This window comes from Protopterus annectens, chromosome 13.part0 (assembly GCF_019279795.1).
Source record: "Protopterus annectens isolate FY-2018-M chromosome 13.part0, PAN1.0, whole genome shotgun sequence".
In the NCBI taxonomy this organism is placed as follows: domain Eukaryota; kingdom Metazoa; phylum Chordata; order Ceratodontiformes; family Protopteridae; genus Protopterus; species Protopterus annectens.
In genome coordinates, this window is record NC_056747.1 from 998628628 (window position 1) to 998700716 (window position 72089).

Here is a 72089-nt window from a genome sequence, read left to right on the forward strand (position 1 = left end):
TTGTGGATGATGTCATCCAAGTATGCCTCTGAGAGTGCTGTGTTCCAGTAATCTCAATAGCGCGTTCTGCAACTGTGTAATGCTGTAGTGTGATAAGGTAGTTAGGTATATGTATGACTCCCAGCTCTGCCAAGTGTTTGTGTGTGTGTGTGTGTGTGTGTGTGTGTGTGTGTGTGTGTGTGTGTGTGTGTGTGTGTGTGTTTCCAGCTGCCTGGGGACAGAGTCATGCTTTTAGACAGCTCACTCCTCATACATTCCCTATTGGCGTTTTTACTTTGTGGATGATGTCATCCACCTAGAAGTATGTCTCTGGGAGTGCTGTGTTCCAGTAATCTCGATAGCACATTCTATAACTGCGTAATGCTGTAGTGTGATTAGCTAGTTAGGTGTATGTTCGACTCCCAGCCCTGCCAAGTGTGTGTGTGTGTGTGTGTGTTTCCAGCTGCCTGGGGACAGTGTGATGCTTTTAGACAGCTCACTCCCCATACATTCCCTATCGGTGTCTTTGCCTTTGTGGATGATGTCATCCACCTAGAAGTATGCCTCTGGGTGTGCTGTGATCCAGTAATCTCAGTAGCACATTCTGTAATTGCGTAATGCTGTAGTGTGATAAGGTAGTTAGGAGTATGTTCGACTCCCAGCCCTGCCGTGTGTGTCTGTGTGTGGGTGTGTGTTTCCAGCTGCCTGGGGACAGAGTAATGCTTTTAGACGGCTCACTCCCCATACATTCCCTATCGGCGTCTTTGCCTTTGCGGATGATGTCATCCAAGTATGCCTCTGGGAGTGCTGTGTTCAGTAATCTTGATAGCGTGTTCTGTAACTGCGTAATGCTGTAGCGTGATAAGGTAGTTAGGGGTATGTTCAACTCCCAGCCCTGCCAAGTGTGTGTGTGTGTGTGTGTGTGTGTGTGTGTGTGTGTGTGTGTGTGTGTGTGTGTGTGTGTGTGTGTGTGTGTGTGTGTGTGTGTGTTTTCAGCTGCCTGGGGACAGAGTGATGCTTTTAGATGGCTCACTCTCCATACATTCCCTATCGGCATCTTTGCCTTTGTGGATGATGTCATCCAAGTATGCTTCTGGGCGCGCTGTGTTCCAGTAACCTGGATAGAGCATTCTTTAACTGCGTAATGCTGTAGTGTGATAAGGTAGTGAGATGTATGTTCGACTCCCAGCCCTGCCAAGTTTGTGTGTGTGTGTGTGTGTGTGTGTGTGTGTGTGTGTGTGTGTGTGTGTGTGTGTGTGTGTGTGTGTGCGTTTCCAGCTGCCTGGGGACAGAGTGATGCTTTTAGACGGCTCACTCCCCATACATTCCCTGTCGGCATCTGTGCCTTTGCGCGGATGATGTCATCCACCTAGAAGTATGCCTTTGGGAGTGCTGTGTTCCAGTAATCTCAATAGCGTGTTCTGTAACTGCGTAATGCTGTAGTGTGATAAGGTAGTTAGGTGTATGTTCGACTCCCAGCCCTGCCAAGTGTGTGCGTGTGTGTGTGCGTGTTTCCAGCTGCCTGGGGACAGTGATGCTTTTAGATGGCTCACTCCCCATACATTCCCTATCAGCGTCTTTGCCTTTGCGGATGATGTCATCCAAGTATGCCCCTGGGAATGCTGTGTTCCAGTAATCCCAATAGCGTGTTCTGCTGTAGTGTGATAAGGTAGTTAGGTGTATGTTTGACTCCCAGCTCTGCCAAGTGTGTGTGTGTGTGTGTGTGTGTGTGTGTGTGTGTGTGTGTGTGTGTGTGTGTGTGTGTGTGTGTGTGTGTGTGTGTGTGTGTGTGTGTGTGTGTGTGTGTGTGTATGTGTGTGTGTGTGTGTTTCCAGCTGTCTGGACACAGAGTGATGCTTTTAGACGGCTCACTCCCCATATATTCCCTATCGGCGTCTTTGCCTTTGCGGATGATGTCATCCAAGTATGCCTCTGGGAGTGCTGTGTTCCAGTAATCTCGATAGCATGTTCTGTAACTGAGTAATGCTGTAGTGTGATAAGGTAGTTAGGTGTATGTTTGACTCCCAGCCCTACCAAGTGTGTGTGTGTGTCTGTGTGAGTGTTTCCAGCTGCCTGGGGACAGAGTGATGCTTTTAGATGGCTCACTCCCCATACATTCCCTATTTGCGTCTTTGCCTTTGCGGATGATGTCATCCACCTAGAAGTATGCCTCTGGGAGTGCTGTGTTCCAGTAATCTCGATAGCGCATTCTGTAACTGTGTAATGCTGTAGTGTGATAAGGTAGTTAGGTGTATGTTTGACTCCCAGCCCTGACAAGTGTGTGTGTTTCCAGCTGCCTGGGGACAGAGTAATGCTTTTAGATGGCTCACTCCCCATACATTCCCTATTGGCGTCTTTGCCTTTGCGGATGATGTCATCCACCTAGATGTATGCCTGTGGGAGTGCGGTGATGCTGGAACTCAGTAGCACGTTCTGTTACTGCATAATGCTGAAGTGTGGTAGACTAAACAGTTAGGTGCTCGATTCCAAGGCATGGCAGGTGTGTGTGTTTGGCAGTTATACCGTATGTGTTGGTATCTGTGGGTGGCTAGCTTGCAGGATGTGTTCAGTGTGTTTTGTTGCTGACCTATATAGTGTCCACAGCCCACATATTCTGCCAAGACAGTGGGTTGTCAACACATGCATTCGCCAATAGGTCTGGTGAGTAACTGTCAGCAGCCCTACTCTTACCCTTGATACGGTCTGACCCGTGTGACGCAACAAAACACACGTGCCTTGATAGTAACAACACTACATGATGCAGGTGGCACATGTAGTTTCCTTTTCATTCCTGTCTAATGCATTGCTCTCATGTGGTCCGCTGTTGTGATATAAATGCCATATCTACATATGTGTGTACATGTATATGTGTTTATGTGTATGTGTATATATATATATATATATATATATATATATATATATATATATATATATATATATATATATGTCCATGTATATATGTATACAAATAATATATATGATATATGTAGATATAGAGGTGGACATAGATGTGAACATATATGTCTAGGGACATCAGCACTATTGAATGTTTGTGCTGGATGATCTGTAGGTGATAACCTGGGATCTATGTATATCTGCCATAGCGTGGTGGTAATGCACATCATCTGTAGTGTGCGGGGTCACGGGTTGTAGTCGTGTAGACACCAGTCATTTTGTTGCTGCGAAGACCATGGGACATTGAATATGGTGATAGTAAGGCACCTGTTGCCACTTGTGTACGGATCTGAGTGACACTGAGCAGTGGTTATTAATTTGGAGGTTCGGTATGGGTCATATAACTATTCATTAGAAGACTATGCTATGCAGATGAGGTTGACAATAGTGTATCCCATTTATCACCAGGATGTGATGCTGGTCCCTGGTGTGTATGTGTGTAGTCAGCCTCGTGCAGGTCTCGAATATAGTTGACTGCATGGGAGGGAGTTCAGGCATACTGTATGTACATTGCAGAACTGTGCCTCGGGAGTGCTCCTGCCTTAGCACACCTAAGCTAGGGGTGTGTCTATACCTGCCTGGTGACATTGGGAGGGATGACTGCAGTGGTGGGGTAGTCAGGGTGTACAGGCTGCTCAAACAGGTGTTGATCAGCACAATCAGCAGATGACATGGCCAGCATGCACCTGAACAGCAGTACGGTAATGCGAGCAAGCAGCATACACACAGGTTTCGTCCGCACTCTACACCACTGGTGTATACCTGTGGGGACATTTCATGACACAGTCCAACCAAATGAGACGGGCTGCAGCAGGCAACATATACCAACATGTGCAGGAGGCTGGGGCAGTGAAGATGCGTATGCTGTCGAAAACCTTACTGGGGTGAGATAAGACTTTATAGACCCAGGGTGACTTACCAGGGGCTACATGGGTAGGGGATGGTGGAGCACTATGGGGTGGACAGAGACCTCCTACAGCAACTTGTTGACCTGTGCCTGCCACATCTGACACATCAAACAGGCCGAGGGAAACACATCACAGTGGATACCACGGTATGTGTTGGCCTAGGTGTACTAGCCACAGGTACCTCACACAGCACAGATGGATATCATGGGTATCTCACAGGCATCTGCATCCAGAGTATTGCACCAGTTCACAGACGCCATGTCAACACATGCTAGTGAGCACGTACATGTCCTCAACACACGTGATTAGTAGACCAGCAATATGTATCTGTTCAACCACATGGATGACTACCCTGGGGTACTGGGTGCTATAGCCTGCACACACATACACATCGTAGCACCACCCGGTGAGCGGGGTAGGGCCTACAGTCACTGCAGGGGCATACCCTCCAACAGCTAGGCCATATGCGATGGCCAGGGCATGAGATTGCATGTGTGTGCTGTCTGACCTGGAAGCTATGATGATTCCGATATATGGCTTCTGACACAGCTGTAGCACACCAATGCCAATATGGACATCCCCTACAGTCTCCTAGTGGGGGATGCTGGGTAAACACTGGTGTCATGGCTGATGACACCCATCAGCAATCCACACACACATGGACACTCACACCATACTGAGGCGGGTGCACAGGCAAGACATATACTTGTGCATGTGTTTGGGATGCTCATTTCACAGTTCTGGTATCCAGACACATCCATTGGAGCTCTGCAGTATTCACAAGCTACACGCATACAAGTTGTTATGATATTTGCTATGCTACACAATCTTACTCTGCAGTAACAGTTGCAGCAGGAGCAGCATGGGGCAGGGCCACACAGCCCAACACCACTGCCAAGGCCTGTACAGGCACAGTGTGACTTGTTGAAGGAACTACCTGAGCAGGGCACAGTCGGAGAAAGCCCGTGCACAGTATATCCTGCCCTTGGCAAAGAGACAACACAAGGCATATGCACTGACACAGTAGGTACCCACGGATTTCCCCTCTCTGACCCACACACAGTACAATGGATGCCAAACATGACACTACCTGTGCTTGGCCATGTATAGGAGGTGCACTGTGTGCATCCGACATAGGCAGCCCTCCAGCACCATCCTCAAGTCCAGAACACACCCAGGGTATGTCTATTGACCTAACAAGTGGCAGTTGTATTAGAATGTGTATTTACCCATTGCTATGGTATGTATGTAAGCATACAAGTGACTGTGGTGGCCAAATGTTAGGGCAGCAGACAGTACACATCCATAGTGGCACCATGACCTCTGTAGCACATACGGGGGTCACAATGGTAGCCTGTAGTACACAGGGTGTTCTAATCCACTGCAGATTATGGGCTGACCATCATGTGTGTCCGTACAGCCCACACACATTCCATGCAGCTGGACAGATGTGGACCAATACAGACAAATGATATACGATGGCCTATGGATATGCCCAGTGAATGACCCCAACCCCCTAAGACACACACAGACTACAGCAGGCCAGGCAGTTTGATGTAGGTTGTGTAAGCTAGGACGTCCAACACCACTGTGCTGGTATTTAAAGCTGGGAACTGAAGTACACTAGTATCCCTCCAACCAGCAATTTCGGTAGGTCCACACATTGACATGGAGTACCCAGCATACCAGTACAGTAGCAGCAGATGTGTACAACTGTTGGCTGTACCCCCCGTCAAACCTACACATGTGAGAGTCATGTGCGCCACCCGCGGTGCTGTGTAGGACTGTGGTTGTGGTTGGATGTCCCCCCACGCTATGCAGACATGTATCAACTGTCAATGCCACATGAGCATTATCTACCCTGCAGGCAAAGCATGACACCTGTCTGTGTAGAACGGAGGGGTCAGCAACACAGTACTAACTATTTGGACATGTGACACATGCGATGCAGTTGACCATACTTGGCATGCTCACAGACATGACGGTATGATGGTAATGTCTGTCGACAACATGTGTAACAGTCATACTGGGCATGCTCACACACTGAAACACAGGATGGCCAGGCATGCATACACCAGTGGTCCGGACATATCTGCCAGTACATTGCTATATTGTTGGATGACTGCGCTGTATGGTGTGTGTGTGGTCTATTGTCTGTACATATGCCATGGTCTATTGTTAATTCACATGAGCTATGTGGGCAGGGTACTGCTACCAACACGTGAATAGGGCGGTTCTTTTTTTGCGGACAGACCGACGCTCTGTTTGGGACAGCGTGATCCAAGCACTCGTGTAAGTGCTTATAGAGTGCATTTGTGTAGGATTCAGCAGTTGTAACTGTATTGTCCATCTGCATGGGTGTCATGAAGTTCACCACTTCTGTCTTAAGAAGCATGAAGTTGGCTTTGGAGAAATTTTTTATTGTGGTTTCCTTAATGGGGGGTGGGGGAGGGATGTGGATATCAAGGATGATAAGCTTATGGTCGGATCGGACCAATGAGGAGTTGACTTCCAGTGTGGAACACCAGTCACTCATGTTGGTAATGACTGAGTCTAGGATATTGTTGCCCCTGGTGGGGATGTGGATAAGTTGATCTAGGGCACTGGAGTTTATGAATTCCAGAAAGCGTTGAGCTAAGGAGTTGGTACACGAGTAGTTTTCCTAGTTAATGGTGGGGTAGTTGAAGTTGCCCATTATTAGGGTGTTTGGTTGAACCCTAATATTTTCCAGTACATCAAGAAAAGAGGACTGGGAATCCTGGGGCCATGGTGGGGGACCTGTAGCAAGCTACAATTTGGATTGCAGTTTTGCCCAGAGTTAGTTGCACTTGGATAACCTCGGATACATTATGCTGAGCAACTATCCTGGAGGTGTGGATATCCTTAATGAATATGGACGCACCTCTTTCTTTGGTGTTTCGGTCCAGGTTACATGGCTGAAATGTGTGGTATGGGTTATAGCCTGGTAGTGCAGGGGTGCTGTCTGGAGCCTTGAACCAGGTCTCAGTCACTGCACAGATAATGATGTTCTCCATTTTAATGAGTGCCTCGAGTGAGTGCATTTTGAGATTTAGACTTCTAGCATTGAGTAGCATTACCTTCAGTTTTTGTTTACCTGTTCCTGTTATGGTGGTGAATTAACTACTTGAATGAATGTCTGAGAGTAAAACGTGTCCCGAAAGGGCTACGCTTTTTCAAATTTCCAAACAATGTCCAGTATGGTACTGATTATTATTTTAACTTATGTGAGATTTTTGATAAGGCTGGATTGGAAATGTTGCATGTAATGGTAGGGGAATATGAACTGAAAGCACAAACATTAATGAATGAACTAGACACTTTAAACAATGAGTTAACATCTAGTACTAATTTTAGTGCTTTTAAACCAAACTATGACAAGCTTTTTGATAATGGTGATGTTTTTTGTGATAAGATTCTTAACAGAAAACTAAGAAAATTAGAACGTGATCTCATTGAATATAGGGATGGCCTTGCCTACCCTAGCCCCAATGGTTACAATAAAACTTCTTCCAAAACAACACCACAAACACAGATAGGGCTAGTGACACATATGACAGACAAGAGGAACCCCTTAGAAGAAGTGAAAGGCTAGCAGAGAAGAACAGAAGGGGTACTAACAACCAGGATTTTCAACAGCACCCCCGCCAGACCGGGCTTTGCGGACAGAGACAAAGGCAGGCACCGAGGTCTTGGAATTTTGTTCACTAACAAACCACCATACACCAACTACCCTAACATCCCTGGATGATCCTATAACTGACCAATCCCCAAATCTGGGTTTACACAATCAAAACCCTACTAATATTGAGGGTAACTGCACTATTTCAAGGAGAAACAACTTTGCCATATACAATTATACGGACATGAACCTTCCTATAAATGCTTTTGATGTTTTCACCCGAGGGCTACATTTTGTCCCAACTAAACCCATGAATTTAACACAAGCCTTGATAGATTTAAAAATGTTTACCAGAGCTTTAAACTTAAATTTGATTTTTAAAGGACAAACACTTAAAGTCTCTTTAACCCCCCACTGCACCCAATAATCCTCTTTTTTGAAAAGTTAGTGGAAAATGACTTCAGGAAAGTATATAATAATCAAGAAATTCTACTTCATCCAAATTTTTCTGAACAAGAAATGAATTTTATTGAACACTTGCATGAAGAAAATCAGGGTCATGAAACCTGATAAAGGAGGGGGAATTGTCCTTATGTTCTCAGAGGATTATGAAGCCCACATGCACACTATGTTGCAGAATGAACAATACGAGACGGTTTCACGAAACGAGATCAATATAGCCTTTGCTGAGATCAAGTACTATCTTAGTGACCTTCTATTACAACAGGCCATCAATGAAAAGGTCTACAACTACTTACATGTGGAAAAGCCCAGAATACCAGTCATCTTTGGGATACCTAAAACCCACAAAGGAATAAATCCACTACAATTCAGGCCGATTGTATCAGGAGCAGGTGGAGTGACTGAGCCCCTGGGAAAATTTATTGATTACATGACCAAAGAATACACGTCTTTATTGTCCCATGTCTGCAAGGATTCTTGGCACTTCCTCCGGGACATTCCCACCTCTTGCTACTCCCCAGACACCTTAATGGTCACAGTGGACATCAAAGATCTGTTTTCTAGCATCCCTCATCAAAAAGGTTTGGAATGGTTTGCCCAATTTCTAGGCCAGAAGACAACCCTTAGTAACAAAATGTCCAACTTGCTTACCGAAATGATGGAGATGGTTTTGTCCAACAACTTCATCTTTTTTAATGGTGAACTATACCGGCAACGCGGGGGGTTGCCATGGGGCATCTTGTGCATCCTTCTAAACGTAGTATTGCACATGTGGGAGCATACATTCGTTTTAATACCCCATGGAAAGATCACATTCTCTTCTACAGACGTTATTTGGATGACATCTGTATTTTATGGTCTGGCTCTGAAGAGAACCTATCTGAATTCCTTACACACAATTCAACAACGAATTTCCTACAATTCACACACACAGTGGATCAGCACGAACTTCATTATCTGGACATTACTCTTTACAAGGACTACAATCAGAAAACTTTCCATTCCAAACTACATCGCAAGGCAACATTTTCTAACTCCTTGCTACACTGAAAGTGCCCACCCACCATATCAAGGGGATCATTAAGGGCAGCTCATCAGAGCAAGTAGAATATGCAGTACGGAGAAAGATTTTGATTCTGAGGTGGAATTTTGAAAAACTTTTCTCGGAGAGAGGTTACCCTCTGGAACTATTTCTAACTCTAGCAGCAGAGGTAAAATCTGCACGACATTCCCTCTACAAACCAATACTAGGGGGGGGTTTGTACCAGTGACCAACAATACACAAAACAAGGATACTGTTCACACTAACAGTTTTGCACACACATACTCATCAAATTCCTATGAATTGGAAGAAACAATCTTACATCACTGGCCGGTTTTAACCCTCTTTGAAGAACTAAAGGACTACATACCACCTAAACCCAGTTTTGTTCGTAAAAGAGGGGCTAATTTAAAGGAATTATTTGAAAGAAATCAAAGAAAAAAGATGAAGGTAAAACAACCAAGGCTGGGCACATTCAAATGTGGTGCCTGTGCCCAATGTCATGCCATATCCAAAGAAACAGCACCATACCTCCCGTCTAGGAACTACAAGATACACCCCACTGGATTTTACACCTGTGCCTCTAGAGGGTTGTATACTTGGGGATGTGCACCAACTGTCAAAGTTTCTATGTGGGCAAAACTGAGAGGGAATTAAGAAAGCATCTTTATGACATGACCAGGAAGAAGGAAACCAACACCTTCTACAAACACTCACTCTCCTGCCCAGAACCCAAAATCCAGTTTCTAGTCCTGGAACAGGTTGAGCCAGATGCAAGAGGTGGTGACTGGGAATCCACCTTGGGCTACCGTGAACTATTATGGCAGTTGAGACTGAATGCAGGGAAGCCACCAGGTCTGAATGGGACGATCAGCATTAAACCGGTCCTCAAGCTTAGGAGGGCTAGGTTATAACTCTCACACTTGACCCCCTTCATATCATAGCATCTCCACACAGCACACTAAATTATTGAACATCCACGGTTATAGGACTCCGACTAATAAATCAAATTCTATATGAAATGTTATATGGATGGGCATTAAAATATCTCATGCATATTTTATTGCATGTTTTATCAGTGTAAAGTAATAATGGAAAAATTTTTTAACAATTCACTGACAATCTAAACACATTTTAAGCATATTCTTCAACAATCTACAACCCCAATCAGACTTCAGACTTTTATGTTCTGAAACCTAGGAAACTGGCATTTTAAAATGTTTTTATGGTTAGTCATTTTTATTTAAGTGCACATGTTATTGCAAACATTTCATTTTTGAGTTGATATAATGACGAACTTTTTTAACACCCAACTTTAAAGCACCAGAGTACCTTAGTACTAGATTTCACTAATTAATTAATTGTATAATTGCCAGGCTATTTAATGGAGGTTACTGCACACTGCAATTTGTTTTCACTTGATAAAGCTCAGGATTGCCTGTGTGAGATTTTATCTGTGACTTTTGGAATACTTCAGAAATAAAAATACAGCCTTTTGGACTTTAGCAGAGTTCCGGTTCCTTTCTTCAAGGTCGTGGATTATTCTTTGCTTGTCTATGGTGGTGAATTTGTTATTTGAACCCTGCCTAAAAAAGGCACTATAGGGGCAGCAAGAGCCTTAGCCAGTATCTGGAATCCCAGCGGCAACAGGTGTAGGCCATCTGTGGCAAAGCATCATGGTCTGTCGACCATGTCATCCCAAGCAGACAGATACTGGATCCCCTTAGAATGACACCAGAAGCTTAACCAATTGTTGAAGTCAATCATTTTGTCCTTGTACTGCGGTATCATTCTGGGTGATGGCCGAATGCTACTCAGGGCTAGGTTCATTTCTGCCTGGGCTACAAGATTGGAGAGCTCTTCCATGTCTCTTTTCATGTAGTCCAGGGAGGTACATCTCAGGTCATTCACACCAACATGGACAATGACAGAGTCATATTTGTACTTGGTGTGGTGTGACCTGAGTGGGTGGGTTATGTGGCAGATCCTGGCACCCGACAGGCAGCTGACAGTAACCTTCTCCTTGTCTAGCCTGGTGAGTGGGACATCAGTGTGCCTGACTATAGAGTCACCTATGACTAATGTGTTGGGTTCGTTGTTTTGCCTTATTGGCTGTGGTTGAGTGGCACACTGAGTCTGTGGGCTATGTGTCATTTGGGTTGTGTTGGGAGATGGACGTTGCTTGCGGTTCTGCTTTGGAGGTCTCTGTTGCTTAGACAGATTATTATTGAGAGCTTCTGTGAATGTTTTTGTGTTACTGTGTGTGGATTTTGGTGGTGTAGATTTAGTGAGACTATGTGATGAGTGTGGTGTGGTGGCAAATGTTTACCTTCTCCTCATGACTGTCAAGTTCAGTCTTGGTTAGAGAGAGATTTACCTCCAGTTTGGCTAGATAAGTGCATCTCTCGCAGGTTGTAGTGTTGGGTGGTTGGAGGAGAGGGTTGTCAGTGTACATGAGGCAATTTCTAAATTGCCTCAAGATGCCCAGATTCATCAGATAGACAGGAGAGAACACTGGGAGCTGACCCTTGGACATGCCTGAATAAAAAACTATTTTCCTCTAGATAACTGAGGAAAGTGAGTACAAGAGCTGTTTTTCTCTAAGCAAGTAAGAAAAGTAAGTACATAAACCATGCATCTTATAGTCACTGTCTAAAGGGAAATGTTTCCAATGAGAATGCCATCTTCATACAACATCATGGTTATGTTGCTACATCCTGGGAATGACAACACTAAATACCACTCTGTGGAAGGTTCCCCACCTTGAAATATGCAGAGATTTTTGAAGTCAATGACACCTTCTTCAAGGCTGTGGCCAGCACCACAGCCATACCATACTACATGTCCTTCCACATGTCCGGACCTCAAACCGACAGTGTGCAAGGTAATGCAGGTGGTGTATACATTTTCATTAAGGATAGATACACATCCAGATTTAGTGAAACACTGTGATTTCCAGGAGAAACTGCAGGTGCAATTCACTGCTAGAAGGGCACCTAATCAAGCCACTTGCAGCTACAGGAACAGCTTCATGAATGAAGATACCCGTTGTGCTTATTTGAATGTTGATCAAGCTTTATCAGTAAACCATGGTTTGGAGTGGCATTAAGTAATGACCAACTGTGTTGTTTAGTCGTGCTGAAGCTCACTGGCCCAAAGCTTAGATCACGTCCTTAACTACAATGCCCTGGACCAGTGGCATGATATTCTCACAAGGGGAGCCAATGTAGTGCATCATGTGTTTACCAGTATGGGTGACCACTGCAGCCCCCCACTGTGAGATCCTCCCTGGTGAGATATGACCTCAGATCAGTCTCATTAAAACTATCAGACCTAATCCCCTAAACTTCAACAAAGCAATGTATTACCTCCTATGGGATGGTTTACATAGCTAAACTGCACCTCCCCCCTCAGATAGGACAGGCAAGTATGTAGAGCTCTACACTCTTGCATTATGTAAGCATCAGTACAACTGCATAGACTCAGCTGTACCTGTCAGGAGGAACACAAGCTCCACATGACACAACAAACCACGTACTTCAACAATTCACGAACTCAAGAAAACCAAAACAAAGCACAATGGGGTAGGAACCACGGAGATACTATCCACTCAGCGTATTTCAAAAATTCTGTTTATTGATTACTTCCACAAAACACCAGTACATAAGTGCTTTCGTTTGGCTGCTGCCAAACTTTTTCAAACATTCAAAACCCTTCATTTCAAAATCAAAACGCTTATATAAGCGTAATTAACTAATTCCCCCATTAAGTTACGTTCACTTAATACATTATTATTGTTTAAAGGGAAGTTAGTACATTTAAAACAAATACTAAAATGCAACTTTAAATATTCAAAGTTTTTTTAAAAATATGTTATAAAATATATATTATTGAAAAGTATGTGTATATATATAAAGTTTTTAAAGTGCCTTCTTTCTAATATTCCAAGTATATAACATATTATGTGCCTTCAACCATTTCTTAATCATTTCATATGTATATTTTAATTATAGTTCCTTAATCATTATTCAAATATTTTCGTTGTTGTTTTTAATGTAATCTATATATGTGTTATATTAAATATATATAAATATATCTCTCTCTATTCGGAAAAGGAAGCCCACAAAAATTTATTTAAATCTAAAATATATACATGTATAAAAAGATGTGTGTATATATATATATATATATATTTGTATATTATATATATGTATATATAGTGTCAACATCTTTCTTTTTGTTTGTTTTTCTCCTAACACTTCTCCTTGTACGTGATTTTAATTCAGAATGTATGTATTAAATTGTGTTATATTTGCGTATATGTTTTCTTGGTAACTGTTATAAACTATTACTATTGATGAATGGCATGTCTGTATATAATTCTCCCATGACATTTTATACATATGGAACTTATCTAATAATTCATTTCCCAGATTAACTTAAAATTGAATTATTTAAATATTATAAATACTGTAAATACGTTAATAATTAATAAATTATTCATACATTTCCTAAAGTGTAAATAAATAAATAAATAAATACTCCATCTCAAAATTTATAATATACTTGATAATTAAAATGTACATAATAATTAATTAATTAATACTTTTTGTCTATCAAATTAATGCCCCCCCACACACACACAATTTTACCTTAATAATGATTTCAACTTTGAAATGATACTTATCGAAATATGGTTATTCATCCCTGGCCAATTGTTTGAATTCAACCTAAGTTGCCACTCCAATTCCGCTTTTTCCAGTATGTGTTGCCATGCCCCTCCCCTTATGTTATGTCTAATCACATCCAATACTACAAATTTAAAATTATGCCCAGGATATGTTTTAATATGTTTTGCTAGGGCGTTTAATTCATTTTCGTCCCTAATGGCTCTCATGTGTTCCCCTATTCGCTCTTTAAACTTCCTCTCTGTTTTCCCTATATAAAACATAGCACAATCTGTACATATACTACAGTAAACTACTCTTTCTGTGGAACAACAAGCTTTATGCCTCAATATAATTCTCATATTTGAAATTGTTATTTCAGATGTTTCAAAAATATACTTACAAAACTTACATTTTCCACATCTGTATGTTTTACCTATTCCATTATTCCCTTTTGCTTCAAACAAATCTTTCATGTTTTTTCCTTTTTTGTATACTATTGTAGGTCTTTCATCTACTATGTTGTGAAGGGACATGTCATTCCTAAAAATCTGCCAATTTTTATGTAATATATCCACAATTTTATTACTGTGAAGGCTATAATTTGTAATAAATGAACTTCTATATTGTTTGTTGTTTTTTTCACATTCATTATCTTGCATCCTTATCTCAGTTGTAGCCTCTTCCTCATTGTTGAATCCTTCCGATATTAGGTTATTAAGTGACATCTCTATTTCTCCCTCGTTTGTATTATTCAGTAATGGTTGATATATCAAATTCTCTCGTTTTGTTACAACCTCTGTCATTACATTTGTTATTAATTCCTCAGGGTAACCTCTATTTCTAAACATATTGATAGAATATTACATTCAAGAAGGAAGTCTTCCCATCTACTCACCATCCTTGCTGCCCTCACATATTGTCCTTTAATAACTGCTTTTTTCTGCGTAAAGGGGTGACAACTACTGTAATGTAGTAATGTATTACTATATGTGTCCTTACGATATATTTCTGATTTATAGATGCAATTCTGCTTGTCCTTTTTTAATAAAATATCTAAATATGTTATAAAATCTACATTAAAATTCATTGTAAATTTTAAAAATGATGTTGTATTATTTAAATAATTTAAAAATTCATCAATTATTTCTATAGGCCCTTTCCATATTATAAAAATGTCATCTAAAAATCTCAAATATAATTTACAATATTTAAAATATTCAGAGTTAAATACATTTCTAAGTTCCTACATATACATAGTAATGTTTGCATACAATCCTCTGCACGGGGATCCCATTGCCACCCCCTCTTTTTGTAAATAAATATTATCATTAAACAGAATAAAATTATTCTTTAACACCACATCCAATAGTTGATCATAAAGGGTTTATAACATTTTGTTCAAAACCTTTGACATTTAAATAGTCATTAAACCATAAAATCCCTTCTTGATGTATAATAGTTGAATACAAATCTTTTACATCAATGGTCACTAGGATGTCATTCTCATCATATTCAACAGTATTCATTATTTTTAAAAAATACCATGAATCTTTCAACAGGTGTTTTTCCGTATTAATGTATTGTTTTAACTTATTATCAATAAATTTTGCAATGGGATACTTTATTGATCCCCCTTGCATCTACTATTGGTCTAAATGGTGGGTGTTCTACATTTTTATGTATTTTAGGCACTCCGAAAAAAGCTGGAATCCTGGGGTAATCTGAATTCAAATAGTTGAATTCATCCATAGTTATGTCTCCATCAATAAATAAGTCATATAATATACCCCTAATACGTCTTTGTGAAATATTCATTTCATTTATTGAACTGATAGAGTAAGTTTCACTTGTAAGGATATTCTCCATTTCATTATTGTAGTCACTTATATTAAAAATAGTCATGCCGCCTCCTTTATCAGGTTTTATAAACCTGATAGTCTTTTTATTTGTTATATCTGATAACATATCTTTTTCAAGATTCTACCCCAAGTTCCTACCCCATTGTGCTTTGTTTTGGTTTAAATGACACAACAAACCTGCCTGCTGGACAACTGCCATTATCAGGCTGTACAATAAGATGTGGACATTGCTACTTGACAGTTGGGGTGAGGGTGCCCTCTAAAATGGAGGCACAACCTCTTCAGCTAAAACAAGCACATAGTGTTATTGTGATATCATGTAGAAACAGTGTGTGACAAAATTAGCCTTCCACACAACCCAGAACCACAAAGCACAGTGGAATTACAGGTGTAACCTCAGAAGACAGGCTCAGACTGTCAGTGAACTCATACTTAATGATACCACATATAGTGGGTCTGTACTCATAGCTAACAACTTGCTCACAGGTTCTGCATCAACTTCACTTCCCTGTCCCCACCACATGTGCCACATGACATTCCTACAACCTGTCCCATACCTTTCATATCTACACAGCAGGTCATAACTGTTCTCTCTGTGGGGGATACACAGCATCTATTGGACATGCTAACATCCCAGGCTGCATCCTACATGGGATCCAACAAGGATTACTAAGACCTTTGGGAACTCTTTGCAATCATAGTGTAATCACTGGCTGTATTCCAGTTGACTGGACAATGGCAACTGTTATCCCCTTGCACAGAGGTAGTGCACCCACTGACCACTGGAATTATAGACTTATCTGACTGAGTAGAGCATATCTGTATGCCCATGTGGCAAATAATCATGGAGCTGATCAGCAAACATATATGTAATCTACAAACAGTTGACTGTACATAGTTTGGATTTTTGACAGAGAGATAATGGCTGTTAAAAGTGGTGAACATGTCTAAGGCAGTCACCAAGGATCTGGGTGAGGGGACATCAGGAAATACAACCCCCTGGACTTAGCCAAGCCATGTGACTGTATCCCCCACTCAGGTATCATTGGCAAAAACACCCACTTATGCATGCAATTTGATATCATTATAGGAGTCACTAAGTGGCTAAGTGATGGCACACATACTCAAAATAGGGAAATCCACCTGCAATAGCTATTCTGTAAGCAGCAGTGTTCAGCAGGACTCAGTCGTGGTTCCTCTACTGCTTGGAATCCATTTAACCATGATACAAGTGAATACTGAATATCTATGGCTGCTCCATTACCAGGCTACAATTTATACCATACCTTTCGGCCACCTAACCTGGATCGAAACACTAAAGGCAGAGGCATGTCCATATTCATTAAGGAGATCCACACCTCCAGGCTAGTTACTCAGCATAATGCATCTGAGATTATCCAAGTGCACCTAACTCGGGCAAGACCGCAATCCAAATTGTAGCCTGCTACAGACCCCCCACCATGGCCCAGGATTCCCACTCCTCATTTCTTGATACACTGGAAAATATTAGGGTACAACCTAACACCATAATAATGGGCGATTTCAAATACCCCACCATTAACTGGGAAAACTACTCTTGTACCAACTATTGTGCTCAACGTTTTCTGGAATTCATAAATTCTAATGCCTTGGATCAACTTATCTACACCCCCACCAAAGTGGGGTAGCAATATCCTAGACCAGGTTATTACCAACATGGGCAACCGATGCTCCACGCCAGAGGTCAATTCATCGTTGGTCAGATCCGACCACAAGCTAATCACCCTAGACATCCACATCCCTCCCCCACCCCCCATTAGGGAAGCCACAGTAAAAATTTCTCTAAAGCCAACTTAAAGCTAAAATAAGACAGAAGTGGCAAACTTCATGACACCGATGCTGACGGGCAATAGAGGTATGACTGCGGAATCCTACACAAATGCACTTTATAAGCACTTACACGAGTGCATGGATCATGCAATCCCTAACAGACCCAAGATGCTATCCTCCAAAAAAGGAAGCCAATCTTGTGGTCCCCTGCCATAAACAAACTCTACAACAGAAGAAAGAAACTGTTGCAAAAAAGAGTAAAATCCCATGATTGGAGAAACTCCCTGGTCAGCCTCAGTAAGAAGCTGAGATCCCTCATAAAATCCTCCAAAGCTAGTTACGAAAACAAAATTGCCACTGACTCTAAAGACAACCACAAAGCATTCTATAGCTACGTCAAGAATCTCAATGGCAACACTCAGATCTGCTCTGAGTTACAGCACAATGGCACTAAATATACAGAACCAACTGATATTGCCAACATCCTGGCAGATAGGTTCAGTGCAAACTTTATCCCTCTGTCATCCCCTAAAGAACCCATCTCTATACCAGAAGAATGCAAAGTTCCTGTAATCATGGCTGCAGTGGTAAAAAACACACTATCCAAAGCCAAGAACACAACATCCATGGGACCTGACAACATCCCAGGCTGTGTTTGACATGAATTACAGAACGAACTGGCACCCCACCTAAGTACCATGTTCAATCATAGCCTCACCTCAGGATATGTGCCCACTGAATGGTGCACAGTGATGAGTATCCCACTCCACAAAGGGGGAGCCACCACAGACCCCGGTACTTACCACCCCATTAGCCTAATGAGCCTGGTCTGCAAGGCTATGGAACATATCATCATGGAGCTTATAAACAATGATATTGGTAATCTCCAAACTCAGGACCCCATCCAGTTCGGGTTTGTAAATGGTAGATCATGTCTCCTAAACCTGATAGACTTCTTTGACACCATCCCCCACTCTGGAATTATAGATAAACTCACTAAACTAGGTATAAATCCCTATGTCACAAGATGGGTTGCCAACTGGCTCACTGACAGAACCCACACTGTGAAAGTAGCAGACTCCAAATCCAACTTCAGACCAGTGACAAGTGGAGTACCACAGGGTTCAGTCCTGGGTCCTCTCTTGTCTAGTATCTACTTCTCTGAAGTACAGGCTAAGACAGAAGGTCTTTGGCTAATGAAGTTCACAGATGACTGCAAACTAGGAGCCATAATCAAAACTCCAAAAGATGTGGACATCCTACAAAAGGGCCTTGCTGAGACAGATGCCTGGTGTCAAACCCATGGCCTCAAGCTTAATGCCAAAAAGTGCATTGTCATCCCTTTTTGTAAAAACTCTGTACCCATGAACTACCACATAGACGGTAGTCTATTTAATACCAAAAGTGTGATAAGAGACCTTGGGACACAGGTGGACAGTAGTCTCTCCTTTGATAATCACATTGCCACAGTAGTCAGGAAATCCTTCTACGTGGCACACCTCATCACAAAAGGTTTCTCATCCAGGAAAAAAGAGGTCATTGTTCCCCTCTACTTGTCACTCATTAGACCCATTATAGAGTACAATGCCCCTCTTGGTATGTACCTCACAAGACAACTACAGCAACTGGAAAGGCTGCAGAAATACCTCACAAAGAGGATTACTGGCCTCAAACAGATGCCCTACGCAGACCGTCTAAAAAAACTGCAGCTTTACTCCGTCACATATTGCCTATTCAGTGGCGATCTCTGCCTAACACACAAAGCTATGTCAAACCCAGAGCTTTTAGACATGCTCCACTTAAAGAAATCCCAATCCCTATGAGCTACATGCTCTAGGGACCTAAACCTTGTCACCATAATAAACAGAACATGCTGGAGGGATAGATTCCTGTCCCACAGACTTCCCATACTCTGGAACAAACTACCTATCTATATCAAACAATGCTCCTCATTAGCACTCTTCAAGAAAAATCTTGATGATTGGATGGGAGATAGGAAATTCACCCCAGGGATCACTTCTGTGGCTCTGTTCAACAGTGGCACAGGAAAATAATTTTCTTGGGTGGCAAAAGCCAGGGTACCTTTTGGCTAGGCTTATATAGGCCCTAGGGCCAATAGCCTAGTACCTACCTATGAACCTATGAACCTATGACAATGCTTGCTGATACCTGTAAACTGAGAGTGGTCATAGACTCTGTGAGTTATGACAATATCCTACAAGAGGGTGTTGATGAACAAATGTCTGTTGCCATACTAATGGCTGTAAACTCCATACAAATATATCAGTAGTATCATTTCTATTGGTAACATCTATGTTCCTGGTAAGTAGCACATCAGTTGAAACATGTGAAGTACATTCTCAGGGCGATAGACCTGGGCCCACAGGCCTGGCCACGCAGGTTTACACCTAATGTACCTGAGATCACCATGTCTCCCCAGTGGTAAGACAGGAAACATATGTCATAACTGAGGACACAGTCCCTCAATTTGACAGACTCATAACCTCCATATACTCTTCCCTTAACATGCCAATATTTGAGTGCAATGGCCATTTGGTAATGTATGTTTCCAAGCATTACTGGCAATTGCACACAACACAATGGTCCCCTCACAAGGGAACTTCACATCTTTAGTATCTCTTCAATGGGGATCATCTGAAATCAGTGTCATTGTAGCCTGTGGCTTATAGACTACTCAGAGTTGCTCTCTGCCTTGCATACGGGCAATGTGTGACCCTGCTTGATTGGAAATATTGCATATCTGTAGGTGGCATGGTACATGGATTGGTCACTCTAAGGACATTAACCCAGTATGTGACATTAGTAATGCATGCTGATGGGAGAATTCTGTCTAGCAGACTTTAACATACCTTTGAAACAGAATACTGCCTAATAGCAAACTGAGCACCTCAGTGGACCTCATCAGATGCCATCTGTATGATTGGCTGGGTGACTGTTATTTCACCACAGGACTTCTGCCTGTGTCCCTCGTGGACAAGAGCAGTATGTGCTGATCATGTAAAAAAGGGTATAAACTTGGCTAGGATTGTGGGGGCTGTAAGTTCATTATGCTACTAAAGTTCAAAGATCCTGTGATTTCATAAGCTGATGTAAAATTTTCTAATAGCCACACACACAAACCTGGCTACATTGAGGATAGCACCACTTCCAATTACTGTTTACAGGACATGACACAGCACACACACACTGCAAGTTGGCTGCATATAAATTGGAACACTAACCTATCTAATGGTCCACACTACAGATCACAGTGCATGATGCACGTGCTTCACCTCAAGTCTGCTCTTACTATCTCCTTAGGACATCTTATGCTTAATGACATCAGCAGGCTTAGTTATGCTCAGGATTTGGAGGCCCACATCACCTGCTATAACCAAAATACTACAAAACCTTACAACTTTCGAAGTTACTGAGATGATCATATTTATGTTGTATGGATATACACACACTGCATGGCCAGGAGTGAGATGAGAACCCTTATCTATCTACTCTTACACACTATAGATCACAGTAAACATCAAGTGCACCATGTCTTAATAATATGCAAAAGAGGAGTGACTACAGACCCTGGGAACTATCTCCCCATTAGCCTGATAAGTCTGATATGCAAAGCTATGGAACGCATCATCATGGACCTAATAAACAAGGATATGGGGAATCTCCAAACTCTGGATCCCGCCCAGTTTGGTTTTGTGAAGGGTAGATCATACCTGCTCAACTTGGTCAACTTCTTTGAGTCAGTCACCAGAGCTGTGGATGAAGGCAAGATGGTTCATACAGCCTACCTTGATCTGGCCAAGGCCTTTGATACCATTCCCCACTCAGGAATCATAGAAAAACTCACTAAGCTAGACATCAACCCCTATATCACTAGGTGAGTTGCAAACTGGCTCACAGGTAGAACCCACAGTGTGAAAGTAGCTGATTCTAAGTCAGACTGCCGACCAGTCTTGAGTGGAGTCCCACAGGGTTTGGTCCTGGGTCCTCTCCTGTTTGGTATCTACTTCTCTGAAGTCCAGGCCAACACGAAGGGATTCTGGCTGACAAAGTTCACAGACGATTGCAAGTTGGGAGCTATTATTAACTCCCTGAGTGATGTTGACATCCTACAGAAGGGCCTCACTGAGACCCATGACTGGTGTTAGAACCATTGCTTTGAGGTCAATGCCAAAAAATGTGCCGTCATCTCATTTGGGAAAAACCCAGTTCCCATGAAATACCAAACTGATGGTAATCCACTTAATACAGAAGGCATTATAAGAGATCTGGTAACACAGGTTGACAGCAACCTCTCTTTTGACCACCACATTGCCACTGTGGTCAGAAAATCCTTATATGTGGCACATCTCATTACTAAGGGTTTTGCATCCAGGAAGAAAGAGGTAATTATCTCCCTCCACTCTTCTCTCATTAGGCCAATCATTGAGTACAATGCCCCATTTGGCATTTGCCTCACTAAACACCTGCAACAACTGGATAGGCCACAAAAGTACCTCACAAAGAGGATCCTAGTCTTTAAATACTTGTCCTATATGGACAGACTAAAAAAAATTCCAACTATTGTCTGTCTCATATCGCCTACTTAGAGGCGATCTCTGCTTGATTTACAAAGCCTTAGCTTTGTTAGAAATGCTACATCTAAAGAAATCCCTCCGCACCACACACCCCAGACACCTCAACCTCATTACGACAATCAACAGAACATGCTGGAGGGACAGGTTCATAACCCAGAGACTGCTCATGCTATGGAATAGACTTCCCATACATATCAAGCAGAGCACCTCACTGGCCCTCTTCAAGAGAAATCTTGATGAGTGGCTGGGAAATAGAAAATTCACCCCAGGGATCACACCAGTGGCTTTACTCGACAGAGGCACTTGGAACTAAGGTCGGGTGGCACAATGCTAGGGTAATCCTATGGGCTAGGCTTGTAAAGGCTCCAGGTCCATTAGCCTAGTACACACCTATGAACCTATAAACCTATGAATCAGATTTTGTAGCATAGTACATATTGTGAACATATGTGCATATATATCTAGAGAGTACTGCAGGGCTCCACCAGATATATATAGGCACCAGAACTGTGACTTCAGGAGCCCAAACACATACTCTATGATGTTCCTAGTTTGTACGTATGCCTCATTGTGGCATTCTTCCATGGGTGTGTGTGTATTTCTGATGGGTTTCATCATCCACGGTTATAGGGCATAGCCAGCATCTCCCAGTAAATGGCCATGCGGGATGTCCCCCTAGCAAACATCTGGCACAGCTGTAATGCATGCCATATATAGGAGTTGTGAAAACTAACAATTCTGCCAGCACACATGTTCAGGATGATCTTCTGGGCATTAGACACAACCTGGCAGTTGATGGAGTGGTACCCTTGGAGGTTGACGTAGATTGTACCCTCCTCATCAGGTGGTGCCTTGATGTGTATATGAGTGCAGTCTATGGCACCCAGTACTTCAGGGTAGTGTGCGACACAGTAGAAGTGTTGTATATTGCTGTCCTTTACCTCAGCAGTGAGGGGAAAATATATGTGCTTACTGGCATGTGGTAGCATGGCATCCAGGAAATGGTGGTGTGTCCTGGATGCAGATGCCTGTGAGACCCTCATCATGCCCCCAGCTGGTATTTGAAAAGTACCTGTAGCTAGCATCCTAAGGGCTACACATAACATTGTTTCCAGTGGGATGGGTTCCCCTCTGTTGGCTCTGGTTCTGAGTTGACAGCAGCAGAGCTCAGTGAGCTCTTGTAATATGTCCCTGTCCACCCTGCAGCACTCTACACTCTCCAGAGCATGTAGCTCCTGGAAGGTTACCCTGGGCCTGAACACTGCTCTTCTGCTCTGGCTACACCTATTGTGAGCAACACCAGCAGCACTGCCTTAAGCATCTAGCACATACAGATATAGCAGACCTGCAGCAGCCCCTAGTATTATCTCATTTAAAATTCCCAAGTCTGTACTCCAATGGTCCAGAGTACTGGGGGGAAATTGGAATGTAGGGTGTATGCATACTGTATGCAACTCTGCTGTAGGTCCAGAATGTGTGATTGGCTAACCATTATGTATTCCACCTGCATACAATATAATTAACATCATTTAATGGTCCTATTTCAATGTGTGATGCTGACCAAAGTGCTGTGTCATGAAGCATAGGATATACAAAGGTCAAAATCAATAACTGAATATATCTGGTTTTAAGAACACTCTCAGCCAGGTGGTGTACCACACAAATACATGAACCTAAGGTTAAAAGAGCTTTGACGTGAGAGGATGCACCCCCTTGATGTCAGTCACATCCTGTGTAAACATCAACATGGTTTAAGAGCCTACACAAAGGGGATATGCAGACACGATTATTCCTTTCTGCTATTTAATAACTCCACCTCATTTGCATACATATCTGTGGTGACAGCCTGGACATCTTAGCAATAGCAGTAATGCACCACTGTTGGGACCCTATGCAAGGTCCTATAATACATTTCTGCCACATAGTATAAAATTCTTTTTTTTCTGTTAAGCATGTTTTTACACTGCGCTGCACAGTGCAAACATGCTAAGATTAGAAAAAAAATTATTAGTTTAACTTAGTCGAGTAATCTTTCTGACATACTGAATAATAGTTTTGCTCATATGAGTATGTGGTATTACATTTTGAGGGGATTTATGTCCACATTTCTAAAGTTTTACACCCCATTTTGACTGTCTAGACTCCTGTATGCACAGTTTTTCTGTATACAATACGGACACTGACATGGGGTCTGAACACATGCCTTTCTGCCTGTTGGATCAGTCTACCTGCCTCATTTGCATGAGATTCAGCACTTACTGAATCTTAATATGTTTGTGTCCATGTAAGCATTGTGGTGCGATGTCTACATGAAAAATAATGTGTAGGCTTTATTGAATTCCCCCCAAAGTCTTCTGCCTGCAGTAAAACTACTTGTTACAACACACAAAATGCTTCAGCCCTGACTGCAAAAGCACTATTACTATACCTTCACCCTGCCCTAGCTATCCTTCTGATAGCAACAATATATTGTTACACCAATATTTTTTTTCTTTTGCATGTTTGCAACCATGTTCTGTCAATATGGAGTTATACTGCTTTTAATTTGCTTCTCTGTAATTACCTTGTTCTGTAACCTTGCTGTGCTTTGCAATCCTAGCTGGACCAACTATTAGATATACTTACTTAGTACTCTACCCTGGTCATCAAACACAAACAAACAAATAAATGAATATATTGCAATGTATGGCTTTCCCTGTGTGAAAAAAAAAACACTTGTATGAGATTCATAAATAGTTGACCTGAAAGAGACTGACCTTTAATTTTAGAAAAGACTGATTTTTCAGGTGACTTAGTTAGATGCAGAAACATATAGGCTACCTTGCAGGCATTTGCTTTGTTGCTCTTAATGAATGGCATCCTCTAAAGTAAAAACAAACAAATAAATAATGGCACTTCCTTTCTGGTATGTAAAGTTATGTACAGAGGATTTTGTGACGTTTGCCAGTATTACTTGCTTCATATATTACACTGCCCTTTATTGTTTGTAATTGTCTTATTCCACTGAGTTCAGATCTGTGCTGCACACTGTAATTCAGGATCAGAAGACACCCACATAGCTTCTTGTAGCTATTACAGTGGGCTTCTTGTCTCACCCACTGTTATTTTCCTAATGCTAGTCACATTTCTTGCACACTGCACAAGGTAGAACTGGTTTGGTGGTATGTTAACAATGAAGAATGGGCCTTAACCTAGTAAAATGATATGTACTGGATCTGGCTGGCATATTGTTTCATTCATATGCTCCTAGACTCTCTTCTATTATGTTTCTCTTTCTCTTTCTTATCTCTCAGTAGGGGAAAGCCCCTTACAAGAGCCTGGGGTAAGTCTAAGGTCTTCAGAAGAATAGACGTTTTAGTGGTTGCACCTCTTATCTCTTCCATGGAAGACATTCCAAGGGTCTCTAATGACATTTTACGAGTGGTTTAAAAACATTTGTATTTTAGCGAATATTTCAAGACTGTAAATCATAGCTGATGTGAAGATGTTTCTTTATTGCATAGTTTATTGATATACATATTATGTGTCTGATATTTTCAGAGATGGAATATTTTGCACAGGAAAAATTGTCATAAGAAAGAATGGGAACCTAGCACTGCTCTCACTACTGGACTGAAAGGGGAACTATGTCACTTTTTGTAAAACTGGCTCAATTAAAGGATTTGGAATTAAACATATAAACAAACAAAAGTCCATTCGACCAACTTTTTATATTTTTTTCTTCTTACAGGATAGTACCATTTTACCTCAGTCCCACATACACACCCCATGTATGGTGCCATACCCTCTGCACCCCTATACATCTATTGCAGGGTCATTGCATGGGAGGAGAAGAAATACCTCTTGTAGTGACCCCATCCCTAATAGCAAATCTTGGATTTTTTTTTTGTGATGAACTGTATGAAACTAGGCTGATGAACTGGATTATGCTAAATTGACATTTTCCAAAATGGCGTAATCTGTATTGAAATTTTACACTGTCCTCTCTTCTGGCACGCATAAATATCCTACCAGCAGATGTTGTCTAGTAAAGCTCCAATAGTAACCAAACTGGGGCATCCGATTTACATGCTGAATGAAAACAGCAACATTTGCAAGTAGAAATATTTTTATTATAAAATTGTTCAATACTTGCCATAATGCAACCAAGGATTACAAATGTATAATAAATAGCTTTTATCAAAACAGAAAAATCTATTTAAAATAAGTTGCAAGAACAATTAAATAATTAACAGTGTTAGATCAAGCTCCAGATTTAGAACAGAGTCTGGAATTTAAAATAAAATATGCTTCCTTTTGTACACATTTATGTTCCTGAGAAATACTTCTAATGTTAGGAAGAGTGTACTTCAAAGAATACATTTTTAATAAACTGTACTTGCCATCATGGTAAGACCAACTATGCATATCATGATTATTGCCTCAATGTTTATTTATTTCTAATATCATTAAGATGTTCCTGTGCTTTAAACTTAAATGCTATTTTTGTCAGCCCAGTGTGCACTTAATTACAAACACACTTGGCTGAGTAAACCACACTACTGTTATCACATGTATATTATCCCACACATTTATAACAAAATATATTATTAGTTATATGCAAGCCAACATCATTATAAATACATCATTACAAACATTACACTTAGAATATTAAGGGTGCCAGTTTGGGGAACTGCATAGAAAACCAGATAATCTAGTAACAGATGTATATTTAATTCTTCCAAGTCTTTCCAGCTGATGCCCTTCCTAATGAATCCAGCTCACCCACCAAGAAGTGATTAGTAGATGGCTTTTCTCTTCTCTTTATCCCAGCCTCACTATGTTTGGCACAACTCTAAAATCCATCATCTTGCCTTAGTCCAAACTACTCCAGTGCAATTTTTTTTGAGCCTTTTGTGTATGGATATGATATTCATAATGGGCAGTCAATGATGATAACAGTTTACCACTCATGTTCAGATCAAAGAGATTGCACTGCCAATCACAGGTATCTAGGTATGTCTGCACTTCCCAATGGGATTAGTGACATATCCAAGTAAGACTGCAGAGTAGGTAGGTAGCACCTTATCATGCATCTCACTCACCTTCTGCAAAAAAGCTGAAAACTCTATACAGTTACTTTGTGCATACGTACAAACAATTTCTGGAGTTTTCCTTTCTGCAGCCTATGGCTGCACTGAGACAACATTATCATTTACTAGGAAAGACTCTAAATGAGCAACCCTCAGACAGAAGTTAGTAGGATTCTTACACCAGCCCAAACAACAAGACCAGAATAACAGAGAAGCCTTCCTGATCAATAAATCTAATCACAAAACCCACAGTGCCTGAACAAGTATTTCTAGTCAGTACTCTTCCCCAGTTCAGGGTCCTTTCCACCAGTCTGGTCATGTGCCATATCGATTAAGCTGATTTCCATTGCACAGGTTATGTTATCTGAATCTGTCCTGCTCATGACTCCCACCTGGCTGAACTGTAGCCAATCTCCAGACTTCATGTTTAAAGTGCAATGCCTACAAGTTAGCTCCAGGTAGTCATTTCTACTTAAAGTTAGCAGGGTTACTAGTTCCCATATTTGAGTTTAAAGCACCTAGAATAACATACAATATCTTCAGCAAATAGAGAGAGAGAAATCTCAGCTGCAGCAAAATTTGTTTCAAAAAAACAGTAACAGCAGTTCAGAGAATAATCAGGCAAAATACTGGCTGTTTAAAGTAACTACAGAGTGCCAGCACAACATTCTGTAATTTAATAATACAGCATTTTTACCCTAAGTACAGAACCACGATAATTTATGTTGCAATCATTCAATAAGCTTCAAATAGCAGATAACAGCTGCAGAATGTGTGTAGAAATGTAAGTATAATATTCACATAATCTTACATGTATTATTTGAAACCCATGTAATACAAGTACAGGGAGTGGAACCCATGCTTTGTTCTGGGCATCTCTTGCACAGTTCAAAAAAAAAAGGACAGGAGTTTCTTTAGGGGAGCATATATTTATTCACAAAAATATTATGGATTTACTTTATGTATTAGAATAGGTAATTCAATACTGTACATATTTTGAAAACAAAACTTTTCATTCCCTTATGATGCTCTTAATTGAGGCAATTAAATTTTACACAAAAATGTTCCTGACCTTGTTGCCTTATATAGAAAAGAAATGGATCTGAGGAATGCAGTTCAACTTACAGTACCACATATAACCAGCTGAACGTGTTCTATGTATAAGTTTCTGGTGGCATATTCACTATAATAAGAAATAGCATTTACATGAAGCATACTTATATACATATGATACATTTCTACCTTAATGCATGTAATCCTTAAGTTACTGTATGAATATTATAACTAGATTCTGTGTGCTATCTATTCTTTGTACAGAAATCCCCATTTATGCAAAAAAACTTACATATGCAAAAGTATACCTTATTCTAAAACTTTATTATTTTATCCTTTGGCAGTACAGAAGTATGTACACACCTAGCAAACCCTGCTGTGTGATTCTGTCACACTTGTTCTTCTTTTGTCTTTTCACGGTTAGGGGTCGCCACAGCAGACCTCCGGTCCACTAATGATTGGTAGTAGACTTTTACGGTGCCGAGGTGCCAGCTCATCACCCAACCTTCAACAAAGGCACACCCATTTATGCATGCCTTTCGAACGCCACTTGACCATGGGGAGGACATGCAGACTCCACACAGAAGGCGCTCCAGCTGAGAATCGAATGGGAGAACCTCTTGCTGTGAGGCAACAATGCTACTGCTGCACCACCGCGGCTTACGATTCTGTCACACTGTTTGCCTAATACCTGTGCACTTTCTCACACAAAACCTAAATTAAATATGGCTTAGTTTGAGTCAACAGTAGCACAGCCACCAGGCACAGGAAGGCAGGGAGGCAGGCACTACCCTAGGCCTGGTTCCAGAAGTTGGTCCCAATAGCCCTAATGCAGTCAAGATCTTCAAAATCTGTTTTTTCTTTGTAATTAATGTGACTATGTTTATGTGAATTTTTTTGTCTGGCCCTTCACTCTTGATCTTTTCACCAAAGTTGGAGCTGACAGGAGAAAAACCCTTCAAATGAAATTGTTATCAGGTTCACAGGGCCACTCAAGCCCCTTCACATTGACAAGGTGACAATCTTTCAGGGTGGGGAAGTATTAAATTCAAAGAAACACAAGTCATATGTATTGCTAAAGAACAAATGAAGTACAATGGTCTGTAGTACAATGTTGGGCAAATAATCTGGCAGATTCAGTACAAAAACAAACTTCTGTCTAGTAAAACAAACAAAAGGAAAACAAACAAGACAGTAATCTTCGCTTCATGGAAATGAATGAGTACTGTGAAGCAGAGGATCCCATAAACTATATCTTTTTCAGCATCAGGGCTGATTACAGTAAGGAAGACTCTCAGGCTTACAGAGTATAGAGACTAGAATATCAACAATTATCCTAGGCAATATATTATTTAAGCTGCTATCTACAGTGGCCAATAATGACTGCCTTGTGAAGAGCCAAATACTTCCACCTTTTAACAAAGAGAAACAAAATCAGAGGTGTACAGACTTATTCATAATACCTTTGCATAAAGCAGTAAAACTTTGTGAAAGTCTCCAAAAAAGGAAGCAGCAGTTTCAAATCCTACTCAAAATTATAATCATTAACAAACATGAATGCATTGCTACTTTGGGCACCAGACTGAGGTCAAGAAAAACTTGTATTATGTTGGCAATAACCCATCTAATCATCTCCATATGACCTATTCAGACCAAATATTGAAAACAAAGACATTTTATTCTTGCAAAAGCTTCCTCTAATAGATAAAAGGATTTTCCATTTCTGTATCCTCTACAGCATCTTGTTCCCTGAATAAGAAATTAAACTTCAGCTTTACATGGCCTGAAACATTTATCACCATGATCCTAAGAGGTGAAGAGCTCATGCAACATTGCCTGATTTTCCTTACAGTTACTCCTCCTTCTTTTTAATTCTACCATTTGACTGAATATTACAGCCAAAGAAGTGAGACTTCTCATTCCCAAGGCCATCCGAGGAGGAAGCCCTCACATAATGGCAAAAGATCTGGATGAAAACATGCTTCTAGCAGTTTAATATCCAGAGTACAAGCAAGTAATCATGACCATTTCTAGAAATGTAGGCCTAATCAAGATCACGTGAGGGGATATTACACACACAAGGAGAAGTTTCTGTATGTAACCCTTGTTTTTTATTTATGCACACTGTATTGGCAAGACTTTTTACAGCCCGCCTGTCATGGAAACATCTTGAACATCTGTCTCACAATTGCTTTCTCATATTCACACACACACACACACACACACACACACACACACACACACACACACACACACACACACACACACACTGCAAAGAACATTTTAAATAGGCACTATTTTCTACCATGAGAAATATAATATACTTGCAAAGATTTTTGTGGTTGCACTTAAAATTACATGGCCCCATAAATGACAGGTACACTAATCCCTTTTATTCACATATCATATTTATTTGCTTTATGAACATCCATAAAGGTTTCCTTGATGATTATAATCTTTCTACAGTAATACATATAGAAAATAACTGAAATGACAATAATGTAATCATATGACTGCAATTTTAGAGCAGTTGGTTTTAAACCTATGATCTTTCTATGGTTGTCCATTGTATGTTCTCTAAATGTGGCATAATAAATGAGTGCTATCTCTCTAGCTAAAGTTGTATGTAGCTGGTATGCTGCTCAGGGTTAGAAGGGACAGAGAAGTTTATGATGAGATCACCATGCAAAATAGGTCCTTATACCCCCTCTGGAACTAGTTAATGGGAGCCCTTTGTATTGGCTTCATCAGAATTTGCCCCTGACCCGTACCATCTCTGGATATCAAAGAATCATTGATCATCTTAAAATGTTTTTTTTTTCACATGCAGGTTGTCCAGTGTGTATACTAGTTGTGTATACATTTTTCCTAACTAAATACATTATGTCTTCTGTTGTTTGCAATTATTCTTTTTTACAGATTTGTTATACATTATTTCTCCCTTTTTTCTTTCTTGTACCTGAGATACTGGATCCAAATGTTTTTCATGTGTCATATTTTGAGCTTAGGTGTTTCTAGATTTTGCTGTTAGGTGGTTCCAGCTTAGTAAAACTGTTGTCTCAGGAACAAGTTCTAAACATACAGGTGGTACCTAGCACAAAGCTCCCTCCTGCATATGCCTTACTGTAAATAAATGATGGAAACTCTATCAAAGATTTATTGTAACTTTACCTGGTTATCAGTAACTACAAACTTAAAAAAATGATCACTGTAAATGACAGGGGCTTGTGCGTACATGCGAAGAGTCAAATATTCTCATAACATCTGAAGGTAGGTATTACCTTTTTTTTTTAGTAAACAACATTGAAAAGGCTGGAGGCTAAAAAACTGAATGGAGGGTGGTAACTTGGATTTGAACTCTTGTGTTGGCTTGTCAAAATGATAAGTTCCCATTTAGTTCAGTTAAAGATTCACACGAGAACTTCAAAAAGCTGCATGTGACACTATTGAGAAATAAATAGGTGGTTTTGTATTGTGCATCACCCTTAGGTCCAATCTCTTTTAGAAACTGTCATGCTGTTTAAATGCACTTCTGAACTAACTTTAAGGATGTTCACAGTTAAGATGTTGCAACCCTCCCTGACTCTAACAAGAAGTTGTTTGGGGGTCATTATCCTGTCCCTTAATCTTCTTATGTAGTGAAATAACTCTTCTAAACAACCCCCCCCCAAAGATGACCTAGTTACCTTTTTTTTAAGTCTATGTTAGGCCGGAAAATGGCAGTCATTTGGAGAATGTAGCCATCCTCTAACTTATTTATATATACTAAATCAGCTTGGGGTTCTCACAAACTTTGCTTTTGTGACCAGAGTCCTGTCTCTACCATCTGGGAACAGATCTGGTGAAACATTTTTAGCACTGCAGGGTGACTAGAAATGCAAATAGTCTGATAGCCATATATTTATAAAACTGCTCAAACCATATGACATTTGTCTAATCTTACTTGCTGCAATTTAGATTAAATTGTAATATAATTCAGCAAACCTTTCCCAAGCAGATTAGATAATCAAACTCCCTTAAGATGTAAAAGATAAAATACAAATGAATTCCCTGCATCATGTCTAGGTTTTAATAATTTATGCACTTCTGTGAGTTCTTCCTGATAAAATGTCCATCACCACAAAGCAACACAGTTACCAGAGTCACATTGGGTACTAAGGAATAAAGTTAAATCTGCATTTCTTTCTATAAGAAAATGTTTTTCCTTACTCAGAAGAGTAAGCATTTAAAAGTCCAATAGCACATGAAATTATTCTCAATTAATTTATTAGTCCAGGAGAAAAAAAAGCAGGTATGCCCATTACCGAATTTATCTGTAACCAAAATAGTGAAACAGAACTCCAGACACCCTAAGATCCAGTTCTCATCTATTCCCACTGTCCTGATATTCAAGCTCCTTATCAAAGTCAAAACTACTTCTTTATCAAAAGACAATCTCTCAGGCAATTGCCTTAGGCCATAAACCAGTGGTATATCTTGCACACTGTCCTTATTGCTGAAATAATTTATAAATAGAAGTTCTGTTTCCAAATGTTGGAGATCTTTCATCACTGAATCTCTCCATAAAGGGAATGCATCAGGTGATATATACAAGTACAAGTAAATCACTGCCCCCCCCAAAAAAAAAAAAAAACAGAAATGTGTACCCACAGGTAAATAACTGACTATGTGATAGTTGGCTCTGTGGTGCAGAAGGATAAAGCCCTAATTACCACTCTGGTGAATCTGCAGTCAGCTAGTGACCCAGATACTGGAGGAATTGAGTGGTGATAGTGGTAGTGATTGAACAAAATCAACATTCCTGTTTGGAGGCAGTGAAGGAAGCAGTCTGGACCATTGTAGCAGTCTCAAGTATTGTAGAGAGAGGAACATGAGATGCACTGTATGGCCCAGGCATGTGATCTTAATCCTGGCTACTTAAATCAATACCAATACTGTGCTTGTGCCCTTGTGGTAGTCTTCACTGAACATGTGTGGGAATATGTACACTAAACACCGCAACTAAACTCACACGTAGGGCTGGTGCAGCAGCCAAACCCACATCAATAATGTTCCAAAAACAGCAGCCAGCACCATAGAGCACATTTAAATTCTTTAATAATGAATAGTGTGAATCCAAATCATACCGGTTTCGGTGTGTAGCCTTCTTCAGTGATAATAAAACATTATATCCACTGACTATATATAGCCTTAAGCTAATTAGTTATATAAATTTGGTGAGGATCAACTTAAAGATACAGTTCATATTTTCCAATTTAGGTAATATATACCCAAAATTGTATATAGACAAGTATGTATTAATCAACAGACATCCAGTATATTAAACCACAAATTCCTGTTGTAACCTTCATACAAAAACTTATAAATGTTCATTTAGACCTGGATGAAACACTCCACCAAGTCTAATGATCCAAGCGTTTTCTTTATGGTTTAGAAAATCATGCCAACCAAATTTGTAATTGTAACCCCCCCCCCCAATAACATCAATAATCTGAAAATGAAATTTCACATTTGTATGAGTTAAAACATGCTTATATACAGCACTAGAACAATGTTTGTTTCTGGCATCACTCAAGTGTTCAGACATCCTAATTCTAAATGGTCTAGATGTTTGACCTATATAAAAGGCAAAACATGAACAGGTCACCAAATATATGACCCAACTAGTTCCGCAAGTACCAAAGCATCTAATATCAAAAATTCTACTGACATTTTTACTGAAAAATTCCTTAGACTTCTTAATATGAACACAAAAGGAACAATGACCATAGGGGAAACAACCCCTAAGTTCAACCCCTGACAGTGTACACTGTATCCCTCCAACATTTTTGTGTCTACCTCTCTTATGCAAATTCAAATAGGAGCCCAGTGTACGACCTCTCCTATAAGAAAACAGGCACTCTGGGGGCAGAATGTTAAAAAGCCTTGGATTGGTCATTAAAATATTCCAATTATTCTTCATCACTCTTTAATAACATTGATGTTTCTACCAAAAGTTGTGACAAATCTAATTGGTGTCAAAGTTGAGGTATTCTTCTCCTTGTACTCAAGTAACTCCTCTCGATTAAACTGTTCCACCCACTTAGAGGCTAAAATAACATCCCCATGTTTATATCCCCTAGCAAGAAATCTATTTCTAAGATCCTGCTGAAAAAAATTGTAACTGTCCTTATTGGAACATATTCTTTTGGTTCTTAGAAATTGGGACTTGGGAATGTTTTTAATAATATGTTTAGGGTGTAAACTACTGGCATCCAATAATGTATTATATTGAGGAAATTTTCTAAAAAGTTTTGAGTCAAGTGTATGGTCACTATTTCTATTCACACAAACATCCAAATATTGAATTTGATTATATTGTACATTGAGGGTGAACTCAATTCCCCAAACATTGTCATTAAGATATTGAACAAATTCTAACAAGTATTCTTGATCACATCTCCAAATGAACCAACAGTCATCTAGGTACCTTCGCCATATATCCAATTCCTCTATATATATATATATTGTGGGATTTATCATAAATAAGATATTCTTCTAGATAACCCATAAAGAGGTCGGCATTTATAGGGGTGAAGGAGGCACCCATGTCTGTACCTTGAACCTGTAAATAACATTCTTGATGGAAATAGAACACATTTTAGTCAGTACATGCTCTACTATACAAATAAGTAAGATGTTAAAACCTGGTGGATAAAGATTACTTCTTTTCAACCAATAATCAACCGCCTGCAGCCTGGCCCAGTGTGGAATATTTGTATATAACGACTTGACGTCAAGTGTACACATCAACCAACCGGGCTCCAATTGGGAGTCTGTAATAATTTGCAAGAATTTGGTAGTATCTTTTAACCTTGATCCGACTAAAGTCAATAAAGGTTTGAGATGTAAAGTCAAAAATTCTGAAAGTGGTTCTGTTAATGACCCTCGGCCTGAAACTATAGGTCTACCTGGAGGCTTCAATAACTTCTTATGAATTTTTGATAACAAATAAATTTTTTTTTTACATGGATCCGTCACTGTTAGTTGTGTCTTGATGTTCTTGTCAATAATCCCTTCCTCAACTGCTGAACCCAAAAATTCATCAATTTGTTGCTTAAACATTTTGGTGGGATCTAAAGGCATCAACATATAGTGTTTTCTGTTCTTAAGTTGAATATGTACCTCTGCAACATATTGTTCCAAATCCAATACTACCACAGCGCCACCTGTATCAGCTGAGGTAATGACAATGTTTGGGTTGTTCCTCAAATTCTCAATAGCCTGAAATTCTAAATCAGATAAATTATTACCCAATATAAATGTTTCTTCCTGTTTAAAATGTAAATCTTTAATCACCTTTTCTTGAAAAATGGCCACATATTTATCCATTGGTGGCTGGAAAGTAGATTTATGAAATTGAAACCCAGTAGATCTTTGTGAGTTGTCCATGTCCCCAAAAAATAATTTCAAATTAAGTAGTCGACAAAATGTCAAAACATCCTGTACAAAACTATATTCATTAACAAAAAAATGGAAACAAAGGATAGCTCTTTATTGAGTATTTTTAATTGTGTATCATCCAATGACACAGAAGAGATATTATGTACATTTTGATATACATCTATTTCTGAGTTAGAACATCCAAGAACATTTCCAAATTCTTTACTGTATCTATGTTTGTGTTTCCTACCCCCCCCCCCTGTGTCTTTTAGTCCTAAAGGGCAATCCATGTTTTTTGTTCTCTTATGTACTGGAGACTCCTGAATGGAAACATGTTCATGTTTGGTAGTCGAAGATTCCTCTCCTGAGGTACTACTGAAATCAGTCTTAGATCTTTTTAATATGGATCTAGGTCTCTTTTTCTTGAATTTAGTGGGTGGGGGCTCACGTTCTCTAAATCTAACATATTTTTTAATGCTGAATGGTTTCCCTTCGGCATAATCCGTAACATCCCTTTGGAATTTATGTATCTTTTTGTCCTTTAGACCTTGTTCCAATAACAATAAATCCTTAGAAAGCTTAGATAAACAGGATTTATATATCATCTGTCCCTCAAAGGGCTTAATGTTGTCACATAATATATTAACCTCCGCAGTATTAGCTTCAATAGTTCTCTCATAAAAAGAGATAAGTATATCTACAAACAGCATAGTTGCTGTATGTTGACCCTTAACCCATTCATCATTTAACTGTTCATCTGGACCATTCACAAATGGTTGAAGCTTAATTCTGAGTTCCCTGGGAGTGATATTTCTAGCCCTATAGGCCTTAAATAGCTTTAGATGCCAAACATTACTTTTGAGTAGTGACATACTTTTAGTTAGTTTAAAGAACAACTCTTTACAAGAGTCCCCCTGGTCCTTAACCCTTTCACCACCTGGAGAAATACCCTCCTCATGAATACCAAAATTTGGACATCATCTTTGTCCAAGGACAAACCCTTCAAAATAGTTGTTAAATCCATTTATACAAAATATTGCAATAAATCCTAAATTGTAAGGAAGTCCACCAACATCACAACAATAGCTGTCAATAGATGAATAGCCAAATCTATCCAAAAAGTGTTTAAATCAATTTAAAAAATAAGGTGGACATAAATGAACAGCCACCAATATATAAATTAACCATCCAATAATTGAGAAGCACTGATGATGACCTCGTTATAAAACCACGTGAAATTGGCCCGCTCCATAAGCAGTCTAATGTTATTCAACATACACAATAAACGCCAAGCGTCGCTAAGATGAAATCAGCATTGTATACAATCCACAGTATACATATAAAAAGATGTTATTTTATAGTGAAACCATCTGTATTAATGTGGATAACTGACAATAAACGTCCAAGCATCATCAGATATCCTAAAGAAAACTTCGCTGCTGATTCACTTTGTGCCCCAGATCATCCACAGTGTATGACCCCTCTAACTATGAATGGCATCAAAAATCTAAATCCCATAACTCTAAATAAGAATAATAAATGGCAGCTATAACTGTGATGTTCGGTGAACCTCCTCATAAAGACATAACAAGCTGTCCATACATTTATCAAGTATTTTGAACATATCAAAACATTCAAAAACAAATATCAATTGTTAAGAAATAAAACAAATAATGCAAGATAAATTTTGTATCATAATATAAAAATCAGAACAGTTTGTAAATGTCCATAATAGTCCAAATCCACAAAATAGCTTTCCAAAGAGACAAAGTTACCTTCCGTAAACAATCATCCAACAAGATAGTTGTTTAATAGTCAGCAGAACTTTCAATTATACTTTATAGTAACCGCATCTCGATGTTGTACCACAAACGACCTGTTCCTATTAGAACTGTGTGCTCCGAATCACCCCCAAAAAAGTGAAAATGTTCACATTAAGTTTAGAAACCCAGCACTGATCTTCCCTTCTCAGTTCCATGCATAAATTAATATAAAGAAGGCAAAAACGCCGACAAATAAGACCAGCAATCATACAATGAAGAAATAACATAGCCTACTCCTAATTGGTAGCATAATACTGATGGCGTTCACACTATATTTAGACAACTGGGCTAGTTATCCTTCACGAATAATATGAAACAGCAAAATCAAAAGGCCCACACCAGACAAATTGGAAGAGTCAAGGCCTGTTATAACTTATATATATCTTAACAGGCAAGGCAAAACCCTTCATCTATCGTCTAAAAAGGTATATGATTCACTGAATCGTATTGCCTTATATCTTGATGAAAAAAACGAGTTGCCATAAAGAAATATAATATAGATAGTACTTATATGGATAGTCTCTGAAAAAATAGTTCCATCCAAGCAGCTGGAATCTTTGTTGAAGGTAATGCTTTTCACATCAAACAAATGGCGACAGCTTAAAATACTAGTCCCTTTCACGAACTAAATTTATCCGTTCAAAATACTGGAACGAAGTAAATCTCAATGTCGCTTTACTTGAAAGACGAAAAAAATGAAGATAATAACAGAAGAAACCTCACCAAAATTCAAAAAGATTCACTCCATCTATCCAAACATAAATCCATGTGTTCATTCAGGAGCCCCCAGCGAAAATGAAGAACAGGAAACACCGCAACTAAACTCGCATGTAGGGCTGGTACAATGGCCAAACCCACATCAATAATGTTCCAAAAACAACAGCCAGCACCATAGAACACATTTAAATTCTTTAATAATGAATGGTGTGAATCCAAATCATACCGGTTTCGGCATGTAGCTTTCTTCAGTGATAATAAAACATTATATCCACTGATTATATATAGCCTTAAGCTAATTATTTATACAAATTTGGTGAGGATCAACTTAAAGATACAGTCCATATTTTCAAATTTAGGTAATATATACCCAAAATTGTATATAGGCAAGTATGTATTGGTTGGCATGATTTACTAAACCATAAAGAAAAAGCTTGGATCATTAGACTTGGTGGATTGTTTCATCCAGGTCTAAATGAACATTTATAAGTTTTTGTATGAAGGTTACAACAGAAATTTGTGGTTTAATATACTGGATGTCTGTTGATTAATACATACTTGTCTATATACAATTTTGGGTATATATTACATAAATTTGAAAATATGTGCTCTATGGTGCTGGCTGCTGTTTTTGGAATATGTACACTCACATTGGAATGCTAAGAAAGCCTTTTTGTTTGTGCACCTGTACCTCAGCCATGTAAACTGCTCTCTCCCTGGTGACAGGAACAGATAGGCATGGTTGTGCCAGGAGCATGAATGTCAGCAAGCATGAGCAAGAAAAAATAATGTAAAAAATTGGCCAACTACCTGAATGCATATAACATCCTTCCTATCATTCAGCAGGAATGTTACTCAGTACATAGCACTGTGGTAATACTACTAGTGTTTATACAGCTCATCCATGAAAAATACTGCAAAAATAAAGAAGTAGCTTTTTTAACTTGACTCATTGAAAACTTTCAATGCAATCACCCAGTCATTCCTCATTTAATGTCTTTCTGATATCACCATTTGACTAGCAGCAATGAATTTGTTTTCAAGTTGCCATTCAGTCAATGCATTGGTTAAATTCCTTCATTAAGGTTGAGGTTTTCAGTGTTAGAGCTCCCACAGGTAGTGATATTGGACTGTTGTTTTCAGCAATGTCAGAAACAAAATATTCACATTCGCTCAACCAGATCAATTCATCCAGTATGCATTTCCATCCCTTATTTATCTGGTTAAAGCCATCATGGAAATAAACTCCAGTCTAAAAATACCCTTTACAATCACTGAGAGAGGAAAAAGAGTACTCTGCCCTACTTCAGAATGCTACAAAACTAAGGCCAAAACTCCACAATGACTTACGCATGCTGTTAATGTTGAGGGTACAGACAGTGGTAGGTTCATAAGGATCATCACTGACCACAAACTAAAGTATGAATAACATGCTCCTCTAACTGCAAATAATAAAAATAAGCAACTTATGTAGAACAAAACCTCTTCTAACCAATCGTGCCCATTCTGTGACAGCTTACTCTTTAAATCATTCTTTTCCCTGTGTTGATTTAATGTTCACTAACCAGCACGGTGTTTATTGGCCAGGATTTAAATAAAGCTGTAACAGAATTGCTGGATTTGCTGCTACTGTACATTGAAGAGCACAACACCAATATGCTGTACTCAAGGATATTGATTGGCTTAGTTTATTGCATATCCTCAACACTGCACAAGTAAAAATGAGGCATTGCATTCTCTGTACACCTAATAATTGTCCAACAATTTAATCTATTGTTCAATTTTACAAGATAGGATGTTTCTTTTAGTTAGAAACCAGTAGAAACCCAAATATTAGACATAATTATAAAGTCTAAAACATCAAGATGATGCATTATTCTCAGCCCATGCTTCTATAATTTAGAGCAATAGCTGCAATGGCACCTTGCAACAGTTTCTAATAAACAAACACACACACACACACACACACACACACACACACACACACACACACACACACACACACGTGAGTGTGTGTGTACACACACTATAAACATTCAAGTGACTGTGATCTTAATCATGGCTGCTTAAATGGAAATTGATACTGCACTTGTGCCCAACAGGGAAACTACACAACAGTGGCGGCATTATTGACTTGCAACTGACTGACTACTCTTTTATAGTACTTATACTGCCCCATAATGCACTGTGCCAGTGTAGCCATCCCTTTTGCTCCACCATAAATACAGCTTTGGTCACAAGCAATACCTTCAAGTCTGTTATCTCCCTATGAATACTTTTTCCATCTCCATCTAGCTACTATCATACATAACAATGCTCCCAAAGGTTTCTGTTACCATGCATAGTTACGTCAAAGATTCTAACTTTGCATTGTGTATTTATCTTAGTATTATAGTCACTTTAGGGGGAGACCATCAGTTGTTTGAGCACTCTTTCACAGAGTTCTCATGCCTTTAAGTATATGTGCTGAAAGTTTCTTTCAATGCTAATGGAGTTGACCATTTAACACATTCTTGTACAACCATGGAGTTTTTGTATGTAAGTATGGGGGGGGGGGGTATGATGGAGTTTTCTCCAAATGATAGGTACAGTGGGACTTGCCCGTACAGAAAAAAAATTGTTTGCGGTCTGCTACAAGTGTCCTTCAGTGAGTTATTTCCCCCACTACTGCAAAATAAATAAAAAAATAGATAAATAAATAACTATTTTGAGGTTTGTCAGTTACCTCAACATTATTCTCCTTCGGCACTGTCTATGTTTGTTTCTCCTGCATTTATTTGCTACATGTTATAATTAATGATTATGATTTTATTGCTGGATTGCCAAATCTCTGTAACTATATGTATTAAATGATTGTTTCTGTATTCAATTATTTTCAGCCAACAACTTTGTTATGGGTCTTTTCCTTCCAAGTCTTTGCTGAAAATGAATTCTGTCTGATCAAATTAGCATAGTCAACAAATGTAAATAAATAAATACAAATGCTGCCCTCAGTGATCAATCCTTCCACAGTATCAATCACTTTATCATTCCAATTTCCTATACAGGTAACATATTTACATATCATAGGTCACAGTCCTCCATCCCATTAGCACATAAACTCCACTTCTCCTTACTTCTCATCAATCTTGCCCACAAATGTTACAAATAGTGTGTCTCAGTAGTGCAGCAGCAATCACAGTGTTTGAGTCTCCATTTCAGCTCCTGCCTGGGATGCCTTCTGTACAAAGTCTGCATGACCTCAATGTGATTGTATGGGTTGTTGTTGAGTGTTCAAGGTTCCTCCTACATTTCATAGACTTGTAGACAAACTGTTGACCCCAGCCACTTTCAGATGTCTTAGCAATACATAAGTGAGCATGCATGCATGCAAGCATGCACAGACTGCAATGGACTACTGTCTTGTTTTTATGGAATACCAGGATATGATCTGGCTCCCATGTGACCCTGAAATTAATTAAATGGGTTTTCAGAGAACTGATGAATGAATAAATTAACAAACAGGTGTCTTGACCTCTCGGTTTCTTAATCCTTGTTTTAATATGAGATCTTTTTTAAATAAAACTTAAGAGATTTATAAAATCCTCTTAATTTTAGAAGAATCAAAGCCATAATGAGAAAATAGAGAAGACCATGAACTGGATCCCTGCAGAGATTGACGTCTAGCAGACAACAAATTCTTGAAGAATTTACATCCTTGATCACCAACTACACAAATAATAAGAAATTAACAATTCAAACTGTAATTAAATAATATGCACCAAATCTTAGGAAATTTGTTTTTATTACTCCGATTTGTAAAATAAGTAACATATAGGAAACCTTAAACCTATTGCCATACTATTTTCTATATCTAAAATCCTTGAAAAATGTATTCATACTGAACTCATGAGTCGGTTAAATAAAACAACATGATTTCCCTAACTCAGCATGGTTTCTGCCCTGGGTACAATACTGAAGCAACACTGCTAACTTTCCAAGACACTGAGGACAAATAATGGAACCAGGGTAACTTAGTAGTTACAAGTGTGTGTGTGTGTGTGTGTGTGTGTGTGTGTGTGTGTGTGTGTGTGTGTGTGTGTGTGTGTGTGTGTGTCTGTGTGTGTGTGTGTATGGTGTATATATATATATATATATATATATATATATATATATATATATATATATATATATATATATATATATATATATATATATATATATATATATATATATATATATATATATATATATATATGGTTTCACTTCAAAACATCTATCATAACACCTAAAACTCATAACATCTAAATTCAAAACATAGAGGCCACAACATCTAAAACCCAGAACATCTAAAAGCCATAACATCGAATCTCATAACATCGCAACTTTGCATCACAACATTGAGCAATGCAAATCATATGAAAATAACACCCCCTCCACCTATAACAACACCAAACTAACAAACACACTTCTTACTACATTTCTGCAGGGGCAGGGCAGGCCCCCATGCACCCCCACAACCCCCTGTGCATGAAATATACCAACTCCAAGATCACACTACAGTGGGAAAAAGTTAATTTCGTAACCCCACTGTATCACAATCACCATAAAGAATGTACACATAATGTCTATATCACTTACCTGTATGGCCTAAAAAAACACATACAGAGTGGCAAAATAAACACTATATAAATAGTATAAATTCCTACACTACATAAATAAAAACTACAGCATCTCATACTGATATATAATACGCACACGCACACACACACACACACACACATATATATATATATATATATATATATATATATATATATATATATATATACACACACACACACACACACACACTAACTCCATGGTTGCACAGTTAATATAACTGTGGAGGAAAGTAAAAAAAGCATCACAAAAAGTGAATCAGTGCTGGTGCAGAAACTTCTAAAGATCAGAGGTGTAACATGATGGTGACCTCTGCCAATCTACACATACTCTTCTATATTACTTCTCCAATAACTCCTGTGATCAGAAATTACGCTATAACATACTGCCTATCAATTGTGATTCAGTCAAATAAAAATCCACTCAATTGATTTTGACCATTTGTGAATCATTCAAATAGCATTCACTCAAATAGGAGGAACCCACTTTAAGCCCCTTTCTATTTAATATATTGATCTGTGATGTGTATAAGTATATAACTAAACCCATAGTCCCCCAGGGACCATAGCTAGCCCCTTTAATAACTTTTTCACTGAAACAATCCAATCCCTAGCAAATCAACTAACCCCCTCTAACTTAAACCACATGCCTAATCTACCTGATAATCACCCAGAATTTAGCTTCCAACCAATATCCACTAGTTTTATCAAAACACTTCTAAAAAAAACTAAAACCTACCACCCTCACTGCTGACCTCCTCCCTGCAGAGTATCTACAAAAAGCTGCAGATGTCATTGCATATCCCATATCCATCCTCATCAACAGAACCTTATCCAAAATGCTATCCCCTCCCTCTGGAAAATATCTCACGTCATCCCATTCCATAAAGGTGGTAGCTCCTCAGACATATCCAACTATAGACCCATTGCCATTCTTTCCCCACTAGCCAAAATAATGGAGAAATGTGTACACAAGCAACTAATGCAATACCTTACACAGAATAATTTACTATCCAACTCCCAGCATGGTTTCAGGTCATACCACAGCAGCACCTCAGCCCTCCGTTCCTTTACTACTGCCATAAACCAAAACAGGAATGACAACAGGCTAACCTCTGCCCTCTTTCTTGACCTGTCAAAAGCCTTTGACATGGTCAACCACGAACTTCTCATTCTTTCACTAAAATCTATTTCCCTCAACAAGCCTGCTATCCAATGGTTCCAGTCCTACCTGACTGGTAGACAGCAGGCGGTACTATGGCAGGGCAAACTCTCCAGCTGGTTACCTCTCACACTTGGTGTCCCTCAAGGGTCCATACTAGGTCCACTACACTTCTCTATTTTTATCAACAACCTCCACACTGCTATCCCTAAAGCCACCTGCATTCAATACGCAGATGATTCCACTCTCATCTGCTCAGCCACCTCCCCATCCGTCTTGCAAATCTTAACCCAAAACACATTTAACACTATCGAGAACTGGCTCACCAACCAACGCCTACTTCTGAACCCCAATAAAACTAAACTTCTACTCTTCTCTCCCACTAGTAGATCCACCACACTTTCATTCTCTGTCACATCTAACAATGGTATCACTATTTCCCCAGATAATCACACCAAACTGCTAGGGGTTATCATAGACAATAATCTCAAATTTGACCTACAGGTCAACAAAACCATACAGACCATCAAAAAGAAGCTTAGATCACTGTATAAAAACAAGACATTTTTAACCCCACTGGCTCGGACTGCAATCGCCCGATCACACCTACTCTCTACTCTTTTATATGCCTCGCCTGTACTCTCAAACCTCAGCAAATCTGAACTAGTTAAGCTGTCCCATAGCTACAATCATATTGCCAGATTTGCCACTGGCTCCACATATAGAACCTACCACTGCCAGAACCTTAAACAACTAGAGTGGCTAGAACTGCCCAGCTTAATTAAATTCAATCAACTCTTAATAGCGCACAAAATTTTGTACCACCCTGAGGATACCCCCTCACTTAAAAATATAATTAAGCCATATAGCAGCTTAAGATCCCTACAGTCAGCCGATAAACTACTGGTCCAAACCTACAAAGCTAATAACTCTGCTGGTGAATCCCTGCTTGCCAACTTCATTTGCAAAACCTGGAATTCATTGCCAAACTATATAACCCTACAATCCTCCAAAAGTCTCTTCAAAAAAAAAAAAAACCTCAAACAGTATTTCAAAGTGAATTGTCTATGCCCATGTACCAACCCTGATTAAGTTATAAACTAAAAGCATATTCTGCAATTATCATAACTTGTAACTACATGACCAAGCTCTGCTTCCAATCTGATGTGTCTTACTTTTAATTGTCTGTCCAAGAGAATTGTGAGTCCCTAATAGGGAACACTACTAACCCATTGTATATAACCACTTTGCTTTTATAATTGTTTGCTAACTTCTGTGTAATCTATGTAAGTTTGTCTATGTGGAGCTTTTCTCCCCGGGCCTCCGCTGAAAATGGACATGCATGTATCCAGTCGGACTATCCTGGTAAACAAATGTAAAATAAATAATAAAAATAAAATAAATAAATACAATAACCAATTCTTTATAATTAACTATGCAGATGACTCCATTGTAATTTGCTCATCCAAAGCAATTAACCAACTGCAAGAAACTACTCCAAGAATTGTGCCATTCAGAAAAATATAGAAAATACTTGTCAGAATCCCAACTAAAACCTTATACCACTAAAACAAAACGTATTTCGTACACATCATCTTCACATTATCACATCTCTAACAAATTGAGCATTGACTGTACAACAAATAACAGCATAGAACAAATACATAAAACTTCTTGGAATTATCATCAATGATCAGCTAACATTTAATCAACACATTCAGTATACAGCATGCAAAAGAAAAACAACTCTAACCAAATCTTTCCTAATTGATCATAGTGAGCAAATAACTGCTACAGCACTGCCACTCCCTCTCTCCTACATGCCTCATCACTCTTAACAAGCATACAAGCAACACACAAATGTACAGAGGACCTAGACTAATACTTCAAATAGAATTTGTAAACAGGAAGCGTTGCATAAAAATGACTGTCTCATTCTGTAGGATTACATTCTTGTAACATAACTCAGACTCATTTTTAAAATTATATACCAGCCATGAAATAGCCTGCATTATAGGGATTTCCCTAAAGATACAATCCCTCAAGATCGCTTAGATCTCAAAAAACTAAGTTCAAAATAATTAAGTAATACAATCACTCAGGCAATTGTCCTGGTCTACTTCAATAAACACACAACGCCGAATGACATTTGATGACCTTTATTACACTTCCATAAACATGATTGTTAATCAATAGTTATTAATTTCCACCAAAACATGACACAGGTGATAACATCCATGAAAGAAGAAATGAAATAAATAACCATAAGGGCAGCATAACCGCTCACCCTTGAATAAGCAGCATCCCCCTTGCTCACTTATCCTTGCACTAACAAGGCAGCGTACTGCTCACCTTCTTTTTATTGAATTACCCAAACAAATGAGCAGCTCTGATTGCTTATTAACGTATCCAACAGAGCAATCACTCATTTTCCTTCCCAACTTATTGAATTGCACATCTAACACCAGAGGGGGAACAGAAGAGGGCAAGCCTGCCCCTCTTCTCCACCTTACTCAAACTGAAGTAACCACGATCCTCACTAATAAAAAGAGGGAGGGAGGGAGTGAAGGTAGCAAGTTCATGCCAAAATGTGACTCTTACCTCAGTTACATTTGACAAAACCCTCTAAGCCCCTCCTTACCCTTACCTGATTTCCTCCTAAACATCCCTCCATCCCATTTCACTCTATCACCCCCCCCCCTTAGTCACTTAATTCCTGTTACTCTATGTATCTAGCCCACTTGAAGATGTCCCAGGACAAAATGGTCTGTTCCAAACCTCATTTGTCCTGGTCCACTTCAATAAACACACAACGCCGAATGACATTTGATGACCTTTATTACACTTCCATAAACATGATTGTTAATCAATAGTTATTAATTTCCACCAAAACATGACACAGATGACAACATCCATGAATGAAGACATTAAATAAATAACCATAAGGGCAGCGTAACTGCTCACCATTGAATAAGTAGCATCCCCCCTTGCTCACTTATCCTTGCACTAACAAGGCAGCTTACTGCTCACCTTCTTTTTATTGAATTACACCAACCAAATAATCAGCTCTGATTTCTTATTAACTTATCCAGCAGAGCAATCACTCACTTTCCTTCCCACCTTATTGAATTGCACATCTAACACCAGAGGGAGAACAGAATAGGGCAAGCCTGCCCCTCTTCTCCACCCACCAGCCTGACCAGGCTGTTCCCCCTCTCTCCAACCAAACTTCCAGCAGTCTAAATACTAGTAAGGGAGTAGGTCAAACATCATTCAGTGTACCCATCCTCCCTAACTAAGCTGTATCAAAGTCATTACCTCCTAACCCTATACAACTTTTGTTTTTGACCAATGAATGTAATACCCCTCTTAGATCTCTTTTACATTCCATTTAATAAAAAGCATCCATCACACTACTACCCAGTTTAAACCGTAAGAAACTTAAACCACCATCATGGCCGGTAACAGTATGACCTCCAAAAAACCACCATCATGGCCAGTAGCAGTACAACCCCAAAAAACACCACCAACAATAAACCTAGCCAGGCAAAACTAACCAACACAATATACTAACAAACTACATAATGCCTGATGCCACCAGTTCACGCAATGTCCGTGAAATGCTATTACCAACCAGAATATAGTGAAGTAACCCAGCCCAATCTATCCTGAAACTGCAGTAACTGAAAACTAAATCTTTCCATCAATGCCCCCTATCTAGTTCACAAGCCTAACTTACTCAATGCACCCACTCACCCACTAACCCCTACCCATGATGTCTGCAATAATATCTGACCCATTACAAAGAAGACCCCCCACTACCCATAAAACAGTGTAACAGTCATCCTTGATGCTCCCCATACAAGATCAAACCAAGACAAAAAAATTACCTTGCGACTGCTGGAAGAAAACACAACAAACCAACAATTCCATATTTAGCTGCACTGCTGGTAACCCATGGCCTACTTTCATATTGTCCCATCAGCTGAAAACCTTCCTCAGCTTCTTCACTTGCCTGTCAAATCCACATTTTTTACTCCCCAAAATACAAACTCTGCATGTCTCAATCACACTCTCAGTGATCTGTAAAAGAAAAGACTGAAAATACTCCACACACACATAAACCAATTTCTTAATGCCACCAAGGGCATACCTCATTTATCAACTGCATAAAATGCAGATACTAGCAGATGCAAAACACCCCAGAAAATTAAATGTCTGACCAAAGATCCCATATCTCCTAACTCCCATAGCAAAAGCACAACAGATACCCCTGCAAAACAAAACAAGGTCTTATTTTATATCTAAAACTATCACTCTTCTAGCAGTGCAGCAGGTATCAACAAAATGAATGACTAGACAAGGCAAATTAAAACCATCCACAACCTGCTGTATCATGCGTTGTACCTGTCCACTGTAAACCAGACCAAAATGGATCCCCATCAACCAAAAACCCTGTACTTTAACAAAGACACCAGTTGCCTAAATGGTTAAAATAATCCAATAATCAATCCTGCCATCCAATCACCAAACCAACTCCCCAACTTATACCCCCCAATCCAACACCCCCAGCCACAGTTGTAGCAAATGCAAATCCCAATGAACCCTCTTTACAAATGCACTGACCAACACTTCCCTTAACCATATAGGGAAAACTAATCCTATACATCCCTCTGACCACCATCCCCCAGATGCCGCATCCAATCAAATTAACACTGGCCACTGAGCAACCCCTCTGCTTAACCTTTCCACCAAAAGATCAACCCAACTATCATGCCCCCAACATCCAACCCATAAACCATATTGTTACTCCACTCCCCTTGTGGACAATTTCAAATAACCCTTAACAACCCCATCTATCCCCTCTACTCTGCCCTTAACTCACCTCAGCCACACTTGCCTCCATACTATTCTCTTCCGCAACAAGCCTAACATAGCTCAATGAGCACCTAACAGTAATTCACTTGTTCCCCTCTTGTAAAACCACAATTCAAACATCCTAGAAAAAGCTGTAAAGTGAAAGTATACTCCTTTCATCCAAGTCCCCCATGAAGTAGGTCCTGACAACTCACCTATGATGTCTGGCCAAGAACTCCTCCAACATATTATCCCTGAAGGTAAAACTGGATGGGTAACTGTAAATGCACCTGAAGAATTCTACCCAGTCCTGAGAAACCTAACTGCATTACCAATGTAGTACTACCTGAAGCCTCACTGCTCACCACTCTAGAGGCAGAAAATTCCCTCTCACCTGATCTCTAAATTCTAATTTCTCCAGACCAGTGACTGTTGCTTACTCCACAGACTGCCATCTGTGACCTCATCATGCCCACTCAGGTGACTTCCACAACACAGCCACCTTCACTTCTTGCACCCAATTTCTTCGACCACCAACTGCTGCCCACTCTCCATTTCCCCACATCAGTACCTGTGACCTCATTCCCTGCAGCTCCAGCAACTGAAAATCTCTATATAGTAACCTCTATCACCTAAGAAGACCACATCCTTCAGGTCACCAGCAAATACAACCTCAGCACTGATCAGGAATGAGTGCCTTATGTATCACTGACATCTAAAACACCCATTGTAACACCATCATCTCCAAAGAAAGAAAAATGTAAATCATCTGAAATACAAACACATTTGAAGTCAACCTGCCTCCCAATGCCCTTGGTATAAAGATATAGGAATTATTAATGTGTAATCACTTCACATACTCTCAAAATCTCCACCCATAAAACTATGGCCCTCCACCACCAAATGCACCCATGGAATTTTTTTTTTTTTTTTTATTATCTTAATACTCACTTCCTCCCCACTTGGCAGCAATACTCAGGTCACTTTGTTATGGTTCTGTGAGCTGACATGAGCAATGATAATGATTTGAGAACAATACCAACACAAAAGGGTGCATATTACACTGACTACCTTTGTGACCATAGTAAACCTAAACGGGCCTATATTAGATCACCGAATGTTTAGGTAAGTGAACAGTGATTAATCGACCACATGTAAGCGAAAGCTTACAAAACTGAACTGTCAGAACAGCAATTTTTTCCAAGGGAAAAAAAAAATGCTGTTCCAAAAAAAAAAAAAAAAAAAAAAAGTAAGCACATGAAAACATGAGATTAAGTGGAGGGCTTTGCCCCCCCCCCCACTTAAATATACCAACTTCCCAACTTTGAGACCGCACTACAGTGTCAAAAATGGCAAAGTACGAAGCCGCCAAGCAAATTCTTTCCCAGGGAAAGAATTCACTTACATGCCGCTTTGATATTTTGCAGTTTCGGTTTTGTCAGTTCGACCAGGATGCATTTGAAAACATGAGTCTTTGGTCTGCTGATAGGAACCCACCTAAACCATTCCCTCTTGTGAGCGAACCCTGTACCTTATGTTTGTTAAGGCAGGCACTTAAATCAGTATGCCAGTCCCCCAAATATATGCTTAATCAAGAAAACTGACAACCTCATAGCTATCAAAAAACAAATGCCCACCATTTAAAACACCATTCAACACCACCCAACAAACCTGAAATCTAAATGCATTATACATTAACAGGCATATTACAACAAATATATAAACATGTTCATACTGGCAGAAAGGAAAACATAGTGAAGAAACTTGGCATAGAAAAGTTTATAGCAAAAACCAAAGAAAGCACCTTCAGTGGTCAAAAGGATTAACACTATACAGAGAAAATGATAATGTGGATACCAGCATGTTCCAAAAATATCTATAAGTAACCCCCTCAAGCTAAAACATGTCTCCATAAAACCCAAAGCCAGAAAACAAAACCCCCCGAGGCAGAGACACTTCTCAAACACTGCCCCCCACCCAGAAAGATGGTGGAAGATCTGTAGCTGAAACCTATATTCCTTTAAAGACCCGGAGCATAAAACTCAACTGAATGACCAATTGCCATGACCTCAGTCCTCTGAAGGTCCCCCTTTCCTTAAATGTAGTCTTTGACCAATTAGCTCTTCAAAAGCTCAGTACAGTCTTGCCCCATCCCACAGCTGTAAACAAAATATTCAAAATGCTGATTTTCTATCTTCAAGGAGGTACTTCCAGCATACCAGCCCTGCCAAACCCCCAAGAACTTGTGAATTCTGTTGACCTGTATTATAGTAAGCAAAAGTGGACTTTGGACTGCTTTTATTTCTCTTTCATTAAACTACCATATAATTTGTGCATAGTAGTTAAGTCTTTAAGGCTTCCTCCCAAGTATACACTTCTAGACTGGAGGATTATCTCTTACTAATATGCCATGAAGCATTTTTAAGCATAGTTGCCTTGCAGTGCAACTCAAAGCCTGGAATTCCAAAAATCTCACACTGAGCCAGGTAATGTTAAAGGAATGGCTCTCTGTCTCAAGGTAAGGAACACAGTTGATTGTTTTTTATATATATATTTGTTACACCTTGTGTGCATAACCCAAACTGTTCATCAAAACTGTAAATAAAATTGAAATCTTCATTATGGACTAAATGGACAATTAAACAAATTGAAATCTTCAGGCTGGACTAAATGGACAATTAAGCCATCTACAGATAATGAACTCCTAACCTGATGGCATTGAATATTCTACCCACTTATGGAAACATGTTTTGCTTTGCTGCCAATGGTTTGAACTATAATGCAGACCACAGCTGGGAGAGTGGCACCCTTGCCTGGAAATCTAGCCATTTTGTTAGGTCAACAGTTACAACTGTGATCATGTTGGCATTACTCTCGAAGGAAATGGAGTCTGCAAGCAGATGTCTGCCATTATTTCTGACCACAGCCCTCAGTGAAATGCGAGTTATTTGCCAGAAAACTACAGTTTATGAGAAATGGACTGAAAAGAACTCTTTGACAACCTAACTAGCTGAGCTATGCCTGCCTAACTTCCTCATGAACGTTAATGCTGCTCATCGCATACGCGCCTGACAAGGACATGTCACCCCCCATGACAATCCCGATAAACTGCCAGCCCACCACCAACACATGGCTGCCACAATCCTCAACTGCTCCTAGGTATGCAACAGGTTAAGCATCTCAAGCATGCCTCCATTGGCCACCAATGTTGCCTGTAAACTGCAGACACCCTGACCATAACCCTAAACACCACATTCAACATTGACACACTTTACAGCCCACAGAGGAGTGTTCAAAGGCCAGCAACCAAGCCCTTTCACTTTGCATTGACAACCGCACTCTAGTCATTGCCCGCTAAACTGTCTAAAAGGTATCCCTTCTCTGAACACACAAAGATAAACTCAAAAGGAAAAAAATGTCACATCTGAAGCAGTCACTACACTCATACCTCTCAGCCTCTTAGTGCAAGAAATCTGGAAAAAGCCAGACATGATGGGGGGGGACAAAAGCATCAAAATAGGGACTCATTTTAAATGTTGCTGTTATAAACTTAGAACGTTGCTAGAATAACAGGATTTGCCTCTGACCTACCCCTACCACCATTAGCATACATTTACTGAAGGATATCAAGTCTGAAACTCAAAGATGAGGAATGGACCAAAATATCAGCCAAAGTCTGGCATTCTGCAAAAATCTGTACAGTTAAGAGGCAACTAACATAAGACAATGGCAGACGTGCATGTACAAAGAGCAACACTGCACTGGCAACCCGTGAAACACCACAAACCATCGCCTGCAAATCCAACAAATACAGCCCTGCCAAACAAGACACAAGACACAATCTGGACACCAATAATGTCCTTCCAAGCTGAACACCCTCCCCCTGAACTTGTCCCAAGGCACAGAGCACAACAACCCTTCCCCAAAATGGCAAACACCCACCCGACAACTGCCCCATGATATTAATTTAAATTGAGGCAATTTTCACATATTCTTAAATCTCAACAACCCAGTAACACAGACAAAACTCCTTAAACTCACATGAAAGCTCTCAGGTAGATGAAGAAAATGCTGCTGTCTGTATGTAATAAGATATTACAAACAAGAAAGCCTCACCCTTGGATCTGCAGACTGAACGACCACCCCCACAGTCCCTAACCATAAATCCTTCAACTGGACCACCAGAGCACTGAACAATCTAACAAATCACAGACAATGACACTGTGTTAAACAACCACAAATATTAGTACATCCCCCCAAAGCATGACTAACTAACATTACCTACTTCTGCCCTGCCACAAGGCCTACCTGACCATAGCAGCAGTACTAAGGTCATCTTGGACATAAACCTGCACTGTAACAAGTTCACGCCAAAATGTGACTTCTACCTCAGTTACATTTGACAAAACTCTCTAAGCCCCTCCTTACCCTTACTTCATTTCCTCCTAAACACCCCTCCATCCCATTTCACCCTACCCCCCCATTATTCACTTAATTCCTGCTATTCTATGTATCTAACCCACTTGAAGATGTCCCAGGACAAAATGGTCTGTTCCTAACCTCATTTCTCTATATTCAGTTGTTGCCAATAAACAAAGGAACTCTATTTCTCTTCAAATTAAATATGAGAACATTAACCAGGGGACTCATTAACAGCCCTGCTGCATCACTGCTGAACCAACACTATTCATCTCCACAGCACACCTCTCAACCTCTTAGAGCAAGAAATCTGGACAAAGCCATAAATAAAAGTGGGACAAAGACCCAGAAACACAAACAATGTTTCAATATTGCTCTTACAAACTTAGAAGTTGATAGAATGACAGATTTTGCATTGACATGAATTTTCTGAAGGGTAGGAGGTCTGCAGCTCAAATGTCTGTCATTGTTTTCTAACTTCATTCTTTAATAATCTGTCATTAATTTGCCAGAAAACCACAATTTTATGAAAAACAGTCCAAAAATATTTGGCAAAAATCTGGAGATTCTGCAAAAATCTGAGCAGTTGAGAGGTATCGCATATGCAACAGCCAATTCAGTTAGCATAATGAGGAGCCCCCTTACATCCATATCAAACTACAGGAGATAAACGAGTGTGCAGAAAAAAAACATATAAGCTGAAGCAACTGCTCACACATACTTGCTTAGTGATTAAGTACTCAGAATCAGCAGATAAATACAGAGAAATATATGAGCAATTGAAAGTCAAGCATTATAGACACTGGACTGGAGTACAGCTCAATAACAAAAGTCAAGAAGAAGGTGCACATTTAAGGTGCAAAGCAAGTTGCATAGCAAAATAGTACAGGGAAAGGTACAGCATAAACAATTTGTAAGAAAATATGACCATTTTAACACACTGTGAAGCATACATAAGAGATGTGGAAAATAAAAGTTGTCCAGTAATATCATGCAATAACACACATCAAACCTAAAAATAACAGTGAGTATTTGCCATGCAACCATATTATACCATGAAGCTAATATAAACAGATATTGGTCCTGTTATGTTAGTGCAACAATGCAGTCCACACTCCAGTATATCCATACTGTAATGTAAAGGTGAGACACAGCAGATGTCATACTACAAGGCATTTGACAGTGTTCTTTACTCCTGGATTATAGAATGCTTACAGATGTACAAGGTCCATCGCACACTGGTAAAGTTTATTGCAGTTAATATGAAGAAATAGCAAACCACTTTGCAGCTGAACCACAAAACAGGACAAATTGTTATACAGGGTGTGAAAATCCAATGTGGAATATTTCAGGGTGATTCTTTATCACCATTAATGTTTTGTCTTGCTCTCAATCCCTTAAACTCATTACTCAACAGCCTAGGTTATAGAATCAGTCTGACTCCAAGAAAATCATCACGTGAAAGGATATCTCATCTACTTTTTGTGGATAACAAAAATAGTCCAGTTCATCAGATACACACCTGCAAAAACAGTTTGAACTGATAAAAACTTTTTAAATAACATAGGAATATCATTTGATATGAACAAATATGGAAAATCAGCATTTGAAAGAGGAAAACTGAAGGCTCAAGAAAATAGAACACTTAGGAGCAATGTGATAAAAGATTTGGAACAAGGAGTGTACAAATATCAGATGAAGGAGTAGCAATGCAACATAATAAAATGATAGCAAAGCTCAGTAATCCACAAAAAGAGCTGGATAAGCTTGACAGGAAAACACGAAAATTGCTCCATACCCATCAAATGATTTACAAAAACTAGTTCTGGATAAATGTTCCACTTAGCAAAAATAAGGACCAAACAAACAGAAAAAACATGGAACAAACCAATGGCTCCAGAGTCAACACAATATAAACTATTTCATTTAACAAACGTGAGCACATTCACAGTTAATCTAACTGCTTCATCAGACATTAAGAAACACAAGATAAAGGTACATTTATGTAGGTAGTATTCCATCACTTCCCTTAATTATCCCTTCCTCCCAATCAAATCCTGCTTAAAAACTTAAAGCAACTTCACCCAGAAATGTATGTTATCACAATCTAATAACATATAAATGCAATTCACGTGAATCATAAAATACACAAAAAGACTAAGAGTATGCAAATATAAACTTGTAAAATGCATAAGACTCACATACACATATTGTAATGCCTTCACTAATGCAACATAATCTCTATCTAAAAATAAAACTATGTGTTGATGTTGTAATAATAAACATATGTGTATATATATTCATTCAAACCGACATATACATACATACATGAAAATAGTAAATATAAATATGTTAAAACATATAAAAACACACCCCAGAATATTCATTGAAACTTCATGAAAAAATACAAATAATAGACACACCGTAAACACAGATGACTATATCCCATCCTACCTATATAGTGGTCTAGCTTTTAATAAGGATTTAATAGGAGGCTTATCATTCAGACCTTTCCCAGAATCTGCCCTCAAACTTATAATCTACCTAGTCTTATTCACCTCCATTCTAGTCCTGATGTCATCCAGCCTTCCATCTATCCTAGTCTTCTCTATAACTAAAAATTGAAAATGATGTGTATTATCATTCTCCTGATCATGTTTTGCCAATGCATTGGTAATATTCATATTCCCTATATTATATTAATGATTTTTGACGTCCCTTAAATGTCTATATGTTTTGCCTACATAGAACGATCCACAGACCAAACAATGTGATAGATAGACTATATGCATAGAGTCACATTTAGCTTCCACCCTTTATATATACTTCCTCTTAAAATCAGGGTGAATAAACTGTCCTGACGTATCAATGTATTTGCAAAAGTTGCAATCACCACAAGGAATGGTGGCTTTAATCACATCATTGAAACTACCAACTCCTCTATCCATTGGGTAACATAACAATCTCTTAAGCAACTTCATATTCTTATATACAAATGTGGGTTTAGACCCTATAACCTGTTTGATCTGATCATCAGCTACCAAAACTGGCCAGAATTTTCTATATAGATTCACTGCTTGTCTCGTGTTATTGGAATAACAAACAGGCATCCTAACAACTGTACCTCCTGTGACTGTCCTGTTATTACTATCATTACCGTTAACTGACACATTCTGATGAAGTCTTTTAAACAAGACGGAAGTGCTTAATGTGGATTTACTACATCAACAAATAAGGGGATTTTTAGCTGGCCATTTGTTTTTTACACTTTTTGGATTTATCAGTTTGTTGTAGAACTATATTTAACTATCATTACTGTTGTTATTCCTGAATCTATCCATTCCCTTCTCATCTGTCTCAGAAAAGTATGGTCTGGCAATATATATATATATATATATATATATATATATATATATATATATATATATATATATATATATATTGACTTCATTAGATGCAAACATATTGAAAGTTCTGAAACCTGAGCAAAACAAGTCTAAGATTACCTCTTTGCTTAGGTTAGCAGAAACCTTTAGGAAAAAGGCAGGCATGGAAATCCAACTAAAAGTGGATAAAAAAACAGGCAGCAACAGAAAGTACAAAAAGCAAAAAAAAAAAAGAATACAATGAATGGTATCAGGAAAAAAGAAAAGATAAATGGAAAGATCACAATTATAGCAAGAAGTACAGAGATCTACTGGAACAGTCACATGTTGGCCAAGACCTGTCATGAAAATGGCTTAGATAAGGTGAATTAAAACCAAAAGATGAAAGATTAATACTGGCAGCCCAATATAGTTGATTATGTACTAGATGGTTCATAAAATCCATAGAAATGGTAGGAGATAAAGAAAATAGTACATTCTGTGATATAGAACTAGAAACAGTTGCACATCTTGTTGAGGGTGTAATAGACACGTGGCTGAAGGTTTGCATACCGAAAGACATAATAATGTGACAAGGCTATTACATTGTAAACTGTACAGAAATGCACCTTAGAGATATTGGAAACATGAACTGCAAAGGATTGTTGATAATGAAGTTATGATTATGTGGGATCATAAGAAGGTAGAAGCAAACAAACCAGATATAGCTGAAGAAAAAAGACAAATACATTTGATTATTGAAATTGCGACACCCAGTAACTACAGTGTCTTACAAACTAAAAGACATACCCGGGATTCAATAAACTCTGTGCAGGAATAGTGCTATTCCTGCATGGAGTGGTTCATGTCCATTTAGCCTTAGCTTTAATAGCAGCCCGCCTTGCATATTCATGAAGGTACCCTGCTGTTAAGGTTAATGGACACAAACAGTGAATGAGTGCAGGGGGCATGTTTAAGTAGTGCACAGACCTTGAACATGCCCCATGCACTCAGAAAGTGCCATACAGCACTTTAAAACAGTATGCCAGTGTCTGCAGACACTGAAATAGCTAGGGGAGCAAGAAACAATGCAGGGGGTGTATGACAGTTTCTGTCACACACCCCTGCATTGTAAAAGTGCCATATAGACATAGCCATTAACTGTACAGGTTTCTGCAGAATGCCCAGATGCCTGCCTTGCATACATCTCATCTTCTCAGAGCAATAAAGCAGTGCAAAGCCATAAATAATGGGGAGACAAAGACACAAAAATAGGGACACATTTTAAACATTGCAATGACAAACCCAAAAGCTGATAGAATAAAAGGTTTGCAGTAGCACGGATTTCCTGCAGGATATGAAGACTGAAACACAAATTTCTGCCATGTAAAAGCACCATACAGCCATAGCCATTAACTATACAGTTTCTCCAGAATGCCCAGATGTCTGCCTCATGTAGATCTCACTCTCCCAGCACAATAAAGCAGTACAAAGCCATAAATAATGGGAGGACAAAGCCGCAAAAATAGGGACACATTTTAAACATTGCACTGACAAACCCAAAAGCTGATAGAATAAAAGGTTAACATTAGCATGGACCTCCTGAAAGGTATGAAGACTGAAACACAAATGTCTGCCATCTGAAAGTGCCATACAGCCATACCCCTCAACTGTACAGGTGTCTTCAGAATGCCTGGAAGCCTGTCTCACATACCCGTCAACCTCCTACAGTAACAAAGCTGTACAAGGCCATAAATAATTAAAAATATTTTTTTTCCTACTATGGTATGTTTAATTGTAGCTGAATGGGTGTGCATGTTATGGCCCTCTGCCCAGCATTGCTTAAACACCCCAGAACAGATAAATAAAATATACAGCTAAAATCCTAATGCTGGGATAGCGTAGTGGTTAGAGACCTGCTTTGTATGCAGGTGTTCACAGTTCGATTACCAAGATAGGCACTTTATTTTTACATAGGAAAGCAGTGTTAAAATTATTATTATTTTTTTTTTGTAAATGATGTAATAAGTGATATTTTTCAACCATGATAGTGTAGCTGGTCTAAAATGGAAGTGTGACTGCATATGACAAGTGAAACACCCATGTATACACAAGTCCCATACAGTATAGTTACACCCCTTAGTAATTAATGAAAGCACATAGAGGGACATCATGTAAAGTAAATCATATACACTTACTTAATGACGTCATTCTAATATATCTAAAAATTAAAAGTGAGCAATGATTAGCAGTGCTCAGCTATGCTTAGCCAGTTTAAGCAATGCTTAGATGTGAATGCTAAGTAACAGTCAGCTCAGCTAAGTGGATTTGTGCATTGTTAAGCAGTGCTCAACAATTTCCCCCTTAAGCATTGCTAAAATTGGCTTAGCAGGTTTGCGCACCACTAAGCTGTGCTCAACATTTTCAAAATTGACCAATGACAGCAAAGGACAGGAATATGGCCTTATTTAAACCACACAGGAGGGAACACAGTCAGTACCTGTTATAGTTCAACCTGTGCAGGAACCATGGCTGGCATAGGTGAGGGTTCGCACTTTAGAGTGCAGCGCTGGGGTATTGTGGAATCCAGGATCGTGGCTGGACTCCTTGTAAGTAACCATGACAAGAGACTGCTATAGGGCCATTACCAGGGCTCACAATATAAGGCAGAGGCCTGGGACTGTCTTGCACATGATCTCACCAGTCCTACTGGCATCCCCCAAACTGGTGAGCAGGTCCGGCACCACTATGCTGAACTAAAGTGGAGGAAGGGGGCGCTTTTGGACCAGTGAATCCAAGATGCCAGGGACAACCATCGTCCAGCAGTTTTTAAGTATTACAGATATAGGTGTACCAAATTCTAGCCTGAGAATGGCATTGACAGGTATGCATAATGTTTGTTTTTCTCCCCTACAGCTGCAGCAGAGAGGGCTAGTAATATCAAAGCCCATGCTGACAGACTGCTGAGGCTGAGCCGACAGGCTGGTGAGTAAAAATCTATTTTGCAGTATACTGTGCAAATAACTAAGAAGGAGTACATTGTGCAGTGCTAGTAGGTATACTGCTACTGTGTTAACTGAATAAATAAAGTATGTCTAGCTAATATTGATATAAAATAAACATCTATAACACAAACTATTGTGTTTACTCGGGTATGTTGTTCTAGACTTAGAATGGAGCTGTACAATAAGATATAAATGCCATGTGTTAACCTTTGCTTTCCAGATTGTTGTAATACAAAGGATTACTGCACAGTATACTAACTATCTGTCATGCATGCATCACGAGATTACAAGTTCAGACTGTCTAACCAAGAGACTAATAGGTAGAAACCAGTGAACCAAGAAACAGCAGTTCCCCGGTAGCTCAGTGTGATGAGAAATAGCTTACATGTTATTTTGCACACCTAGACATCATTCAAATCCAGGAAGTGGTACTAAGATGCATGCATATCTACACATAAGGAATCAGAAATATATGTAAAAACAGTCAGGCAGTGTTAACAGATATTTTCTACACAGGTTTTACAGGTAAGGAAATGTTGGTAGTAGCTGTAAGAAGGGTATACTAATAAACTGTGTACAACTGTTCAACTGTCCCACCACATGCCTGAAAATGACAGCAGGATAGGTACATAAAACACACACACACACACACATGCACAGGTTCAAAGTTGTCACTGTTGACTTTGGACCCTCTACCCATCTAGTTAGTGGTAGTACAGTGTTATGTGGCTATTGAAGGCAGCATGGAACTAATCGTGTGATGAGTACTCCAAGGTATCTGTAAAGTGAATAGCATCATGTGCCCTTGTGAGGTATGGCAAAGGGAGGTGTACTGGATGGGAAAGGACTCATAATACTGTCAACTATGCATCTAAACACTCACAAACACTGCTATACACACCAATGCGTGCACACACACACACACACACACACACACACACACACACACACACACACACACACACACACACACACACACACACACACACAAACATTTGCCAGTGCTGACATTAGCAACCCTGCCTTTCATGTTATTCATTCCATACTGTTACATAGCTGTTGCACACTGCACAGGGCTTATAGGGCTGAAGAGTGTCTACAGATACCTCTATAGTAAATGTAAAGAGTGGGCTTTGTAAAGTGGACCTTGGAACATGTTACTGGGAGTGCCATGGCCTAAAATTGTAAACTACAGCCACCAAATGAATATAGTTCTCATTCAAACACACACAGGGTACTGTTCTCACACACACACACACACACACACACACACACACACACACACACACACACACACACACACACACACACACATTTGCCAGGACACAGATTAGAACTCGTACCTATATAGTTGTTGTTACTACAGTATTATGCATTTATCACATGTGATGTGAAGCTTACAAGATGAAGAGTTTCCCAAAGTAATTCTAAGGTGAACAACATCACCAGGTCTTGTACAGTACAGCAGTGGGAGATGTATTGGGTGAGACTGGACTCAAAATACTTTAACCTACAGTTATACACACTTGCAAACACAAATACACTCATACCCACATTTGCCAGGACTGATATTAGCAGACTGCCTATCTTGTTCTCACACACACGCACATTTGTCAGGACTGAGATTAGAACCCCTGCCTATCTAGTTATTGCTATTACAGTGTTATACATTTATTGCATGTGCCATGGAGATTACAGGGTGCAGAGTGTTCCATGTTTCGTCTAAGGTGAACAACATCACCAGCCCTTGTTAAGTATGGCAATGGGCAGTGCACCGTGAGATTCAGGCCTCAAAATGATGTATCCTACAAATATGCACACTTACACACACACACACACACACACACACACACACACACACACACACACACACACACACACAAACACACACACATATTCTCACATTTGCCAGGACTGAGATGAGAAGCCCTACCCATCTATTTATTGGTACTATAGTGTTATGCAGGTACCAAACACACCACGGGGCTTGTAGGGTGAAACGTGACCCATGGTACCTGTAAAGGTAATAACATCACCAGGCCTTGTATTGTATGGCAATGGGAGGTGTACTGGGTGAGAAGGGCCACAAATTACTTCACCTATATGTTTATACACTCACAAACACTTTTATACAGATTAATGCAGACACACAAGTATGCCAGTACTGACATCCATAGATTCATAGGTGTGTACTAGGTAAATAGCCATGGATCCTTTACAAGCCTAGCTCATAGGATTACCCTGGCATCATGCCACCTGACATTACTACCCAGTGTGTCTATCAAGTATAACCACTGGAGTGATCCTGGGGTGAGATTTCTATTCCCAATCCACTCATCCAGATTTCTCTTGCAGACGGCCAGTGAGGTGCTCTGCTTGTCATGTATGTGAAGTCTAGTCCATAGCATGGCCATTCTCTGGGTTATGAACCTGTCTCTCCAGCATGTTCTGTTGATTGTGGAAATGGGGTTGAGGTCTCTGGGGCATGTGGTGTGGATGGATTGAGTTTCTTTAGATGAAGCATGCCTAACAGAGCTGGGTCAGACATAGCTTTTTAAGTCAAGCAGAGATCACCTCTAAGTAGCCAATATGAGACAGAGAATAGTTGGAGTTATTGGAGTCTGCAAAGACCAGTAATCCACAAAGACCTACTCAATATGGCACACTGGTCTCAATGATGGCTGAAGTCACAGTACACATGTCCCAAGTAAAATTTATTAAGTGCAATTTGGTATCCAACAAGATGTAGCACTTTCATTCCAAACAGGGAACTTCATTAGAATACCAAAACCAAAGTTACATACATTTACATAGTTTCAGCAGTTAACCACTCAAAAATTCTATTGGATAACTGATTAATTATATAATTGTAAAATATAATACCTTAAAAGTGGTCTGCATTTGAGCTTGTAACACTCACACAGTAAAAAATATACAATACAAATTATATGTACTCAAATAAAAAAATATCTATCTATCTATCTATCTATATCTATATATATATATATATATATATATATATATATATCTATATATATATATATATATATATATATATATATATATATGTATATATATATATATATATATATATATATATATATTTTTTTTTTTTTTTTTTTTTTTCAAATAAAGATATTAGAACCTGAGATATATAGTATATAATGTGTTGTTTTAATGTGTTATTTTAATGCTCTCTTCCTCAGAGCAGGAATGATACAGTAATGTTCATTCAACCCGGGGGGGGGGGTATGCTTTAATTCTCAGCTGCAACATAAGCTCCCTATACAAAAACTGGTTTCCCAGTCACCACCCCTTTTGGATTTCCTTACCTGTTCCAAAACCCAAAACTTGAACCTATTCCCTAAACGCACTAAGGTATAGTTAAACTATGAGAATAGCCAACAATCCAAGAAGGGATTATGTGAAGCAGGGAGCAAGACTGAAGAAGTCAAGAAACAAGTATTGAGCTGTAGCTTTGGTTGCTGTAACGATGAAGCTGTTGGCACTAATGTAAGTGATTTGATAAATATATGTTTGCAAATAGCCCCAAACAACAATGGTTCCTTATGTAAAATTGACAATAGTCATGGGACAGGTGTTACAACTAAAGGTGGTTTGGGCGAAGATGCTTTAATGACTTCATTAGTGCCTAATATTGAAGTATGCAAAGAAGTTTTAAATAGCGTCGGGGACACCGGGGGTGTTGTGAGTGTATTGAATTCAGCTCTAGTACCTAAGGCTCCCGTTGTAAATACATTTTTGTTAAAACGTGACGGGATTCATGATTTAAGGCCTGACGATAATGGAGCTTATGTTAAAGATGGAGCACTGGGCCGATTAAGTCCCAGTGTTGGGACTGGTGATGTTGATCTAAATGCTTCGGGTTTAACATTGGGGTTAGTTGAACATGAGACTGCCAATGAACTTTTGGACTTTGCTATTGACTTACTTGAGAAAGATAGTAATGTTAGTATTAATAATGTGTGCACTGGTGTTCATGGTGCTCAAAAGACTGAACTGTTGTATGACTTAAATGTGGGGACAAATGTTAGTGATGCAGACCAGGAAAACAATCTGATGTTTGAATTTGATAGTACATTTTTAGACAGTATTATGGTCAATTCAGATGCAATTGATGGTGGGGAATGTAGGACTGATTATAGCATCCAGAACTCCAATAGTAGTGATGATAACGATGGTTGTGGAGTTACTTATAATAGTATGAGGGACTTTAAAATTTACAATTATTCCACCAAAGTGGTAGGCGTGTACCATGCTAATTTTTTAGCTAAAGGATTCACTTTTGTGCCCTCTAGAAAAGGAAACTTAGTGGACATATTAATTGATTTGAAGTGTTTTACTAGGAAGGTGAACTTAAAATTTTGGTTTAGTGGCCAATCCTATTGTAGAGAGGCAGGTAGTGTTTTAAAAAATCCTAGTGTATTCAACCCACCATGGAATAATGTGTTACGCCTTTATGAAAATATGTGTGAAAAAGAAATTAGAGAACTATTTAAGCACCAACAACATTTATATTCTAATAATTTAACTGGAGATGAAGAGAAACTGTTGCAGGAATTTATTAATGATAAAACAATACGTATTATGAAGCCCGATAAGGGAAGTGGGGTAGTGTTAATGAATATTGGAGAGTATTTAGATAAAATTTATTCTTTATTAATTGATGGTACCTGTCATTAGAGCTCTTTGAATGAAATTCATATAGCTTATCAGAAAATTGATTAAGCATTGGATGATATGATACTTCAAGGTCAGATTACTTTAGATGAATTTGATTACCTTAAAAATGATTACCCCATGGTACCTAAAGATTACTTTAGATGAATTTGATTACCTTAAAAATTATTACTCCATGGTACCTAATATTTTTGGTATTCCAAAAATACATAAGGGTTTGGCTAGGCTGAAATTCCATCCGATAATGAATGGGCTTAGGTCAAAGACATGTTATATGAGTAAGTTTCTGGACAGTGTTATGCAAAAAGGTTTACAGCAATTCTCTTATATAACCAAGGATTCTTGGAATTTTTTGGAGGAATTGGAGGATTGTTCTTGGTTACTATTGATGTGGTAAATCTTTTTTCCATTATTCCTCATGAGGTGGGTATCCAATGGTTGGATAAACAGTTGCAAAAAACAGGATTGTATGACCAAGATGCCATTAATAAAATTTCTACCCTGATGGATATGGTGTTACAGAATAACTATATTCATTTTGAGGGCCAGTATTTTAAACAACTAACTGGAATAATCATGGGCGCCTCTTGTGCCCCCGGGTTGGCTAATTTGATTATGTCATACTGGCAGCAGGAATATTTAATGAAGAGTGGACATGGGGATAATGTTATGCATTATACAAGATTCTTGGATGACCTGTTTTTATTATGGAAGGGAACTGAAAGTCAATTTAAAGAATGTCTGAGTTTTATTAACAACACCGCTGAGTGTTTGCAGTTTACCTGTCACTACAGTAATGAAAAAAATCTCATATTTGGATGTTGATTTAACCCTTGATAATCATGCTTGTAAATTGTATTCCAAAATTTATCGTAAACCCACCTTTTCCAACTCTTATTTGGAGTTTAACACCTGGCATCCTGAGTACCAGAAAAAGTCTATTGTGAAAGGACAGTTGGTTAGGGCAGCCAGGATGGTCAGCCTTGATAGTGAGTTTTTGGAAGAAGTTGAGGTTATTACTGATATATTCTCTAAAACAGGATATCCATTGGAATTTTTGGAAAGAATAGTTGAAGAGGTGGTAAAGAAGTGTATGGGGGTATACAAACCCATATTAAGAGGCTCCCCTGAAAGGGGTGTAGGGGAGAAGATTGATGAGGGTAGTAGCACAATGGAGAATGTGAGTGGGAAACATTCCACTAATGAATATGCTTTGAGATTTATCACTTTTAATTTGAAAGCTAGTTTAGTATACCAAGTAATTCTTAAAATTGGGATATTTTAAGTTTTGATATAACCATTGGACAGAAAGTAGGAAAAGTCCCCCCAAAATTGTACTTTGGAGAGATAGAGCCCTGAAAAATCTATTTGAATTAAACCTGGGGTCCAGGGGTGGCTGTTTAAATAGGCCAGTAGGTAATTATAAATGTGGAAGGTGTAACTGGTGTAGTTACATTATGGAGGCCAAGAAAAAGATTAAAATTAATGGCTTTAATTTTTAAATTAATGGACATTATAATTGTTGTAGTTCAAACATAGTCTACTTGGCCAAGTGTCAAAATTGTGTTGCATTTTATATAGGGAAAACTAATAGACTTTTTAAGAATAGAACTAGTTAACATATCTATGACATTAAGAAAGCCAAGGTCACCAATGCTCTTTATAGACATATCAAGGACCATAGAGACCATAGTTTTATTTTTTTTATTGTGGAACAGTTATGTAAGGATCCCCAGGGGAGAGTGATTGATTTGCACTTAGATTATAGTGAATTAAAGTGACAGTTAAAATTGGATGCAACTAGATTTCCAGGGCTTAATGAAGCTACCAATATAGCTTGTATTTTGAAGTTAAAACAAATCATAGGTTGACTGGTGTACATCAATTTGTATTATTTGTATATTATTGTTTGTAATTTTTCACAATTTTTATGGTCTTATACATTTATTTGTATTTAATGTTTTGTATAATGTGTACATACTATTTATATTTATATATATATATATATATATATATATATATATATATATATATATACTAAGTAACATGTATTTTGTAGTATTTTTAACATTTCTTATATGCTTTTACTTTAATGGAGAGTGACCTTTCATTAATTAAGGTATAGCTGATTAATAAAGGGTATATAAGGGCTGGTTATTTTGAATGTTGGTTGTTCTGAGGAAGTCCCTACAGGGGAAGAAAGCACTTAACTTTTCATTCATTAAAGTCTTCTTGGATTGTTTGCTGGTCTCTGTGTGCTGATTGAACATATTTACAGGTTTGTTGTTCTACTTTTTGTATACTTAAACAAAGTGGTGGTATCATTCCCCTTACTAATATTGTAGGTGTGTTCATAGATTCTTTGTTTGAGTTTCCTTTCTGTTTTGCCAATGTAGTATGTCAAGCAGGTAGTACAAAAAGCTAGGTAAACCACTCCTTTGGAGTTACAATTAAAATAACCTCTAGCTTTTAATTGTCCCACTGAGTTCCAATAACACAGTTCATTCATGTTTTCTATAAATGGACATTGGGGGCACATACCACACTGGTTTGTACCAATCCTTTCACCAACTACAGGGCTGCTTTAACCCCTTCAAAATAAATGTTCAGGCTGTAACCCCTTCTCAAACTAAATTTTAAATTCCTAGAAAAAACATCTAGGGTACTAGGCATCTTGGAAAAAATATCCCAGTACCTTTGACAATTTCCTTCATCAGGGGTGTACCTCTGTGATAATCAATTACAAAAAAGGATTCTCTGGACCCATTGGTCCCCTGATCCAATTCCTGACCCATGCTTTCAGAAACTCTAGGTGGTAACCTATCTTGTACATTAGGTGTGATAGATATATTAACCACTCCATCTCCAATGGATAAAATAGGGAGGTATCTAGTACCCTATATTTTTAACATATCATCCCTAATGGACATAACCAAGTACTCAGGGTATCCTCATTTAACAAATAGTTCACCCATATAACCTAGTTCCTGAACTAAATTTTCCTTGAAGGAGGTCATATGTGCAGTCCAGACCATATGTCCTTTAATAATATTTTTCTTCTGGAAAAAAAGATGTTCACTCTTAAAGTGCAGGTAGGAGTTTGAAAAAATTTTTTTATGATGTAAAGTTGAAACATATTTTCTAATATTCATATCTTTCCTGATTTTAACACCCAAAACATGTAATTCATCAATTTCTAAACTGTGGGTGAACTTCAAGAAATTAATAGTATTATTAACATATTCGATAAAGGACCCAGTGGTGTCTTGGGGACCTTCCCAGATGATAACAATATCGTCCAGGTATCAAAAATAAGCTCTAACATTCCCATACAGAACTAATGAAAACATAAAATGCTGTTCCCAATATACTAATACTATACTGGCAAACATGGGGCACATGAGGCCCCCATGACAACCCCACCTATCTGTTTGTAGTACCCTCCATGAAAAAGCAAGAAATTATTTTTAATTACTAACTCTATGTTTTCCAACACCAGTCTAAACTCCCGAGGAGATAGAAAAGCAAAATCAACAATAGTTTCTTCAAACCAACTTAGTCCTATATCCTGGGGAATAACACTAAATAAACATTTAATGTCAATAATTATAAATATATAATCAGGGTTAAACCTATATCCCCAAATGTGGCCAAAAAGTCCCAGAAATCAATTAAACAATGTTGATATAAACCATAAAAAGGTTTCAATTTACTATAAACATAAATGGCCAAAGGTTGTGTCTTAGAACCAGCAGAGGAAACAATAGGCCTTAAAAAGGGATTGCACTGGTCCTCATGAACCTTGGGGATACCAAAGATACCTGGAATCACCAGTTTGGATACCCATAACAATTCAAACAATTGTTTGTCTGTGACCCCTTGTAATAAATTATCCTCAAGGCATAAGTCACAATTCGATAAGCTAGGTTGATTTCATTTTTTTACACTTCTTGATATTTCCCATCCCCTTGTAGAATCTTGAGCATTTTACTGGTGTACGTCCAATCCTCCATCATCACCACCCCACCACCCTTATCAGTTTTCATGATCTTAAGGAGGTGGTTTCTATTTAATTCATACACCAGTTCCCTTGCATCCTTGGTTAATTTGTCAAAAAAGCATCTCTTTTTGTTGTTCACCCTGAAGGATATACTAATATCACCCTCGACTAGGGCTTCAAAGTTAGAAAGGACAGGGTGAGTGGGGACGGGGGGGTTAAAGATGCTCTTTTTCCTAAGGTTATTGTAACCATCAGTGGGTTTCGTACCCCCAAAAAATACCTCTAGTTTTAAACTTCTAACAAATAGTTTTGTATCCAAAATCATTTTAACAACAGATCCAATTTTAGCAGGAACAAAAGTAAACCCCTTTTGAAATAAATCAAAATGGGTAGGGGTTAATTCTATTCCACTATATATAAAAATATGAAAGTCCCCACAGGTATATATAGGTCCTATATTCTGGATGTTACCCCATCTATTAGCGTCTAATTCCTCCTGCCCCTGCCTCTCTGCCCCCATTGAAACCAGGTTCCATAAGAAGTCTGCCTGGTCACTTGGGCATAAAAGGGCTGGGTAGTTTGATTCTGTAATCTTGGTGATCTCCTCACAGGATAATACCCTAAAGGGACCTCCCCCTGTAACCCATCCCTGGGGTGAACTCCAGTATTAGTCGCATTTCCCACTTTTGGGTTAACACCTCTGTAGAAGACCTATAATCCTTTATATAATTCAAATAAAGTTGTTTAGGTAGATATGCTGAATAAGCTTACCCATTTTTATAATCTTTCTCATCCCTTTCTAACTTGTTTAATTTTTTCTTTTCTGAAATCTGTAGCATTTGTAGCTTGTAACACTCACACAGTAGAAAATATACAAATGTAGACCACTTTTAAGGTATTATGTTTTACAATTATATAATTACTCAATTATCCAATAGAATTTTTTAGTGGTTAACTGTTGAAACTATTTAAATGTGTATAACGTTGGTTTTGGTATTCTGATGAAGTTCCCTGTGTGGAATGAAATCGCTAGATCTTGTTGAATACCAAGTCGTACTTAATACATTTTATTTGGGACATTTGTACTGTGACTTCAGCCTTCATTGAGACCAGTATGCTGGACTGAGTGGTTCTTTGTAGATTATTGGTGTTTGTTTTTTACACTTGGTTCTTTTCCACCTTTTTGGCTTACTAGTTATTGGAGTCTGTCCATATAGGACAAGTATTTAAGGCCTAGGATCCTCTTTGTGAGGTACTTTTGCAACCTCTTCAGTTGCTGCAGGTATTTAGTGAGGTACATGCCAAATAGACCATTGTACTCGATGATTGGCCTAATGAGGGAAGAGTAGAGGGAGACAATGACCTCTTTTTTCCAGGATACAACACCCTTAATAATGAGATGTGCCACATAGAAGGACTTTGTGACCACAGTGGCACTGTGGTGGTCAACAGAGAGGTTGTTGTCAACCTGTGTTCCCAGTTCTCTTATAACAACTTCTGTGTTCAGTGGACTACCATCGATGTGGTGATTCATGGGAACCAACTTGTTCCCAAAGGGGATGGCAACACATATTCTGGCATTGAGCTTAAGTCCAGGGTTCTGACAACAGTTGTAGGTCTTAGTGAGGCCTTTCTGCAGGATGTCAGCAACACTTTGGGAGGTATTAATAGCACCTGCCTTGCAGTCATCTGCAAACATTGTCAGCTAGAGTCCCTTCATGTTGGGCTGGACTTCAGAGGCATAGATACCAAACACGAGGGGACCCAGGACCAGACCCTGTGGTACTCCACTTATGACTGGTTGGCAGTCTGACATGGAGTCTGCTGCATTCACACTGTGGATTCTATCACTGAGCCTGTTTGCAACCAACCTAATGATATAGGGATTGATGCCTAGCTGAGTGTGTTTGTCTATGATTCCTGAGCGGGGAATGGTATCAAAGGATTAGAAGCCCCACCTATCTTGCTATTTATTCCATACTGTTACATAGTTATTTCATGTGGCACAGAGCCTATAGGACTGCAGAGTGTCTATAGCTACCTCTACAGTGGATGACAACAGTGGACTTTGTAAAGTGGACATTGGGATGTGTACTGGCTGGACCACAGCAAAAAATTGCAAAAAACACCCCCAGTGGATATGGTTCCCAACCAAAAAAACACACACACACACACACACACACACACACACACACACACACACACACACACACACACACACACACACACACACACATTTGCCAAGACTGAGATTAGAACCCCATACCTATTTAATTATTGCTACTATAGTGTTACACATTTATCGCATGCACCACGGAGCTTAGAGGGTGAAGGGTGTCCCAAGGTACTTCTAAGGTGAGGAACATCACCAGCCCTTATAAAGTATGGCAATGGGAGATGCACTTGGTGAGAAAGGCCACAAAATACTTTAACTTACAGATATACAGACTTACAAACACAAATGCACTCATGCACACATTTGCCAGGACTGCGATCAAAACCTCTATATGACTAGTTATTTGTATTATAGTGTTATACAGTTATCACATGTGCCACAGAGCTTATTGTGCTGAGGGCTGCCCAAAGGTACTTTTAAGGTTACTGACATCAGCAGGACTGCTAAAGTAGGTTAATGGGAAGTGTACTGGGTGGGAATGGGCTCAAAAATTTTCACCTACAAACACATACGCATACTTTTACATTTGCTAGGACTGAGATTAGAACCCCTAACTAACTAGCTATTTGTACTATAGTTTTAATCAATTATCACATGCACTACAGATCTTATAAGGCGGAAGTCTTCCCAAAGGTTCTTCTAAGGTAACTTACATAAGCAGGACTGCTAAAGTAGGGCAATGGAAAGTGTACTGGGTGTGAATGGGCTTCAAATCTTTAACCTGAAACACACACATTTTTACATTTGCCAGGAATGAGATTAGAACCCTTACCTAATTAGTTATTTGTACTACATTGATATGCAGTTATTGCACATGCCACGGAGCTTATAGTGCTGAGGGCTGCCCAAAGGTACTTCTAAGGTGACAGACATCAGCAGGACTGCTAAAGTATGGCAATGGAAAGTTTATTGGGTGGGGAAGGACTAAACCACTTATTCCTACACACACACACACCCACACACCTGCACAATTACATATACTGGGACCGTGATTAGAACTCCTACCTACCTAGTTATTTTGTATTATAGTGTTATGCAGTTATCACATGCACTATAGAGCTTACAGTACTGAAATCACTCCAAAGGGACTTCTAAGGTGAATGACATCAGCAAACCTTGTAAAGTAGGGCAATGGGAAGTGTACTGGGTGGGTAAGGCATAATAATACTTAGGCCTACAGACAAACACACAAACACACACACCCACACACACAAACGTAGGTGATGTGATATTACAACCCCCACTTCAGTACCATCAGACAGTGATTCTCATCTTCATGCTGGCACATGCCAGTGGTTATAACTGGAATGCAACTGTCTACAGCAGGACATCACTCTTTGCCATTCAGGGTATCCTGTGTATGACTCCCTCTCTGTGTGTGACTGCCTGTGTGTCTCACTCTATCACTGTTTGTCTCTCTCTTCCCCATGTCTATGTGTGTGTATGCTTGACATATTGTAATATGTTGCCTATACATATATATATATATATATATATATATATATATATATATGTGTGTGTGTGTGTGTGTGTGTGTGTGTGTGTGTGTGTGTATCATGCAACAGATGCAGCTATACCACCACCTACAGCTGGCTGTGGGTAATCCTTTCTGATGAGTGTGTGGAGACAGTTAGGTGTACATAGCTGTGTGTATGCAAAGACATCTGCACAATACAGATTTACATAGGTTTATAGGTTCATAGGTTCATACTAGGCTATCTGCCCTAGGGCATTTATAAGCCTAGCCAGAGTGTGTTT